This window comes from Schistocerca cancellata, chromosome 5 (genome assembly GCF_023864275.1).
Source record: "Schistocerca cancellata isolate TAMUIC-IGC-003103 chromosome 5, iqSchCanc2.1, whole genome shotgun sequence".
Lineage (NCBI taxonomy): Eukaryota > Metazoa > Arthropoda > Insecta > Orthoptera > Acrididae > Schistocerca > Schistocerca cancellata.
In genome coordinates this window covers 522500651-522572739 of record NC_064630.1, presented here as the reverse complement: position 1 = coordinate 522572739, position 72089 = coordinate 522500651, and the positions used below count along the sequence as shown (strand labels likewise).

The 72089-nt window shown below is 43.2% G+C and overlaps 1 protein-coding gene across 1 annotated transcript; it reads right to left on the bottom strand.

Annotated features, from left to right (window-relative positions):
* Window positions 1-22254: 22254 nt before the first annotated feature.
* On the bottom strand, window positions 22255-71791 carry LOC126188647 (odorant receptor Or2-like). The gene is made up of 5 exons (XM_049930249.1): window positions 70971-71791; window positions 63306-63405; window positions 41762-41863; window positions 30046-30201; window positions 22255-22284 (listed from the first exon to the last, which is right to left on the bottom strand). Exons 1-5 carry the CDS (start codon window positions 71789-71791, stop codon window positions 22255-22257), a joined length of 1209 nt encoding a protein of 402 aa, XP_049786206.1.
* Window positions 71792-72089: the final 298 nt, after the last annotated feature.

The window sequence follows — 72089 nt, the reverse complement described above, 5'->3', positions numbered from 1 at the left end:
TGTTATCCATCTGGTTGAACATCGCCGTTATGATGTACTACGAATTGCTTACCCAATGTGTAACCATCACTGCTAACATTTCCTGTAAAAAACTGAAACGTCTTGCAGGCGCAGTCCTAGAAAAACGACCAGGAAGACTGCGTGAAGTGATGTTGTTGCACGATAAAAAAATGGTTCAAATGGTTCTGAGCACTATGGGACTTAACTGCTGTGGTCATCAGTCCCCTAGAACTTAGAACTACTTAAACCTAACTAACCTAAGGACATCACACACATCCATGCCCGAGGCAGGATTCGAACCTGCGACCGTAGCAGTCGCGCTGTTGCACGATAAAGCCCGCCCACATCCTCTAGACTCGCAATAAACACAATACAGGAGTTGGGTTGGGAAGTCACACCGCACCCACCTAATTTACCTGATGCTGCGCCCTAAGATTTTCACCTTTCCCGCTCTCTATCGAACAACCTTCAAAGAACGTCCTTTCCAGATGAAAATGCACTCCGAAGATGGTCGACGAGATCTTCGCCTCAAAACTATGTGATTTATACAGTCCTGGAATCGAGAAATTATCCCATCGTTGGCAGACTGTTGTAAATAGTGAAGAAGAATATATTAATGATGACAAAAGTATCTGTTTTGGGTATCTGTTGTGGTTATTAATTTTATGGAAAAACGCTGCAAACTTATATACCAACCTAATATTTCACATTCTAACTGTCCACTTTCAGTATTTTTGAAAGGGGGATTTGATTAACCACTCAGGTTTTATTAATATTTTACATTTTAATTTTCCACTTTCAGCATTTCTTTTGCAAAAGGGACTCAATCTTTTCTATACTGCATTACGTATTGCTAAGCAGTGTAGCACATATACTGCCGCACCCTAAGCTTCACGACTTCTGTAACGTCGGTTTTGTTTCCGTTTCCCTCTGACGACACCTGTAAACGTCTTCCGCACTCCAGAACGGTGAGTACTGCCTTGCGTGCCACCGCTCAGCCACCACCCTGGTCGTTGCACGGTAAGGCTTCTCTCTTATTGTGTTCATGCATCGGAATTGTCTAGGTGCGTTACTGTTCTACCGCTTTGTTTGACTCGCTTGCTTTTGATCCAGGTTTTCTTTCAATAGGTTCTAAAATTCCCTTCATTTTAACTATGGAGTACCGCCTTTAGCGCGCTTTCTGTTTATAACTTGACGTGGATGATGGAAAGTGGCTCTAAGGTAGATAACTTTCCGCTATAACTTGATAAAAAGAACCTCTGTGAGTTTTCTTCAAGTACTGCTGTATGATACTTTTTTCAGAGTCCTTTTATTTTTCAGATCGCTGTTAAGAATTCTCTGTAAAATGTTTTTCTTCATTAAGTTTTGTGCAGGATGCGTCTTCAACTGACGCGAAACCGGTCGTTACTTTTAATAAAGGTGTTTTACAACAAGTGCGGGCCATTTCATTCAAAATGTTTATATTTGGCTCCGGTATAAAATAACATTTTTTTTAATGCCTGACACGCACTGTGTCCGTTCGTGCAGACAGGTGGCTGCTTTGTATCAAAGTAGTCTTCCCACCGCACCGCAGCTCTCTGGGTGACAGATCAGGGAACAGAGCAGTTGAGACAAGGACCTGTACATCCATCAAGGCGTTTGTGGTGGGTACTGCATTGTGTTATTACTTTACGTTGCTGCAATATGTCATTTTGTACAAATGTCGTGAACCGTAAGCAACAGAGTTTACTCTAACGAACTTTTATTCTGCAACGATGCGTGAGCCAAGTTGTAACTTCCTGGCAGATTAAAACTATCTGAGTCCGGGAATCGAACCTGGGACCTTCGTTGTCCGGGGACTGGGATACAAGCACGTTGCACGGTCCGCCCTCGCAGCTTTACTTCCACCTACCTTAAAAACTTCAAATAAGTTTTCCTGCATACCTCCTGGGACTAGCACTCCTGGAAGAAAGAATATTGCGGATCCATGGCTTAGCAACAGTCTCGGGTATTGTTTCCAGAATGAATTTTCACTTTATGGCAGAGTGCTCTGATCTGATGCTGTGTGCCGGATCGGGGCTCGAACCTGCGACCTTTGCCCTTCGCAGGTAAGGTCTCTACCGACTGAGGTGGACCGTGAGCAGTGCTTCAATAGATCAGTCGGCAGGAGACTTGCATTTTAGTCTGTGTTATGGTGCCAGAGCTAAACGACATTTGGCAACACGAGATCTCAACCCAGGTTCTGGTAATTTATACCAGGCGGTGCCTGTAATCTGTGTCTTCATTTCAGCTTTAGTCATCTGTCTATTCGTTAGGGCCAGTCGGAAAATTCGAACAATTCGACGACGTTCTCACTGTGTAGTCCTTCCAGAAGCACACTTTTTTGCTGTGTCCCTCTCGATCTGGAGTCATAAAAGCGTTTAGGCGAGTAGACTATTTGTACCTATAACCGAATGCCTTATGTTTTCCAATAAATAGCCAAATTAATGTTATGTGATTTTTGGATAGTTGAAAAACGGTCTGAATACTCTCGAGAATTCTTGAAAGTTTTTTAACGTATCGTTCGAGCTCTGCTCCTATGAATCCAGTATCCTCTTTTTGTTTTCCGTTTCTTACTAGACCGAAGGTAACTATTACAACATCTTCCACCTCCGCTTCGAGCCGTTCGCTTCTGACTGCATCGGTTGGCCGCTTAGAAAAGCCTGTCCAAAATTTCAGCTGCCGTATCTGGGCTGCTTAGTGCGCGTGGTCTCTATGTGGTGAAGTTATTACTAGTTTTTTGTCATTTTTATTGGAACACACTATTTGCAGTATGTCTTACAGAATACAGAGTTGCGTGTAAAGAAATACAATCTAAAGAGATAAAGTCTACTGCGCTCAACCCATCACGAGTTTCTGGCCTGTGTGCATGTGGAGTGCTATCTTTCATTGACCGACGACCTAGAAGCCCAACAGGTCTTTTCTTTTACTCCAGGGAAAGATTAGTGGCGCTGATTTAGTGGACCTGGGACCGTCCTGGAGAGACTGGCATGAGAGAAAATCCCTGTTCCGACACAGGAATCAACCTGCGATCTCCAGGGCGAGAGTCCAGCTTTCTACCCAACAGACTAAAATGGCCCCAAATGTCTCTTAAGTAGGTTTAAATTAAGAGTATGCTCGTGAAATGAAAGTTAGACCACAACAGAAAGTTGTTTCCCCACGTAGGTACTTTTGCTTCAGGACATGAAACAAGTATATTTTCTGATCTCACGTAAGAAATGTTAGCAGTGAAAGCATAATTTTATCATCCACAGAAGTACTTACGTCCTAAGTCATTAGTCCTCTGTGCAATCAACGAAGAATAAAATACACTCCTGGAAATGGAAAAAAGAACACATTGACACCGGTGTGTCAGACCCACCATACTTGCTCCGGACACTGCGAGAGGGCTGTACAACCAATGATCACACGCACGGCACAGCGGACACACCAGGAACCGCGGTGTTGGCCGTCGAATGGCGCTAGCTGCGCAGCATTTGTGCACCGCCGCCGTCAGTGTCAGCCATTTTGCCGTGGCATACGGAGCTCCATCGCAGTCTTTAACACTGGTAGCATGCCGCGACAGCGTGGACGTGAACCGTATGTGCAGTTGACGGACTTTGAGCGAGGGCGTATAGTGGGCATGTGGGAGGCCGGGTGGACGTACCGCCGAATTGCTCAACACGTGGGGCGTGAGGTCTCCACAGTACATCGATGTTGTCGCCAGTGGTCGGCGGAAGGTGCACGTGCCCGTCGACCTGGGACCGGACCACAGCGACGCACGGATGCACGCCAAGACCGTAGGATCCTACGCAGTGCCGTAGGGGACCGCACCGCCACTTCCCAGCAAATTAGGGACACTGTTGCTCCTGGGGTATCGGCGAGGACCATTCGCAACCGTCTCCATGAAGCTGGGCTACGGTCCCGCACACCGTTAGGCCGTCTTCCGCTCACGCCCCAACATAGTGCAGCCCGCCTCCAGTGGTGTCGCGACAGGCGTGAATGGAGGGACGAATGGAGACGTGTCGTCTTCAGCGATGAGAGTCGCTTCTGCCTTGGTGCCAATGATGGTCGTATGCGTGTTTGGCGCCGTGCAGGTGAGCGCCACAATCAGGACTGCATACGACCGAGGCACACAGGGCCAACACCCGGCATCATGGTGTGGGGAGCGATCTCCTACACTGGCCGTACACCACTGGTGATCGTCGAGGGGACACTGAATAGTGCACGGTACATCCAAACCGTCATCGAACCCATCGTTCTACCATTCCTAGACCGGCAAGGGAACTTGCTGTTCCAACAGGACAATGCACGTCCGCATGTATCCCGTGCCACCCAACGTGCTCTAGAAGGTGTAAGTCAACTACCCTGGCCAGCAAGATCTCCGGATCTGTCCCCCATTGAGCATGTTTGGGACTGGATGAAGCGTCGTCTCACGCGGTCTGCACGTCCAGCACGAACGCTGGTCCAACTGAGGCGCCAGGTGGAAATGGCATGGCAAGCCGTTCCACAGGACTACATCCAGCATCTCTACGATCGTCTCCATGGGAGAACAGCAGCCTGAATTGCTGCGAAAGGTGGTTATACACTGTACTAGTGCCGACATTGTGCATGCTCTGTTGCCTGTGTCTATGTGCCTGTGGTTCTGTCAGTGTGATCATGTGATGTATCTGACCCCAGGAATGTGTCAATAAAGTTTCCCCTTCCTGGGACAATGAATTCACGGTGTTCTTATTTCAATTTCCAGGAGAGTACATCTGAGGTTCTCAACAACACTACAGTCAAGATTATTCACATATAAAGAACACAATTTTTTTTTGCTATTGTTACACAGTTAGCTAGAAACATAAAATTAATTTTTCTAGCATTCTCCCATAATAATTTCGTATCGTCGAGAAATCTGAATGGAGTTTTTGGCTGTTTCTGTGCGGCTGCTGATGCAAATAGCAATGAGCAGCAACACTCCCAACTCTCATGCATTCCAGCAGTCAACGGCGTACGTTAGCATAAGCCACACCCTTGAATTCTGACCTGTCGATTACCGAGCTCAGGCTGAAGCGTCGATATTGGCACAACACAGTCGCTCACAGACACCGCGCTCCACACTAGGGCATGTTCGCAAGGCGTGGTGGCCCTGACTAGGAGGCCCTCGCAATACGCCACGAGGTGCCCGCAACTACAGCACGTCATCAGTTTACTAGCAGAGTAACCGGCCCGAGTATGTATTTGTTCCAGTCTTCTATTAGTCCATCTCCTCCTTCCCCCTCTCTCTGCCCATCGCAGCTTCATCTCCCCCCCCCCCTCCGCCACAGTCAGTTCATCTCTTCGTCCACCTCTCTTTGTCGATTTCCTCCTACCCCTCTCCCTGTACGTCTCCTGCTCTTTCCTTTGTTCACCTACTCGTCGCACTTCCCTTTCTCTATTTTCTTTCTCCCCCTTTCTGTGTTAGTCTCCTCTTCTTCCCACTCTCTGTCTCTCTCTTCCTCCGCTGTGTCCATTTAATCCTCCCCCCTTCTCTGTTAACTTTATCATGCTCACCCCAGTAGAGCGCTGTTGGTTCTTTTCGTCACAGTATTTTTCTGTCCAGATTGTAACTAACATGTGTACGACATTTGATAGAAATCGCGCCAGGGAATTAGGACGTTGTTTTCACCCATGACTTTTCCCGTGTGCGCACATGCCGAATTTATTTCACACATGTTTTAACATATTTGTTGTTTTCACCCATGGTTAGCACCGTGTGCGCACGTTCAGAATTTATTTCACATATATTTAACATATTTCACATGTAATTTTACACATATTTCACCGTTAACTCTAGGTAATTTGACCCTGCAGTTTTATTTTCGCGTATCTCCTGAACGATGTGTCGTACAATGATATATTATTGTGGATAGCTTCAGTGGTGTATGTGGATATTGTCTGTGGAATGTTTTGAGAATAGAGTAAGTAGTAAAAAAACTAATGAATTTCAATGTCTTGCATGATGCGGCAGTTTTTCACGCATCTCAGGGGTTATGACATCACTGCTCCTGGACTCTAAGTCGTACAATGATATTATTCTGCTGGTTCATTGAGTAGTACATGTGAATACGGTCTGAAAAATGTATCGAAAACACAGTTTTTCCTTTTATCATGTTATGGAGGACTGTCAGCGATAAAAAGTTTCCTAAAGATTGGAAATTATTTATAAAGTTTGTTCACTAAGAGTCACTAAGAGATTTCACTCTCAAATACTGAATGACTAAAGTATGGCTATTCACGCGTTATGCACTACAATGCTTTTTTACCCCCACCTCTACCTCTTTGATAGGTAAGTGGTTCTTATCACCAAAGTGATGATTTCCAGACAGTAACTGATATGTGTACTAAGTTTGGTTGACATCTATTCAGTGATTTAGAAGGAGAAGTGGAACATACATACATAAATATGTACAACCATTTTTATAATATGTATGGATAAGGACTGGCATCGATTTTTCTGCAACACGTCATGACAGCAAACATCTAGAGACATCGCCTGAACTGGTCAAGGAAACCTGCCGTTGCCTGCCGACTTCGGCACGAACTATGTTACTACACTGCAGGGCTTTGCTATTCCATACGACGACTTGGCTTTGGACTGTTTGATCGTTTTGATTAACTGTCTTGTTTTGTTTTGGGATGTAGTGAACTGTAACTTGGCAAGGAAAGGTAATGAATTACTTAACTTGTTGAAGCGATGCTGTGTTGAATAAAACTGTGCATTCATCAGTTGCAGTGTCGAATACGTCACATACCACAATCCACTTTACACTATTTTGTCTATGGATGTTTCTATAATACTCATGCGACTCTAAGATCGTATGAGTCCACGTGTAGCAATTTCCGTTTAAATGCAAAAGAGTCTGCTACTGAAGATTGTATTACTGTAACACCCTTGCCTGTTTGTAGCCTCAGCAGAGTCCATTGACCAACCTGACTGATTTTGCAATGGTCCGTTGGTTCGTATGCGGGAAATTGGATCTATTATTAATTCGTCAGAATGTTGCAACAGAGTGGCTATTATCAATCACAGCTGCTGAGATAAATCATTTTGTTCGGATTTATACTAAGGGAATCAGGTGTGACGTTGCCGTAGGACACAAACAGCTAATTTTTGAAACTGCAGGGAATTTGGATTCCCATTGAATATCAGTTTCTTCAGATGTCACATTCAGTCTGTATATAGTTGACTCATTCGGCGACTCACGATACCCGAGTGCCGGTTCATAACAGTTTCCTCTTAACTCTTAGCACTCCTGTAATGCTTTTTCAGTATCAGCACGTGACAGAAGAGAGGAGGGAAGATGGGGCTCAACGTCCCATAGACATCGAGGTCATTAGAGACGGAGCACAAACTCGGATTGTGTCAAGGGTGGGGAAGGAAATCGGCCGTGCCCTTTCAAAGGAACAATCCCGGCATTTGCCAGGATTGATCTGGATGACTGGACGCGGGTTTGAACCGTCGTCCTCCCGAATGTGAGTCCCGTGTGGTAACCACTGCCAACATCGCTCGGTTCCATCAGCATTTGTTGTGCTACTGTGTAGATAACTATCGCATTGAACAAACATTAACATCAGAGGGTCTATCGGCTACATTCTGAAAGATCACATATTTCACTATCCATACATCAGTCCTACTAGCTGACAATCACAAAAACGAGGGAGTTTCAAATTTTTAGTATTTATGGGAACTTTCTTTCCATTACAATTCAAATGCTTCATCTGTCTCCCGACACTAACGTTAAAAAAACTTTGACAATGATGATAATGATTTAGGTTATTCGAAATTGAAGTCACAAAGCATAAGGAGAGCAATTACAGACGAGTGTAATTTAAATCGGAACATTATCATAAAATTTAAAGTAAAACTTCCCCTCTCTAATTGAAATAGCCACATATACGCAGATTCATTTATTTTAAAATCGTGGTTTTCGTTAGATTGTAAAACTTATGTAAAATATGGAGAAAGTTTAGTACGTAAGTGACTAATATCCCACACCCAATGTACTTGTTTATACGCTCATTAAACTAAAAGCAGAAAAGCTGGTCACTGCACCCAGTCACTCCATAACCAGCCGCTTACCACCTATACATTCTACATCGCAATAATGTGTCCGACACAGGAGCTTATGCAAATGTCTCTAAAATACAAAAAAATTTAAAATTCGTATTACATGTGCAAATACTGCTGGCCATGTATCATGGTATACAGGTCGTTGTGTTAGAATGTGGACTGCAGATATGTGCATGGTTGGTCAGAATACAATGTTGTAGATGGACTTCACCAATCATATCTCATTGTTCGTCAAGCGAGAGCATTTGATGCAGCTGCACGATAGTGGCGAGAGGGGATGCAGCACGTTGCTGCTCGCTCTGTTCTTGGTTACTATATCGGCCCTTCCGTTTTCCTACATTCAAAAGGGCCTGGTATCCAGTAGAACAATACCCTCATGCCTCGTCTTTGTAGCGTGAGAGGTGAACATCTGCGTCGCTCTCCTGCTACTTACATTTGCTGAAATTCTTAGATAACACCAAAGGAATAGCAGTAAATGAGAAAATGGTTCTCAGAATACGAGTCACCTAATCTTAGACCTTCAAGATTGCACATAATAGTACGAATTCGTCTGGTAAGCGAATCTTGAAGACAAAGCTTCAGAAATAATTGAGGGTCTCTCACTTAGGGCTACCATTCTACACTGTGCTAAAATTATATTGCTTGTGTAAAATAAAGTAAACGGGTGCTCCAAAATCAACATTCGTAGTGTTTTTTTTTATCTTGAATATAGAATCTTTGGTTTTACCCTCACTAAAAAGTAAATAATACGTTTTGCTCCAATTTCAGCATAACACATTGGTATCTCCCACGAAATTTTCTAAAATATAGCTTTTTACATTAATCAAAAAATGGCTCTGAGCACTATGGGACTTAACATCTCAGGTCATCAGTCCCTTAGAACTTAGAACTACTGAAACCTAACTAACCTAAGGACATCACACACATCCATGCCCGAGGCAGGATTCGAACCTGCGACCGTAGCGGTCGCGCGGTTCCAGACTGAAGCGCCTAGAACCGCTCGGCCACCAGCGGCCGGTTTACATTAATCCCAAGGATCTTTGGACATCTTTAAAGATTTTTTTAAATGCTGTTCCATCGTTAGAAAATTTTCAGTATGGTGCACCAGTGCATGTAACGTGACATAAATTTTTCATGCATGTCACGCCATTTGCAAACTCCACGAGTCGGCTGTTCAGCTCCAGCACGGAGGCAGTGATGGCTTTGGCAAGGCAGAATCCATCGCAACAACAAGAAGCCTTCACAAAGGGTAACTAATCGCTTCACCACATTCATTTATCATCGAGTGTGAATTCAGAAACCTTGCATTACATTCCAAGTTTAGGCCGCTGTCCTTAATCCTCAGTCCAGAGAAATTAAAACCACGACGTGGACTCTATGCAGACCACGCAAAATGTTCGCAGATTTTGAAATTTAAAAGTGATATTTTCTTCCTCTATTTTATCCCCTTAATCGTTAGCTTGAACTCCCCAGTCTTCTGACTGGTTTGATGCGGCCAGCCACGATTTCCTCTTCTATGCCAACCTCTTCGTCTCAGAGCAGCACTTCCACCCGACGTCCTCATTTATTTTCTGTATGTATTCCAATCTCTATCATCCTGTACGGTTTTTACTTTCTGCAGCTCCCTCTTGTACTATGAGCGTTATTCCCTGACTTCTTAAAATACTACGCCCTATCATCCTGTTCCTTCTCCTTATCGGTGTTTTTCATATGTTCCTTTCTACGCCAATTCTGTAAAGAACCTTCTTCTGCTTTATCTTATCAGTCAGCCTAATTTTCAATAATCCTCTGTAGCACGAAATCTGAAATGCTTAGATTTTTTTCTTTTCTTGTTGTCCCACAGTCCATGTTCCACCGCCATTCAATGCTTTCTTCTAAACGGAATTTCTCAGAATTTTTTTCTCAAATTAAGACTTATGTTTGATAACAGTAAACTTCTCTTGCCAGTAATTCCCTCTTTGCCTCTGTTAGTATGCCTTTTTTTGTCCTATTTACATCATCCGTCAGGGGTTATTTTGCTACCAAGGCAGAAGTATTCCTTAACTTCATTTACTTCATGGTCACCACTTTAATTAACCCCACTCTTCAAACTTTCTCTTGCTTCCGTCATTACTTCTTTGATGTGTATGTTGAACACGAGGGGTGAAAGACTGCATCCTTATCTTACACCGTGTTTAATTCGAGCATTCTGTTCTTGGTCTTCCAGTCATATTGTTCCCTCTTCGTCCTAGTACATATTAATTTTACCCGTCTTTCTCCATAGTTCCTCTTATTTTTCTCATAAATTCGCACATCCTGCAGCATTTACATTGTCGAACGCTTTTGCTATTTAAACGTCTTCCTTCCCTCACCAACCGCGCACGTTAGATCTGCCTCTCTGATGTCTTTATCTTTCTAAAGCCAAACTGATCGTCATCTAACAGCGCCTCAATTTTTTTTCCCATTCGTCTGTATATTATTCTCGTCAGCAACTTTAATGCATGAGCTGTTAAGCTGATTGTGCGATATCTCACCCTTATCTGCCATCGTTATCTTTGTGTGGCAGACGTTTCTCCAAAAGTCAGATGGTACCTGCTATTATCACAGACTCTACACACCAACTGAACAGCCATTTGGCTGCCACTCCCCCCCCCCGCCGCAAATTATTTCACAAATTCCGAATGAATGTAGCCTATCCCTTCTGCCTTCTTTGGCAGAGTGTAAACTCTAATACTGGGCCGCGCAGAGTGGCCGCGTTGTTTGGGGAGTCATGTCACTTTACTGCTCGGCCCTCCCGCCTGAGGTTCGAGTCCTCCCTCGTGCATGAGTGTGTGTGTTGCCCTTAGCACAAGTTAGTTTAAGTAGTGTGTAAGTCTAGGGATCGATAACCTAAGCACTCTAAGCACTATGGTCCATTAGGAATTCACACACATTTTATCTAATACTGGAGCCCCTACGTCTCCCATATCGACTCCAATTTCTTTTTCAGGCATGTCATTTGACAAGTCCTCCTCCTCATATAGGCCTTCAGTGTCCTCTTTTCACTTATTCTCTCTCTCGTCTATGTTTAACAGTAAAACTCTCATTTCACTCTTAACGTTACCGCATTTTAATTTAATATCATCGAAGGTTGCTTTTATTTTATATATTCCGAGTCAGTCTTCACGACGATCATTTCTTTTTCGATTTATTTATATCATTACTGCAGCCGTGACTGACCTGAATTTCATATTCATTTCATTTTTAAGGGATTTATATTATTGTATTCCTGTCTTTCCCTAAACGCTTTTGTATTTCCTTCTTTCGTCGATAAGTTGAATTATCAATTATTTCTTTCGTTACGCAAGGTTTCTTTGCAGTTATCTTCTTTATGCCTATGTCTGGCTGCCAACGTCTATGATTCCCCTTTTCAGAGATGTTCATTCCTCTTCAACTGAGCTGCCTACTCTTGTATTCCCTATCGCAGTATCCACATCCTTAGCGAACTCCGACAGTGACTGACTTCCTTCCACACTTAGTCTTCTGGACGATTCTGTTATTAAACTTCAGTCAACTCTTCATCATTAACAAAATGTGATCTGAGTCTGTATCTCATCCTGGGTACGCCTTGCAATAGAAGATCTGATCCCTGAGTCTCTGATCCTAATGTACTCCAACTGGAATCTTGAAGTGTCTCCATGTATTTTCGAAGTATTCCTCCTCCTCTGAGTGGTTCTTGAACCGAATATTAGCTACTGATACCTGAAATTTATTGCTGAAAATTAGACTTTCTCTCGTTCCTATTGCTAAGCCTACATTCTCCCGTAACCCTTTCTTCTATTGCTTCCACTGCAATGATTGCCAATTCCCTGTAGTTACTAGATTTTCATCTCTTTTTGCATTCGCAATTACCCGTTCAACATCCTCATAATCTCTCTGTAACTCTTCATCTTCTGCTTGCTATAATGGCATGTATACCTGAACTGTCCTCGGTTTGCTTTCGAATCAGATGAGAACAACCTATCCCTCATCATACTACTCCCGTAATACCATTTTCTGCTGCTGTTTGTCTGACCAGATATATTCAATTTTTTTTCCGTCCCAGTTCACTGCCCTCCTCTAAATATAGACTGTACCTTCTGAATGTTATCTCGTCGTTGGCTGTTCCATCTCCTTCTCACGATCACCTACCCCACCGCAGGATCCTTGAGGAGATCCGAATGGAGGACTGCTCCAGAATCGGAACAACATAAGATACCTGGCGACTGGAAAAATTGTACGTCATTCTCGTGTACAAATATCATCGCAAAATAGATACATGTTTCTGGAGGAAGATAGATTCTCTATCAAATATAATATGCATTCCGCAAACAGAGACCTTGTGAAATCATGTGTAATCACACACAGGAAGTTGGCTTGCAGAGTATATACACAGATGTAGATGTCACGTTCTGAAAACGACTAGGATGGTGGCAGGCTTCTATCAGTAAGTCCTGGCTCTAATGGATCACCCGCTCCATCATCTCGCCCAAGGGCAGCGCTGTCAAGCTATTCAGGCAGATATAGTGCTTCACTGATACGAAGAAAGAAATTACGAAATCTTCCTACCAGGTGCTGAAATATTATCTCTATCATGTTAAACAGCAAGGAGGATATAGAATTCGAATTGATATGCTGCAGCATCCTCTAGTGAATCTTGTCTTAACGTATCACTTACAATGCTCCATACTAGACTGTTGGTAGAACAGCAGTCTCAAGCACTTCCCTCATCAACATTACAATAGCAGCGGAGCCTAGAACACTGATTGGTGGTGGAGGTGCGTTATGTTCTGGGTTGTTGTTGTTTTCGTCTTCAGTCCTGAGACTGGTTTGATGCAGCTCTCCAAGCTACTCTATCCTGTGCAAGCTTCTTCATCCCCCAGTACCTACTGCAATCTACACTCCTGGAAATTGAAATAAGAACACCGTGAATTCATTGTCCCAGGAAGGGGAAACTTTATTGACACATTCCTGGGGTCAGATACATCACATGATCACACTGTCAGAACCACAGGCACATAGACACAGGCAACAGAGCATGCACAATGTCGGCACTAGTACAGTGTATATCCACCTTTCGCAGCAATGCAGGCTGCTATTCTCCCATGGAGACAATCGTAGAGATGCTGGATGTAGTCCTGTGGAACGGCTTGCCATGCCATTTCCACCTGGCGCCTCAGTTGGACCAGCGTTCGTGCTGGACGTGCAGACCGCGTGAGACGACGCTTCATCCAGTCCCAAACATGCTCAATGGGGGACAGATCCGGAGATCTTGCTGGCCAGGGTAGTTGACTTTCACCTTCTAGAGCACGTTGGATGGCACGGGATACATGCAGACGTGCATTGTCCTGTTGGAACAGCAAGTTCCCTTGCCGGTCTAGGAATGGTAGAACGATGGGTTCGATGACGGTTTGGATGTACCGTACACTATTCAGTGTCCCCTCGACGATCACCAGTGGTGTACGGCCAGTGTAGGAGATCGCTCCCCACACCATGATGCCGGGTGTTGGCCCTGTGTGCCTCGATCGTATGCCGTCCTGATTGTGGCGCTCACCTGCACGGCGCCAAACACGCATACGACCATCATTGGCACCAAGGCAGAAGCGACTCTCATCGCTGAAGACGACACGTCTCCATTCGTCCCTCCATTCACGCCTGTCGCGACACCACTGGAGGCGGGCTGCACTATGTTGGGGCGTGGGCGGAAGACGGCCTAACGGTGTGCGGGACCGTAGCCCAGCTTCATGGAGACGGTTGCGAATGGTCCTCGCCGATACCCCAGGAGCAACAGTGTCCCTAATTTGCTGGGAAGTGGCGGTGCGGTCCCCTACGGCACTGCGTAGGATCCTACGGGCTTGGCGTGCATCCGTGCGTCGCTGCGGTCCGGTCCCAGGTCGACGGGCACGTGCACCTTCCGCCGACCACTGGCGACAACATCGATGTACTGTGGAGACCTCACGTCCCACGTGTTGAGCAATTCGGCGGTACGTCCACCCGGCCTCCCGCATGCCCACTATACGCCCTCGCTCAAAGTCCGTCAACTGCACATACGGTTCACGTCCACGCTGTCGCGGCATGCTACGAGTGTTAAAGACTGCGATGGAGCTCCGTATGCCACGGCAAACTGGCTGACACTGGCGGCGGCGGTGCACAAATGCTGCGCAGCTAGCGCCATTCGACGGCCAACACCACGGTTCCTGGTGTGTCCGCTGTGCCGTGCGTGTGATCATTGCTTGTACAGCCCTCTCGCAGTGTCCGGAGCAAGTATGGTGGGTCTGACACACCGGTGTCAATGTGTTCTTTTTTCCATTTCCAGGAGTGTACATCCTTCTGAACTGCTTTGTGTATTCGTCTCTTGGTCTCCCTCTACGATGTTTACCCTCCAAGCTGCCCTCCAATACTAAATTGGTGATCCCTTGATGCCTCAGAACATGTCCTACCAACCGATCCCTTCTTCTAGTCACGTTGTGCCACAAACTTCTCTTCCCCCCAATCCTACTCAACACCTCCTCATTGGTTATGTGATCTACCCATCTAATCTTCAGCATTCTTCTGCAGCACCACATTTCGAAAGCTTCTATTCTCTTCTTGGTCTAAACTATTTACCGTCCACGTTTAACTTCCATATATGGCTATATTCCATACAAATACTTTCAGAAATGACTTCCTGATCTTGTAAATCTATACTCGATGTTAACAAATTTCTCTTCTTCAGAAACGCTTTCCTTGCCATTGCCAGTCTACATTTTATATCCTCTCTACTTCGACCATCATCAGTTATTTTGCTCCCCAAATAGCAACTTTACTACTTTCAGTGTCTCATTTCTTAATCTAATTCTCTCAGCATCACCCGACTTAATTCGACTACATTCCATTATCCTCGTTTTGCTTTTGTTGATGTTAATCTTATATCCACCTTTCAAGACACTGGCCATTCCGTTCAACTGCTCTTCCAAGTCCTTTGCTGTCTCTGACACAATTACAATGTCATCGGCGAACCTCAACGTTTTTATATCTTCTCCATGGACTTTAATACCTACTCCGAATTTTTCTTTTCTTTCCTTTACTGCTTGCTCAATATATAGATTGAATAACATCGGGGACAGGCTACAACCCTGTCTCATCCCCTTCCCAACCGCTGCTTCCCTTTCATGCCCCTCGACTCTTATAGGTGCCATCTGGTTTCTGTACAAATTGTAAATAGCCTTTTGCTCTCTGTATTTTACCCCTGCCACCTTTAGAATTTGAAAGAGAGTATTCCAGTCAACATTGTCAAAAGCTTTCTCTAAGTCCACAAATGCTAGAAATGTAGGTTTGCCTTTCCTTAATCTATTTTCTAAGATAAGTCGTAGGGTCAGTATTGCCTCATGTGTTCCAACATTTCTGCGGAATCCAAACTGATCTTCGCTGAGGTCAGCTTCTACTAGTTTTTCCATTCGTCTGTAAGGAATTCGCGTTAGTATTTTGCAGCTGTGACTTATTAAACTGATAGTTCGGTAATTTTCACATCTGTCAACACCTGCTTTCTTTGGGATTGGAATTATTATATTCTTCTTGAAGTCTGAGGGTATTTCGCCTGTCTCATATATCTTGCTCACCAGATGATAGAGTTTTGTCAGGACTGGGTCTCCCAAGGCTGTCAGTAGTTCTAATGGAATGTTGTCTACTCCCGGGGCCTTGTTTCGACTCAGGTCTTTCAGTGCTCTGTCAAACTCTTCACGCAGTATCATATCTCCCATTTCATCTTCATCTACATCCTCTTCCATTTCCATATTATTGTCCCCAAGTACACCGCCCTTATATAGTCCCTCTATATACTCCTTCCACCTTTCTGCTTTCCCTTCTTTGCTTAGAACTGGGTTTCCATCTAAGCTCTTGATATTCATACAAGTGGTTTTCTTTCTCCCAAGGTCTCTTTAATTTTCCTGTAGGCAGTATCTATCTTACCCCTAGTGAGATAAACCTCTACATCCTTACATTTGTCCTTAGCCATTTTGCACTTCCTGTCGATCTCATTTTTGAGACGTTTGTTTTCCTTTTGCCTGCTTCATTTACTGCATTTTTATATTTTCTCGTTTCAACAATTAATTTCAATATTTCTTCTGTTACCAAGGATTCCTACAAGCGCCAACCGCTGTGGTCTAGCGGTTCTAGGCGCTCAGTCCGGAACCGCGCGACTGCTACGGTCGCAGGTTCGAATCCTGCCTCGGGCATGGATGTGTGTGATGTCCTTAGGTTAGTTAGGTTTAAGTAGTTCTAAGTTCTAGGGGACTGATGACCACAGATGTTAAGTCCCATAGTCCTCAGAGCCATTTGAACCATTTTGATTCCTACAAGCCCTCGTCTTTTTACCTACTTGATCCTCTGCTGCCTTCACTACTTCATCCCTCAAAGCTACCCATTCTTCTTCTACTGTATGTCTTTCCCCCATTGCTCTCAATTGTTCCCTTATGTTCTCCCTGAAACTTTGTACAACCTCTGGTTTAGTCAGTTTATCCAGGTCCCATCTCCTTAAATTCCCACCTTTTTGCTGTTTCTTCAGTTTTAAGCTACAGTTCATAACCCATAGATTGTGGTCAGAGTCCAGAGTGGAAATGTCTTACAATTTAAAACCTGGTTAGTAAATCTCTGTCTTACAGTTATATAATCTACCTGGCATCTTCTAGTATCTCCAGGCTTCTTCTATGTATGCAACCTTCTTTCGTGATTCTTGAACCAAGTGTTAGCTATGATTAAGTTATGCTCTGTGCAAAACTCTACCAGGCGGCTTCCTCTTACATTCCTTACCCCCAATCCATATTCACCTACTATGTTTCCTTCTCTCCCTTTTCCTACTATCAAATTCCAGTCACACATGACTATTAAGTTTTAGTCTCCCATCACTATCGGAATATTTTCTTTTATCTCATCATACATTTCATCAATTTCTTCGTCATCTGCAGAGCTAGTTGGCATATAAACTTGTACTTCTGTAGTAGGCGTGGGCTTCGTGTCTATCTTGGCCACAATAATGCGTTCAATATGCTGTTTTTACTAGCTTATCCACATTCCTATTTTTTTATTCATTATTAAACATACTCCTGCATTACCCCTATTTGATTTTGTATTTATAACCCTGTATTCACCTGACCAAGAGTCTTGTTCCTCCTGCCACCGAACTTCACTAATTCCCACTATATCTAAATTTAACCTATCCATTTCCCTTTTTAAATTTTCTTATCTATCTGACCGATTAACGGATCTGACATTCCACGCTCCGATCCATAGAACGCCAGTTTTCTTTCTCCTGATAACGACGTCCTCTTGAGTAGTTCTCTCCCGGAGGTCCGAATGGGGGATTATTTTACCTCCGGAATATTTTACCCAAGAGGACGCCATACAGTAAAGCTGCATGCCCTCGGGAAAAATTATGGCTGTAGTTTCCCCTTTCTTTCAGCCGTTCGCAGTACCAGCGCAGCAAGGCCGTTTTGTTTAGTGTTACAAGGCCAGATCAGTCAATCATCCAGACTGCTGCTCCTGCAACTACTGAAAAGGCTGCTGCCCCTCTTCAGAAACCACACGTTTGTCTGGCCTCTCAACAGATACCCCTTCGTTGTGGTTGCACCTACGGTACGGCTATCTGTATCGCTGAGGCAGGCAAGCCTCCCTACCAACGGCAAGGTCTATGGTTCATGGGGGGGGGGGGGGGGGGGGGAGATGTTCTGGGTATTGTCGATTTTTCTGATCTGTTGAATTTCGTTCATCATTACTACGTTAATAAGGTACATTCCAACTCTCTGAGAAATCCTCCTCGAGGTCTCTAAGGTAGCGTCTCGATCGCTTCTTGCTCTCTTTAATAACTCACACGAACTTTCCACACGGCGCCCGAAAGGACACAGATTTCATCTTGGTCTTGGATCTTCGTCCCTATCCCTGGCTGCAGAGTGGCTGCCCCTTGATGAGGTAAAGCCTGCCTGATAAAGTGTTCTGAAGGCTTCAGCAGAAACACTTCGGCGACATGTTGTACCACGCTGATGATGTGATACACCCATTCGTATATATTGTCTCGATTTCCATGCAGTTCACTCGATGACCACCTGTCTGCGACCTTTTTCCTTTGAACTCATCTCTTTGTGACATGTGTACCGACATCTGCTAATGGTTACTAGAATCATTCATCAGTCACATCCCATTCCGAGGGTAAGCGAGTAGAGGTCAACCCACTAGATACGCTGAATTGCACGTTGGTGTCTGTCTTCAGAGGACAATGTGTTCCTATAAGAAGATACTCCCAATAGCTGGACTTCTAGAGTAAGTAGTGATAGAGCTACTGAGAATCTGTCTGTGTTATAATCGGCAAGATTAGAATGGGAGATGTGTTATGGGAGTACTAAGCTCTTCCCTATCTAGGGCTTCAGCTAATGGCCGGCCAAACAAACTTCAATCTACGAGTATGTGGTGCGTGGTGTGTTGATGGCAGAAAGTTTAAGGTTTCGAGAAGTATGCGTCATATGAAACAGGAAGACTCTTCAGCATTAGCTCTTCTCTTCGCTCTGTAGTAGTTCTTTCTTTGGAGACTATACTGAACAGCCAAAAAATTATAACCACTGACCATCGCGACGCTGGATGCTACCTGTCGGCGTTGCGGGCACGTGCCGCTGTAAAGAAACTATGTAAGCGGAACAGAGATGGATGGGGGATCACCCAAGCGAAGATATTGGCTTCAAATGGGGAAGTCCATTGAGACAAGCGATTCTGACCAAGGGCAGATTATTATTACGCAGAGCCAGTGAACGACATATCGAAAATAGCGAAGCTGGTCGAATGTTCTCGTGCCACCGTCGTGAGCATCTACGGAAAGCTGTAGAAGGACAGTGAAACTACCACCAGGCGCTAAGTGGCTAGACGTCGAGGACTTCACAGAACGTGGGGGTCGGAGGCTCGTCCGCTCTGTAAAGTACGACAGCTGGTGATCTGTGATGTCTGCGCCGAAAGAACACAATTTCGGGACACGCAGTGTTTCGGAACACACTGTCCATCTATGTTGTTGAACATGGAACTCCGCAGCAGAGGGTCCCTACGTGTTCCAATGTCGACCCATTGACATCGTCAACTATGACTGCAGTGGGCACGGCATCATCATGATTCGACAGTGAATCATTGGAATCGTGTCATCTCTTCGGATGAATCATGTTTAATGCGAAAACAGATCGATGGTCGCCTCCACAAACGCCTTCATCGAGGCGGATGGATGCTCCAAACCTGCACCTCACCACAGGCGCAGGCTGGTGGGAGCAATATTTTACTACAGAAGATATTCTCCTGAGCTTGCTTGGGACCTGTGGAGGTAAATGAAGGCACCCTGTCGGCTGCGGACCTCCTGCAGCCCTTCGTACTTGATGTCTTGTCTGACTGCGATGTCATCTGTCAGCAGGATAATTGTCCTTGTCTCAAAGTTAGTAACATGTCACAGTGGTCTGAAGATCGTGATAGTGAACTCATGTTGATGTCTTGGCCACCAAATTCGCCTCATGTGAGCCCGATGGAATCTACCTGTGGCATTACCAGGCCCCACAGCCGCTTACACAAATCAGCGGCTCGTAATTTACGGGAATTACAAGACTTGTGCGTATACATCTGATGCCACATACCTTCACAAACCTACCAACAAACAGTCGGATCAACGATACGCAAGGATCAGTGATATATTGCGTTCCAAAGATGGACCAACAAGTTGCTAAGCAGGTGGTCATAATGTTTTGGCTCGTCAGTGTATAACTCCTTAGCAAAAAAGACGTCTGACATTTAAAATGTATTTTTTGTAAGCAAATGCAAAAAAAAAAGATGTACCCTGCTCTAAATGAGTCTGTTTCTTCAACATGTCCTTAAGCTTTTTACGAAAAGAGTGGGGCCTGTCTTGCCAGTCAGAATTTATTTTGTCTTTTCCCCTGTATTTCCATTTAAGAGAGGATTCTACAAGGGTTATGGGATTGTTCGAAGAGCATATTGGTTTCTGTGGGGACATTTTAGTCTCTATATCTGTCTGTGAATCTTAATCTCATTCGTGAGGGTTTTGACCTCATTTTTTCATCAGTTATGTTTTTTGTCACCCGTTTCTTTTTCAAAGGAGACGGTGTATTGATTTGGTAAATGTTTCTTCTTAGCCCGCCTGAAAGTTTAGGCTAGTGATCAGTGATGAATCCTTGCTTGGGACCTTTCTAGTGGTTAAGAAGGTGGATGATTATTGCGTTAGTCCACTGGTGCATCTGCACTTTGAGGTACCAACGGTCGTTCAACCGTCAATCTCTATGTTTACCCAAAGGAATCAGTTTTCTGATACATTGATTTGTCCGTCTGCCGACTCGAGCATAGAAACGAATGAGCATGATTTATGAGGCACATACAGCTTTTTCGCTTGAGAATATGTCATCTTATTGTAACCCAGATTTTATTTTCGTCTGAGAGAAATGGAGACTCTACCTGAAACTGAATTGTTTCCGAAACAGTTCACGTATACTCCGTGAGTATTAGCGTGTTCCATTAAGATGTAATGCTTAGTCACAATTTCCACGGATGTCACGTCCCTTGCTTGACATACCACATGCACCTGAAGCAGCCCGTAACGTTGAGGATGTCTGATCTCAACTCAACGCGGGTAAAACTTGCAGTTACATGTTTGGGCGACGTGAGAGGACCGAAAGTAATTTTCTACGTTGCTGCCTCATCGAGTACATGACTAACTGTCATCCCAGATTCTCGTTTATTTTCACAAGTGTTACGTGTTACTGATATTTTAGCTCCAACTTTATAACACTACAACACCGTATTTCACATTCTTAACATTTTCTTTTCGTATTTTTGATAGTAATTTCAGTTTTTATAACTTAAACTTATTAAACATCACTTAAAAATACTGTTGTACATGACTGAGTAGACAGTAGACATTTTGGCGAAGTCGGGGTTTTCGCTATGTGTAATAACATCCCGACATCGCACTAACACCGTTGGTATGTAAAAGCGCCCACACATAGTGTTGCAAATTGACAATTGGGGAGACTGGACGTGGGCTATGGCGAAAGGGCATAAAGTTTAGTGTGTGAACCTCGTGGTGACAAAATGTTGGGCATGACAGTGTAAAGATAACGTGCAATACTGTGAGCCACAGTACAGAAGCCATTTGGGAAGAGTTTCAGAACTATTAATAAAAGAAGAGTCCCATGTGGTCATATATACTTCACTCTGTCCGTAAATGGGAGGAGGATTCTGTTGCCTGACAATTTCTATCACCACATCGTGACGCCGCGCCAGCAGCAACTCCACATCAGAGTAAGACTGTATCATTTAAGAAACGTAGAAATGTAAGGGATTTGCCAACGTATTAGAATCAAGAACTGAACATTACGAACATTACTGATATTTTGTTGACTTCAGAATTATTCAGTGTTAATAATTACCCCAAAATAATCACTACCAACGGTAGAATGCTGTTCCTGTACCGTCATCGTTGTTGTTGTTGTCTTCAGTCCTGAGACTGGCTTGATGCAGCTCTCTATGCTACTCTATCCTGTGCATCCGTCATCGTAATAACCGAATATCACATAAATGAAAATCTTTGTATTTTAAATTTATATAAGATTCGGCAAGAAAATCCTAAATTTTGTTCGCTTTACAGTTTAACTGACAGTGTTGATTAACTTTTGGAAATTTAACTACTTTCATTGTCTTTTTGACATCCGTTTGTCTAGAATGTAAATTTATGTATTTTTCCGTATGTCATGTGGTTCTTGGCTTTCGTACTTTCGCAATTGCCTACTCCCATTGCTGCTAATTATGACGTATTCCACGTTCATTTTTAGCATTTCTAATAATGAGTTGTGTTTACTGAAAAGGAAATGGTTAATGAAACATAGAGATAGCAAGAATCATAGTGAACTAACGTTTCTCTATCATTATTGCGTTATGTGTCACAATTAACGAATAACTCTTCTTTTATTTATTTATTCAATCTAATCTGGTCAGAAGTATTAGGCCCATCTTACGTGCGACCAGGATTCTACACAAGCATTACCCTTTTTACATCAAAGTTTCCTAAGAAATAACAATTTTAATATGACAAATAGTATTAAAATGATCGGATCAAATAATACTGACTAATGAAGTTAATAGTGACAGTACTTCTGTCACTACTGCTGCTCCTGCGGCTGCTGCTGCAACTAATAATGATAATAATAATAATAATAATAATATATAGAATTTATTGGTGTGAAAAACATATGTTTCTGGTATAACGAGTTAGGGTGAAAGGAAATTTGAGGAGACTGCGCCCAGCTAATTATTGTTTTTTAGCAGACATGTGATTAACTGTCTTCTGAAATTGGTTATGTACTCAGTTCTCCAATAGAACGCTGGAGATAATTCCAAAGAAAAATTCCTGCTACTGTGGAGGAGTCAGAGACTGAACGATGGAGTGGGACGGGAAGGATTTTGCTCTGATGGAAACGGGTATTTCTGCCATGTTGTTCAAGCATAAGCGTTAAAAACGAGGAGAGACTTGAGGGGCAATGTAGTGTATTTTAATAAGACGTAGAGAGAACAGAGGGTACGGACATCTCTAAACTCGTCTGCAAGCGACCAGGATAGCTGTGCATATGATAGTGAAATACGATTAAAGAGTCGAACATAACAGATATAATGAACACAGGCTTTCATAAGAAGTTTCAGGCACCATGACCTTCTCTGAAAAAAACCTTGTACGACAACATCGCTGTAATCAATAAATGAAAGTTACGGGCTGAGTTTCTTTTTAAGGTCAAGAGGCAAGAGCTTTTTATATTTCTGTAGTGTATGGAGAAATGCTGATAGCTTCTTGTACATTACAGTTACATGCTCAGTCCAGTTTAGATTTTCATCTATTATTACTCCTAGACTCTTTGTTGGAGGAGATAAGTTGATCTTTGTCCCATTTAGGTTTAAAAGTTGTTGGCATTTCCGATATTTCAGGCTAATGAGCCTAGAATGACCAGCCAATAACGCTTAGGTTTTGAGTGGGTTGAGCTTCAAGCTTGCGCCCACTTTGGTACAGCAAACAGGTCGGTGTTGAAATTCTCTACAGCTTTCTTCGCGGTTAGTGGTTCTGTACTTAAATATAACTGGAAATTACCAGCACACATGCGGTATTTTCTGTAGGGCAAAATTGATGACACATCTTTGAGATACAATGAACAGAATACAGGACCTAATACCGGGAACCGGGGTACTCCTGATACTGTCGGTTTCGATTGTTAATTGATGGCGACAGAGATGACGCAATGCTGGCGAGACGTCAGGTATGAGCGAAACCATTGCATTGCCCTTTGCGAGAAATTTAGGCTGCTATGTTTAGCATGCAAAATATGAGTGTCAAAGGCTTTGTTGAAGTCTAAAAAGTGCATAATAGTCGCCTCTTCTGCATCCACGGCAAGACTCAGATCATTTGTTGCCTTTATTAAGGCAGATGTTGTTCTACGATGTTTGCGGAAACCTGATTGATATTCGTCTAGTAGGTTGTTAGTTGGTTAGCTGGTAGTGGGCTATATATATTCTGAGACCTTGGACAGTGCTGAAGGAATGCAAATATGTGAGTAATCAGAGGGTGATGTGGCAAAGTCCTTTGCAGGTAGTGACTTAAATAGTCCTCCCTGTTTCCAGGTCTCTGAGAAAACACTTGTTGTTAAGGAGTGATTGAAAATATCTGCTAGAGTGGACAGTAGTGGGTCCATAACAAGCTTCATCTTTGGACTGTGATGTGTCCAGTGGATGCTGATCTGATAAGAATGGTGGCTTTTTTGACGGTATTGCAAGTAATATTCTTTCGGTAGAGGTTTACATGGCTACAGTCGTTTACCCCCACGAAGTAACCAATAAGTCTTCGTTTTGTCTGCCGTTCAGTTGTGATTGTAGGTAATGTGAAGTACCGGTTCGTTTCTTCGGCTGGGACAATGGGATCAGCTGCAGCTTGTACCTTGCCTATACCAAGACCACTTCGGTTTTTCCATGGATAGGTGGTCTATTTCTCTTGTCGTTTAATGTATGGGGATCCCTGAGTTTTGCATTTCTCACAGCTTGACTGACTTTATTTCTCTTATGATTGTAAATAACATGATTTTCAGGCGTGGGGGGCAGTTTGTATACCCGATGTGCAGCGTCTCTGAGATACATAAAGTGTTTTAATTCTTCAGATAACCAAGGTGACTGGTTCCTTTCTTATTGTTTTGGTCTTTAGAGAAGCATATTTCTCATATAGTAAAGTAAGATTGTTAGTAAATCCATAAAAGTTTTCGTTGATGTCCGAGGAGGAAGTGGAAAACGTCCGTAAAACTATTTCTTGATCCACAGTTGCAATTTCAGATAAATTAATGAGTTTGAAGTCTCGGACAGGTAGATATCTTGAAGCTGGAGGGATGTTTTGTGGCCAAAGCCAACTTGATTTGCAGCAGTAGTTAAACAGCCGGCTGGTGACAGGAAAAGAAACTAGCTTAGCAGAGCTAGAATAATCTGTGCGCAACATTATTGAAAGTAAGATAAAAGGAATAAAAAATGAGTGTACTATTAAGAGTACAACAATATGATATTAAACTGGTAAATAGAAACTGAAGTAAGGTTAAGGTGGTACAGTAATTGACAAAGTAAGTAAGGACAGAGGTAAGTAATGAATTATAACAAAATAGTTAAGACATTACTTAAGTTATGGTTAACTAAAGCCTGCAATAACAGTATAAACGCACAAAGTAGCAGCAGAAAGGGTTGACATTTTCTTACCTCCTAAATCATAAGATTTCCAGTTCATTTGCACTGCAAACTGAGCTTTTTCCACTTTTCGGTTTTCGTCACTGTTCTGCCATCGTTTGTAACCAAAATCTCGAAATCGCGTTGTTCAAAATGTTTAATCATTCACAGGTGAGATCCTCTCGTATCGTCAGACGTGACATCGCGGATTTCTTCTTCACTCTGAAGATTTCAGATTTTTCCCTGTATGACATGCTCTATTATTGGTCTCGGTTTTGTAGATCCTGGCGTCCTACGTCCACTCTATGCCTTCCACCACTGTCATTAGTGTTACCTGCAAGCCTAGCTTCTCGCGGACAAGATTCGATACTAATTCTTTCGCACTCTCAGTGCTATTCTCTGGAATCCCGAACAGTCTGAGATTATGGCGTCTCTGATACTCTTCAGGTTCGTAAGAGTTCTCGACCAGTTTCTGTTCGAGCAACTGTGCCCTTTCCTTAGTTTCTTTTGACGATTTGTTCTGAGCACGGACCTTGCTCGTATTCGCCTCCAGAGTCTGCTGTATTTTGTCCGACATTGCTGCAGTGACAGCATCTGTGGTGTCACCGCCAGACACCACACTTGCTAGGTGGTAGCTTTTAAATCGGCCGCGGTCCGCTAGTATACGACGGACCCGCGTGTAGCCACTGTCAGTGATGGAAGACCGAGCGCCGCCACACGGAAGTTCTAGAGAGAAGTCCTAGCTTGTGTGTGTTTTTTTGTGTTTTGGTTTTTAGGGCGCAAAACTGCTATGGTCATTTCGTCCTAGCTCTCGCCCCAGTTGTACAGCCGACTTAGCCAGAGATGGATCACTGACAACTACGCTCTCATTTGCCCAGACGATAGTTAGCAAAGGCTTCAGCTACGTCATTTGCTACGACCTAGCAAGGCGCCATAGCATTTGAGATTGAGATTATAATATGTACCGTCAAGAGCGATGTACAGCCGACTTAGCCAGAGATGGATCACTGACAACTACGCTCTCATTTGCCCAGACGATAGTTAGCAAAGGCTTCAGCTACGTCATTTGCTACGACCTAGCAAGGCGCCATAGCATTTGAGATTGAGATTATAATATGTACCGTCAAGAGCGATGTACACCAATTGTGGATTAAAGTTAAGTATTATATCAACTACGTACTTTACCGAGCGGGGTGGCGCAGTGGTTAGACACTGGACTCGCATTCGGGAGGACGACGGTTCAATCCCGCGTCCGGCCATCCTGATTTAGGTTTTCCGTGATTTCCCTAAATCACTCCAGACAAATGCCGGGATGGTTCCTCTGAAAGGGCACGGCCGACTTCCTTCCCAATCCTTCCCTAATCCGATGAGACCGATGACCACGCTGTCTGGTCTCCTTCCCCAAACCAACCAACCAACCAACTACGTACTTTATTTGCTACTATTAATTCCCTTAACTGTTCCAGACCTCACGCCAGTCAGCGTGTAATTAAACGCGTGCATTTCGGCCCCCTCTGGCGGCACGGTGTTGGCTCTTCTGCCAACACTTCAGCATCAGTGATGGTCTAGGCAAAGAACCCAAGTGCATCCTGTGCTTGTAGAGCGCCGCAAACCTCAGCCTTGACGCATGCGGCAACGTCAGCGATGCCGGGCCAAGCGGCCGCAGTTCTCAGTGACGGCTCGGACCCAGCACTCTCGGCAGCCTGACCGTTAGCGGTACTGCACGTTGTTCGTCGGTTTTCAATTTTAAGAGCAGATTCACGTAATATATACTTAAAATGAATTGTTAACGTGAGACTAGGCACTCGTCACACTAATCTTGAACAGCGTAACTGCTTAGTAACGCCTCCGAATTTCAGGTAAACTTGTGAGCTAAACTAGCGCATGTCACACACTCGCCGCCACCTTAGAAATTGATTTTGGATTATTGCAAAGTGTTCAGCGTTATAGTAATTAACTTTCAAACATGCTATAGTACCTTTTATTTTCAACCGAGCCCCCCACCTCCTTCGCGTGCATTGCCCATCAACGTTCGACAAAAAATTTCAGTAATTATTACGTAAATTCATTACTTCACTCAGCATCATCAGTTTAACAATTTTTCCTTAGACACGAGGTGGCGTCCGTATTATTTTATTTAAACAACCCCAGTTTTGCTCAATTTCATTCAAAATTAGAAACATTCTCGTCAACTACTGATGACGAGTTAATACAATTACACATTTAATTAATGTCGATTTTAATTAGTGCAACGTATTTCCCTGGCATAATAATTTTCAATAGTACACTTATTCGCATTTTACTTGTAGTGTATACTTTGAAATACGCTCTATAAAAAAAAAAAAAAATAAGGCCCACCACCAAGAAACTATCCATTGAGGCGGAAATTAATAGATGCGATTTACATGTACAGACTAGTAAATAATTACAATTTCAGAAAAATTAAGCGGATGATTTATTCAAGACAAAGAGTGTCACAAATTGAGCAAGTCAGTAGCGCGTTTGTCCACCTCTACTCTCATGCAGGAACTTATTCTGTTTCGCATTGATTGATAGAGTTGTTGGATGCCATCGTGAGGGATGTCTTCCCAAATTCTGTCCAATTGGCGCGTTAGATTGTCAAAGTCCAGAGTCGATTGCAGGGTCGTATCCATAATCTTCCAAGCATTCTCAACTAGGGAGAGGTCCAACGACCTTGCTGGCCATGGTGGGGCTTCGGAAGCACAAAGACATGCAGTAGAAACCCTCGCCGTGAGCGAGCGGGCATTATTTTGCTGAAATGTAAGCCAAGCACGGCTTGTCATGAGAGGCAACAAAAAGGGACGTAGAATACCTTCGACTTACCGTTGTGCTGTAAGGGTACTGCGGGTCGTTGTCCTATGACTGTCTGGGGCGTCTACAGCATGTCTTCTCTGGTCATCCATGCTCAATTCAAAGTGGTACTCATCCAATGAGATGGTCGTCATCAGCTGCATCCATACAGAGCAGCGGTACGTCGACGATATTCTCGCCCCGTTTTGTTGCCCTTCATGGTAAGCGGTGCTGGCCTTATATTTCAGCAGGAATTAAAATGTGTTGTGGCGAGGGTAAATAAAACTGAGTTCCCATTTTTCTACTGTTGAACAGAATCTGACACGACATCCCTCACGAGGACATCCGACGGCTGTATTAATCAAATGCCTCTGAGCCCTATGGGACTTAACAGCTGAGGTCATCGGTCCCATAGAACTTAGAACGACTTAAACGTAACTAACCTAAGGACATCAGACACATCCATGCCCGAGGCAGGATTCGAACCTGCGACCGTAGCAGTCGCGCGGTTCCAGACAGAAGCGCCTAGAACCGCTCAGCCACACGGGCCGGCGGCTGTGTCAACCAATGAATCCGAATAACAGCTTTAATAAAGGACAGAGCTGGACCAATGCGTTATTGACATGCTCAAATTATGAAACTCTTTTCTCTTGAATAAATCATTCAATTTTTATGAAATTGTAACCATTTGTTTGTCTGTACTTGTTTAGCACGTCTGTCGATGATTTCCGCCCCATTCAGATAATCTCTTCTTGTTACGCCTATTTTTTGTCTTGTTAGTTATATGCCTGTCCTGAAAGTTACGGGACTTAGGTTTACACGTGTCATTTAATTATGGGAGGGTGTGGATAGGTTACAAGCTGAAAGATATCACATAACACAATGAGCGCCATTCGACAACTAGATCGTCGCGCCCTCCCCGCACTGTGTGAGTCTACAGAGCCAACCATGTGGACAGCCCTCTCTCTGTTTGCCTGTGCTTAAAGCCGACGGCACACGGACCGTGCTCTCGAACGTTAACGTTGAGCGTGCCAAGTTCAACGTGCTGCTGAAGGCTCAGGAACGATGCGACTTGTGCATACGGTACGTGGGCCCCAACGTGGCATACGCGATCGCAACGCACTCCAGCGGCAGCTGAGGTATGTTTCTAGTTCATAAATCACATTGTTTACTCAACGGGCATGTGTAAAATAACCACGTTAGCTCTACTGAAACGCACATTTCCTCCATCGTCGACGAAAAGGAAAGTACCATGTCCAATCAATAACGACACACGCTTATAAAAGTACCATTACAAACAGTGCGGTACAAATTTGGAATACTTCTCCGCACAAGATAAACATTATTTCCTCATTTCCACATTTTAGTAAAACCCCAAGGTGAGTCTTACTTGATCACTGTTTCCACCCAACAGCAGAATCTTTGCAACATATCAATTACGAAGCGTAAAAGAAAAAGGAACAAAATATCTTTATACAAGTAGCGCAAGCTGTCCTGTAGATTAAGCCAATCGAACAGTCACCCCTCAAAAAAAGGTGAACTTATATTTACATAACATCAAATATTACAGTATATACTTATATTAAACTTATAAGAAAGTATCAGAACCTAATAAAAACGCGAATGTTAGGGAAAAAAACATAGAAGTGGCAAGACGCGAGCCAGCGCCCCAGCAACTCAACTGCAGGCAGTGACGCTAGTCATTACTCTACACCAACGACATGCTCCATGCATCTATCATAGTTACCCGTTCCTGAAAACCTTAGTCGTACATATGTTACTAATTGAAATTTAACTATAACAAATTGTACCAAGAACAATGCGTTTTGGGTGGATCTTCAGTGTGTCGCTGCCTTCAATTAGCGTACTCTCATATACGCAAGTTATAATAATTCTTTTGCCATGAATATGATGTTTCTCATATTTTATTGGAACGAATGACACAGTTAACAACGGGTTTCCCAGTGATACTCAATTTCCTGGTGCTCAGAAATGGCATGAACACATATAGGTTTGAAATGAATGCCAATATGGCGCCTCACAACTCTGTACTGAAGGCAGACGACTTGCGTGTGACGTAAGTGGCGTTGTGCCATCTCATTGGTCAATGCTCAGACGCACGCTCAGAATATCCGACATGCCAGAGTCGGAAAGACTCCCCAACGTACTATTCCACGCTATGACGTCATAAACTCGGCACGCTCAACCTTGAACGTTCGTATGCACGGTCCGTGTGCCGACGGCTTAAGGAAGGAGGGTTGCCTTTTGACACAGTGCTTAGGCAGAGGACTTTGGCAAGGAAATGAAATGTGTTTTGGCGGAGGTAAATAAAACTGAGTTACCATTTTGTTGTACAGCTTTTGGCTAACGTTACGGAGCAGGTAGATAGCGGCACTCACCGAGAGGAAGGTGGCCCTCTGAATGGGGTAGATGCCGCCGGCGGTCAGCGCTAGAGGGCGCTGCGCGCGCCGCATCACCAGCAGCAGCGCGCGCCGGCAGCAGCCGGGGGCGTCCGGCCAGCCGCAGCTGTACGCCGCCAGCGACACCGACTCGCCCTGAAAGTGGCACTCGTGTCAGTACCTCGCAACGGTGAGTGCACTCACTACACTAGGTGCGTTCAAGTCTCCAGGTCTTTGACGTTGCTTCCTCAGGATTGGGAGCCAATAGGAGTATGCTGTTAGGCTTCAAATATGCATGCGCTATTTATGTATGCGTGGTACAGATGGCAGCACTGAACAGAACACAGAACTCTAGCGGCAACTATTGCGAGGAAGTCATTTTTTTGTCAGATTCAACGTTGTGGATGGAAACCTAGCAGCATTATACTGAGGTGACAAAAGTCAGGGGGTACATCCCAATATCGTCTCGGGCCTCCTTTTGCCCTGCGCAGCGCACCAACTCGACGTGGCATGGACTCCACAAGTCGCTGGAAGTCCCCTGCAGAAATACTGGGTTATGCTGCATCTACAGTCATCCATAATTGCGGAAGTGAGCCGGTGCACGATTTTTTGCACCAACTCGGCTACGTCCAATAAATGTTCAATAGGATTCATGTCGGACGGTCTGGGTGATCAAATCATTCGCTAGAACTGTCCAGAATGTCCACCAAACCAATCTCCCCTGCAGGCAATAACATCATTCGTGACTCGGAAGGTCATGCGTTGTTGGGAGGCTCAGTAGCTGGAAGTGAGGGATAATAAGTTGTGGGCGGTGAAGGATTCTGTCCTACCGTGGCTTACCTCCTTCCGACAACGACGAGATGAGGAAGTAGCCCTTACACGACTTCGAATAGGACACTGATCATTGACACATGGTTTTCTGTTACGTCGTGAGGAGCCACCAACGTGTCAGACATGTGGGACACAGCTGTCGATACGACATATTTTAACTGAGTGTGTGTTTTATGCGGGTTTGAGGGAAGATTTAAGTTTCCCACCACACCTGCCCTCTATTTTAAGTAATAATGAGGCGAGTGTCCCTAGAGCTTTACGTTTTTGTGTGATGTCTGGACTTCTTCCCAAAATATTGGGATTGAGATCTTAATGTGCTGTAAAGTGGTTTGGTCCCCCATTATTTGCAAGTGGTCACCCAGCCACAGTTAATTATTTTTACCTTCTTTGTACTGGTATTTTATTTTTAGTTTTATCTACCTGTTTTGATATGCTGTGTCCAAACTTGAAATTTGAGCATCGACTCTGTATTGATCCTTGTTTAACTGATCATGGCTGCACTCGTCGACATTTCTTTTGGGAACGGGCGCTCATAACCTCGTTGTTGTGCGCCCTAAAACACTAATCATCATCATCATCATCTTAAACGATAATGGCCCGGTGACATGGCGCATTCTCATCCATAAATATAACATCGTTGTTTGGGTACAAGAGATACATGAATGGCTGAAAACGTTCTCCAACTAGCCGAACATAATTTCTGGCCAGTGATCGCTTCAGTTGGACTCACACGTTATGGAGCTACCACTAACTTGCACTGTGTCTTATAGACAACTTGGTTCTATGGCATTGTGGGGTCTGCACCACACTCGAAACGTACCATAGCTCTTATAAACTGAAATCGGGACTCATGGAACTAGGCCACGGTTGTCCACGTCTAGGAGAGGTGCTGATGGAGATGTGTGGACAGCATAGGCATTCTCAGCCGTCATCTGCTGCTATAACCTATTAATCCCATACTACGCTGCACTGTCGTAACGGATACGTTCGTCGTACTTCCCACATTGATTTCTGCGATTATTTCCCGCAGTTTTGCCTGTCTGTTAGCACTGACAACTTTACGCAAACGCCACTACTCTCCTGCGTTAAGTGAAGGCCGTCGGCCACAGCCTTATTCGTGGTGAGAGGTAATGTCTGAAAATTGGTATTATCACCACACTATTGACACTGTGTATCACTGAATACTGAATTCCCTAACAATTTCCGAAACTGAATGTCCCATGCGTCTAGCTCGAACTACCAATTCGCGTCCAAAGCCTGTTAAATCTTGTCATCCAGCCATAATCACGTCGGAAACCTTTTCGCATGAATCACCTGAGTACAAATGACAGCTCCGTCAATGAACTGCCTTTTTATATCTTGTGTACACGATACTATCGCAATCAGTATATGTGCATATCACTAGCCCTTGTCTTTTGTCACCTCACTGCATTTATGTCGTGAATATACTGCTGTGGAATAATCCATTAAGCTGCTTTCTTGGTGGTATTTAATTCACATGATCCACTTCGAAGGCATACAGTTCGATTGCGCCATGAGCATAACATAAAACAACAGCGAAAGTGAACTCATTTCAATGCAACCATATATAAAGTATCATCACGAATACGTGTAGCCAAACAATTTTGTGTATTTATACATCTTAGTGATACAGGATTTTAATTGTTTAACACTGCGCTACCGTCTTTTGTGGACTAGTAAGAAACCGAACAAACTGAAACTACGTTGATGTGTCAAAGATAATTTTGCCAAAACACAAGTGCTTCATTGTAAAACATGGAAACAGAGATTCTCATCATCTGTTTCACGTGTGTACAAGGTGATTCTTATTACCGTTTCAAAACCCCCGAAGCGATATAAATAACGCTCAGAAACTAATTTAGAATAAGACCCTTGGGGCCGCAAACGTTGGGAAACACCCTGAAAGTGACGACAAATGTTGGTCATCTGACATCACTGGAAGACTCACCTGGCCGCACGTACAACGATTGAGCTGGCCAATCCTACTCTCATCCGTAGGGGGCAGTCCTATATATCGCTCCACTATACTACCCTCTTTTCGAACACTTTTTGTAAATGTAATCTGTTGTAAAAGTAGAAACTTACCGTTCTCGCTGTAACCAAGCAAATGCTTATTTTGGGTTTCTTTAATTTTGTCCCTTCTTTTTCGTACTCTTTTACGTAAAACACAGATCACTTCCTGGTAGCAATGATACTTATTTACTTGTGATGTAATATGGTAGGTTTTTCTTGTATTGTATTTTGCAGTTAACCAGCGGAGACAGTGGGACCGGTAAATAAAATAATGAATATTACCTCAATGTAAATACATAACTGTCTAAAGCAATGCAAAAAAATACTGCCTTCCAGACGCAAGATTCGGACCCTGAGCCCTACATGTTACAGTCACCCACGTAGGCCGGGATCCACACCGAATACGTGACTTCGGTTGGGATAATCAACTGTGACCCACCGATAAGTTCCGCCGCAACACGTGCGGCGATGTACGTCATCTGGTGACGTCATATGTTCAACATTTTTCATCCACTTTTGGGGTACTTGCCGATATTTGCGGCCCAATGTGTCTTACATTAAATACTTGTCTTAGCGTCATCTATGTTGCTTCGGGAGTTTTTAAACGTTGATAGAATCAACCTGCACACCTACGGTTAGAAGTACCAATAATGGCAGTTAAGCAAGAGTGAGTAACAAACGCTATGACGTAAAATGTACTAGGAAATATTCAGATTTGTCCACCATCGTCAGTTATCGATATATCATTATGCCATGTGCTAAAAGAAGAACAAGCACAAGCAGATGATATACTATCAAGTACAGATACCCAAAGATAAGAAAAAACAACACCTGTTGGCTCTTCATTGCAGGCATCACACATCATCATCAGCGTAGTTCCTCAACGTCTAAAGTACTGCCTCCAATGAACAGCCCACACGCATGGTTATTTCTGGACGTTCGGTACTCCTTCTGGTATTTTCTGTTTCAATCCTCTAATTGGCGCTATTTGGCTTATCACTTCTTCCTCTCTTGTGCCACTCTTTCCGCCTCAGAGTACCATTTACGTCCAAATTCGTCAATTACCTGTCGAACGTATAGCAATGACTGTATTTCCTAACAGATTTTCGACTGTCCAAATCGCTCTAGAAGCATGGAAGGTATTGCCTGATGTCTTATCATATGTCCTGTCATCCTGTCCCTTCTTCTTGTAAGTGTTTTCCACATATTCATTTCCTCGCAGATTCTACGCAAAACCACCTCATTCTTTGTCTTATCAATCCATCTACTTTTCAGCACCTTTCTGTGGCACCACATCTCGAACTCTTCGATTCTTTTCTTTTTCAAGTTTTCCCTCAGTCTGTGTTTCTCTACCATACAATGCTGTTCTCCATATGCACTTTGTTAGAAAATTCTTCCCCGGATTAAAGCCGACGTTTGACACTATAAGACTTCTATTGACCAGAAATTTCCTCTCTACCTGTTCTAGCCTTCTTTCTATAAACTCGTTCCATCCCCCATCATGGTGTTTTTTTTCCTTTACTTTTCTGTGTAGTAATATTTGTAGTCCTTGAACTTATTATCTTCCTTCACGAAATGACGTGGTGATATATAAATAGATGACTGAAAAACCAGGATGATCCCGTAATTTGATGGTACGTTTTACACCGCTACTTTAGCTACACATTCTTGACTTACTGTCATAACTGAAGCACATGTCTGTTACTATATAGACGCCAATCAGATGATGAAAACTTCTTTCCTTCATCTTATGGGAAACACTAATGTTTTGATTACTTTATCGTTGACATGCAATGTAGTTTCAGTTTGATCGATTTCTTGGTAGTCGACATAATGAACAGACCATAATGTCACACTGTTACACTCCAGTGTTTTATCCACAAATACTTTCACTTTTGTTGCCCTTGAACTTCCCGTCTAACTTCACCTTTACGTTCGTTCACTTTCTAGAAATTCAAATAATATCTATGTTGTAAATGATGTAACTACACATATTTGTGATGACACTTCGTGTGTTGGTGCATTGTCCTGAGTTCATTATCGCCATTCTTATACGTTTTCCTGAAGATCAAACTGTGTAATATCATAATCTATCGTGTGAATAAAATACCATCAATGAAGCTGTTGGCTGGATTGTGCAGTGGAAGTATATTAAGGAATGTTTTCAACACTAGAGATGGAAAAGTTTTCATTACAAGAACAGTGCGTAATTATCCTTTTCTTCCACTTGGTTGATGTAATACCCGTTAAAATTTACCGCTAGCTGTGTGAGAAGAGTGATGATTGTGTCGTGAATATGAAGAATGTTCGCGGGTGCGGCAGTTCAAAGAAAGCCGCTCGTCCTGTGAAAACGGACCCGAAGCCTCGCCTTAGCACCATTTGGGGAGACAACATGGCCACTCGGGTGGGAGAGTTGTTTTGGTGGCTTATCAAAGGGCACTACGGGATAGGGGTGAGGTAACAAGAAGTTTTAAGAAGGAAAGTCCTTGCAGCGCTGAGAGAAAACCATCTGTAAAAAGTACGAACTTGGGCTCTTTCAGCAAGAGACTGAACCATCGAAACGGGCTAACGATATGCAGGAGGTTTTCATTTTTTTGTGTAAAGAATTTTGTAATGGTATTTTTGGCTATCTCTAACAATGAAAGACACACTACGTGATCGCACATCCTCCACTCGTGCCGCTTTTCCATCAGGTGCTTTTCAGTGGTTGGAAAAGTTCCAAAATTAATATTCGCAGCGACCACGGAATGGCGATGTCTTTACAGATAGATTACATTGAGAAATGAAACAAGTTTCAAATTTTGTGTGTGAATATTCTGTACAAAATAAATACACGGATTTCAGAACTCGAATGAGTCTCGCACCAAACGTCCACTGTATTTGCAGTACAGATGACACTACATTAACCTCACAGTCAGTTCTGAGTCCCTGATTGCTTAGTTGCCTGCGTCATCTACCTCTCGTTCCTCCCCCTTCTAAACCTCCTCTTACCCGTCTTCCTCCCCCTCTCCCCGTTTTCTTTTTCTCTCTCTCTCTCTGCCTCTGTTTCTCTCTCTGTCCCTCCCTTCCCCCCTCCCCCCCCCCTCTCTCTCTCTCTCTCACTCTCTCTCTCTCTCTCTCTGTGTGTGTGTGTGTGTGTGTATCTGTATAAATAGTGTACGAAAACTTTGTAACTGGACCCTTTCAAAAATAAACTGAGAGCAATGTAGTTAAAAAAACGTGAAAGTGAAAATTAATAGAATGCAGACTCCTAAAATGTGAGTAACTGGGTATTTAGCTCTAGAATTCCCCTTGTGACCCGAAACTAAAGTCATCATTCTTGTCCTAAAAGCCAAGTCTTTCATCATCATCGTCATCATCGCAACTGAAGTATTATGCCTTAGCTCTCTACCGACAGGTCGACTGCTGCCTACAAGGCAGTTTGAGAAGCGATCTGTGATAGTGGGATATGGGATCAGTATATCGCCAATCCCTGCAGCATGCAGCAGTTATCGCCGTTAAATGGCTCCTGATGATGCCGATGGTGAACTGTGACGGGATGGTATACTGTCTTGCATAATCTTTATTATGTTGTTCATATAATGACTCAAAAATAAAGTTGTATCACCTCTGTTAGAGCTTAAACTTCGAAACATAATTGTATTAGATCTTACGGTCATTGCTAGGGGCTCCGCACATCGTTAAGGGGGATATGCAGAGCCTATGCAATCAATGTTACATGAGATAAGTTTATATATCTTCATCTTTGGAGCTAATGAAGATAACAATCTAAAATTCTTACAGGTAACTTATACATGTTATTTCCATCTACTAAAGCAGAAGCAGGAGAATGCAAAAGAACCAGAGGTATATTTTGATTGTGAATATTTGTACATGCAAGCCTACAGATTCATACCTACTCCAATCACTACCATGTTTGTGCTTCGGTAGGAACAATATGTCAGAATAATAGCAACTTGTAGCTATCATGATAGAGAGGAATTTCGGAAATTCCCGTAACAAACTTTAGGACTTGTAAAGAGGAGTGAATACATAATTTGCATTAGAACCCAAGTCCAGAAGCATACCGTTTCCGCGTACAACCATTTGGAAACATGTTCGATGAGATTTCGGGACAGCAGCCGGATCATGATGACTTCTTGCCACGATATTTCGGCTGGCAGTCGTCCAGTCATCTTCAAGTGACCGTCCGTCACTGGAGACTGCGAGTTTTTTTTTCCTTTATTGGGTTTCGATTCCCCCTAAAGGGGGCGGGCTGGCAGCAGCTGATTACGCCGCTCTTCAGCCTACAGAATTTGTTTTAAAAAGATGAAGATAATAAAAAATAATAACAGTTGGCGATAAAATCGGTGAGTTAAAGGTAAAAATGGCAGAAAATTCTGGAGCGTAAAACATAAAACACAGGGTGGATGAAGCTAATAAAACACACAGGAAGCAGAAAAACAATAGACAGACAATTAAAAAAACACGGCGACAGTCTGGGTTCTGTTCGCAAGAGATATAAAAAGCACACCCAGCGACAGCATGATTTCTGTTCGCAACACTGTGGAAGGACGCACAACACCGAACACTCACTTAAACACTGCGCTAAAAGTTGGCACAAATACGACATACCACACCTGAGAGGAGGTGGGGGGAAACTGGTCAGATGACGGGAAAAAGGGGGGGAAGGAGAGGAAAAGTGAAGGGGGAGGGGGGAAAGGAGCCAATGGAAGAGGAGGATCCATAAGAGGGGTGGGCGGTGCTGAGCAGACGGGCCAGGGATTGGGGAAGGCAGAGGACGGGAGTACAAAAGGACTCGGGGTGGGGGGGGGGGGAGAGAAAGGAGATGATAGGCGGGGAGAAAACACAGGATGGAAGGGGGGAGGAAGAGGGAGCCCAGGGAAAGGACGGAGGAAAGGAGCGGGGGTTGAGGATCAGAGTTGATAGGAAGGATAAATGGAGGGAGAGAGGACATCATCCGGGAGGGGAAGCTGATGGAAGCCACCTTGGGAAAGGAGATGTAGGGTGTAGAGATGGAGGGTAGGGGGGACACAACGGTGAAGACGTGGCAGGGGGTGGGGATGGGAGAGGAGAGGAGCAACTAGGGGGTGAGGGGGTTCAAGACGGCAGGAGGTGTAGAGGATGCGGATATGTTCGAGGAATAGGAGCAGATGGGGGAAAGGAATGAGATCATAGAGGATCCGCGTGAGGGACGGGAGGCATATACGGAAGGCGAGGCGGAGTGCATGACGCTCAAGGATTGGGAGGGACTTATAGAATTTGGGGGGGGGGCAGATATCCAGGCAGGACTGGCATAACAGAGGATGGGATGGGTGCAACCCCCACGTCCGGCCAGAGAGGAGTTTGAGGAGTTGGAGGCGGTTGTGGGCTTTGGATTGGATGGAGCGGAGATGAGCGATCCAGGTGAGGTGACGGTCAATGGTGAGGCCAAGGTAGATGAGGGTGGGGGTGAGGCGGACAGGACGTGCGCAGACAGTAAGGGAGAAATAAAGGAGCCGGAAGGAGCGAGTGGTACGACCTACAATGATTGCCTGGGTCTTGGAAGGATTGAGTTTCAGGAGCCACTGGTTACACCATGCAACAAAAAGGTCAAGGTGATTCTGGAGAAGGCGTTGGGACCGTTGGAGGGTAGGAGCGAGGGCGAGGAATGCGGTGTCATCAGCATATTGCAAGAGGTGTACTGGATGGGGGGGGGGGCTGGGGCATATCTGCCATGTACAGGAGGTAGAGGAGAGGGGAGAGGACAGAGTCCTGGGGCACACCTGCAGAGGGGTAGAAGGTGTGAGAATTGGCATTATGGATGGTAACATAGGAGGGGCAGTGGGAGAGGAAGGAGGCCATCAGACGGATGTAGTTGATAGGAAGGGCGTAGGTTTGGAGTTTAAACAGGAGACTGGGATGCCAGACACGGTCGTAGGCCTTTTCGAGGTCAAGTGAGACAAAAATGGCGGAGCGACGGGAGTTAAGCTGGAGGGAGAGGAGATGAGTGAGGCGGAGGAGTTGGTCATCAGCAGAAAAGGAAGGTCGAAAGCCACATTGGGTGTTTGGGAGGAGGTGGTTTTGGTGGAGGTGGAGATGGATGCGCCGGGAAAGGATGGATTCCAAGAGCTTGCTGAACACCGATGTGAGACAGATAGGACGATAGGAAGAGGCATCAGATGGAGGCTTGTTGGGTTTGGAGAACATCAGGATACGGGAGGTTTTCCACAGGTCGGGATAGAAGCCAGTGGCAAGGATGACATTGTAGAGGGTGGCAAGGAGGGAAAGGAAGGAGGGAGGGCAGTGTTTGAGGTGGCGGTAGGTAACGCAGTCGTGGCCGGGATCAGTGTTGCGTTTAGTGCGGAGTGTGAGGCTGACGTCCTGTGTTGTGATGGGAGTGTTAAGTGCAGAGGGTGGGGTGTGGCCCAAGTACTGGAAGCTAGGAGCAAGGGGAGGGACAGAGGTATTCGTACGGTCTATGACATCAGGGAAGAGGGAATAATCAAAGTGGGGATCATCTGGGATGGAAAAAACATCAGAGAGGTGGGAGGCAAAGTGGTTGGCCTTACTGAGGTTGTCAGGAAAGGGGCGGTCATTAAGGAGGAGAGGGTACTGGGGGGTGGGGCGGTTCCCAGTAAGGCGGTGGAAAGCAGACCAACACTTGGAAGAGTTTATGGGGAGCGTGGTGGAGACTGCGAGTTCCCGGAGTCAACTTTATAGCAAAAAATTGGTGCGAAAACGCATGCGCATTGGCCTCCGTCACAGGAGCGTCCTCTGTCGAAATCCACGCCCTCTGGAGTTACTGTTCTATCTGTGGAGCGGAGGCGCATGCGTAAAGGTGAAAACTACATGTCCGCCCTCTGTCGGAATGCGCGCCGCGTCGCTAAAAACAGACGTCAGATGTCGCCAGACGTGTCATTATTAATAAACTGCATTCTCTCAGAGGAAATTAGAGAGATCACCGGGTCCCAAGCATTGTCCAGCTGAAAACCGCCAACACGATTTATAAGATTTTGCGCTAGGCGTATCTCCACAGATTCTTTAATTACTGAATCCCAGAAAGTTTTCGTTGGATCCAAGATTTTCGTGGCAGACAAATCCATAGCTTGTCCTGTGGTAATACAGTGCTCACCTACGGCCGACGTACTGGGCTGCGAAAGGTGAGTGTGGCGCTCGTGTTCAGCGCCCCACACATTAATAGCTAAAGAAATGGCTCGTGTACTCACTGACGGTTCTCTCCAACGTGATGAAGTACGGCCTCTTCCAAACCGGGTGTGCGGCGTCTCCTTGGAGCACCACAGTCACGCCCACTTTCTCGAGGCCGTTGCCTAATTATAGTGGGAAGAGTATTCGATAGAGTCCGATATTCTGGAGAGCGATCAAAATAAAGGCGACGAGCAACTCTTCCACTATCGTGAGCTTTGCCATTCAGAAGGATCATGTCGATGTAATCTGCAGACTGGTACTCAACCATGTTGCTCAAACACTCACAAACACGTGAACGAGGCTCGAAGGTCAGAGAGGTAGGAGAGACATCAAGTGACTTCAGTCGATCCGACGTAACCCTCCCCCCAGCATTTCTACCCTGTAGCATACCTACATAGCAAACGCGTTTTCAAACGGCTGTAGAACGGAAACGGTACGTTTCCGGACATACGCTACTTTTCAAAATATTATGTACTCACTCCCCTCTACAAGTCCTAGAAGTTTGTAGTGGGAGTTTCCGAACACCCTGAATGTATACATAAAGTATGAAACAGTCGTCTTCAGAAAATCGTGTTTAAAACTTAACATGACAAAAAATTCAGTCATATTTACAAACTGAGGCTGAAAACCACCCAGCAACATAATCAGCATCGTCGTCATTGATACCCACCTTCTCTAAATGTTTCTTCCTTCTGTTTGACCTTACTTCCTTAGCGGTGAACTCTGCTGCACGTTGAGCCTCGGAATTTTTGGCTAAAGCATGACAGCCAGGGGTGATGTCATACGCTAGAACTCTTGTTCTCGCCATGTAACTTATCGAGATAATATTATTGAAAGACTCATTGGGATTTTGAGTCCGTCCATGTAAACATATTCCGTTGAGATATGGGTGAGCTAGGCTTCTATAAATTCTCTACATGGGTTCCATAAAATCTTCAGAAATAGAGTTCTTGTGTTCAAAACACACTCCTGGAACTTCACCCTTCCATAATTTACACCAGGTTTCAGGTCCAAGTGCGAAAAGTGAATGCATTGCTTATCTGTCAGTTGAGAGTTTGTGGAATTATGAGGCCAAGACTTCTTTCTTCGTACTTTCAAAATCATTTCCGTTATTCCTGATGGCCATTCCATAATAATGCTGAAGCTGGTCTATTGTTTTATCGCTCAGTCAACTAGTCAGCGGCTTGCCATTTCACAGTCTGGTGGTGCGAAGAGTTTATTTTAATTTTCGGAGGCTTGTACCCATCCACTGTGTTTGTGTGTGTGTGTGTGTGTGTGTGTGTGTGTGTGTGTGCGTGCGTGCGTGCATTGCGTTCCAGTTTCTTTATCTCAGCACACAAAGGTTACCTATCACTATTTTATGTGGGGAAAAAGTGAAGAATATTGCAGGACTTATTTTGTAAAATAGCAAAAATTTTAATTTTTGTCCTGCGAATTCCCCTTAAACCAGCCATGGCATAGGGTGTAGTGTATCCAACACCAGTGTAGGAACCATATAAGAACTAAGGACAGATGTAACATGATTCGCTTTGCATCGTGCGAGTGTATATGTAGGTAAGGGCACTGTGTTTTTGAGGATACTAGAACCAGACTTGTTTAACTCTTCGCGTAGCTCTACAAGTGATAGTGAACACGTGCACCAGAAGGAGTAGGAGCTGCTGACCTGCTCGCGCACGCTGTGCGCCCCCAGGCAGTAGAGCAGCAGCTGCGTGCTGATGGTGGGCACGGCGGCCAGGCACTTCACCAGGGCGTCGCTCTCTGCGCTCTGCCGGCACACACAGCAACCAACCAGCTGACAGCCACTACGTCACAGTACACAGTGAAACACTCAACGAAAACACCAAAAAAATCTGATGGCGCATTCAGAAAGATTCAGAAATAAACAATATTACTCATTCAAGTGTTATATATTCTGTTCTCTGCATGCTTTATTCTAAGCTTTGTGGATTAACACGCGTTTCGAACATCGTCTCATTGTCAGGCCATTATTCAAAATAAACGATGCATTTATATACTTAGTTTAACAAAACAACAGAACCACTTGTATGAATATTAAGAGCTCAGATGGAAACCCAGTTCTAAGCAAAGAAGGGAACGCAGAAAGATGGAAGAGAGGGTCTATACAAGGGCGATGTACTTGAGGACAATATTATGGAAATTGAAGAGGATGTAGATAAAGATGAAATGGTAGATATGATACTGCGTGAACAGTTTGACACAGCACTGAAAGACCTGAGTCAAAACAAGGCCCCGGGAGTAGGCAACATTCCATTAGAACTACTGACGGCCTTGGGAGAGCCTGTCCTGACAAAACTCTACCATCTGGTGAGCAAGATGTATGAGACAGGCGAAATACCCTCATACTTCAAGAAGAATATAATAATTCCATTCCCGAAGTAAGCAGGTGTTGACAGATGTGGAAATTAGTGAACTATGAGTTTAATAACTCACAGCTGCAGAATACTGACGTGAAATCTTTACAGACGAATGGAAAAACTGGTAGAAGCCGACATCGGGGAAGATCAGTTTGGATTCCGTAGAAATGTTGGAACAAGTGAGGCAATACTAACCCTACGACTTATCTTAGAAGATAGATTAAGGAAAGGCAAACCTATTTTTCTAGCATTTGTAGCTCTAGAGAAAGCTTTTGACAGTGTTGACTGGAATACTCTCTTTCAAATTCTGAAGGTGTCAGGGGTAAAATACGGGGAGCGAAAGGCTATTTACAATTTGTGCAGAAACCAGATGGCAGTTATAAGAGTCGAGGGGTATGAAAAGTAAGCAGTGGTTGGGAAGGGAGTGAGACAGGGTTGTAGCCTATCCCCGATGTTATTCAATCTGTATAGTGAGCAAGCAGTAAAAGAAACAAAGGAAATATTTGGAAAAGAAATTAAAATCAACGGAGAAGAAATAAACCCTTGAGGTTTGCCGATGGCACTGTAATTCTGTCAGAGACGGCAAAGGACCTGAAAGAGCAGTTGAACAGCATTGACAGTGTCTTGATAGGAGGATATAAGATGAACATCAACAAAAGCAAAACGAGGATAATGGAATGTAGTCGAATTAAATCGGGTGATGCAGAGGGAATTAGATTAGGAAGTGAGACACTTAAAGTAGTAGATGAGATTTGCTATTTGGGGAACAAAATAACTGATGATGGTCGAAGTAGAGAGGATATAAAATGTAGACTGGCAATGGCAAGAAAGCGTTTCTGAAGAAGAGAAATTTGTTAACATCGAGTATAGATTTAAGTGTCAGGAAGTCATTTCTGAAAGTATTTGTATGGAGTGTAGCCATGTATGGAAGTGAAACATGGACGACAAATAGTTTAGAGAAGAAGAAAATAGAAGCTTTCGAAATGTGGTGCTGCAGAAGAATGCTGAAGATTAGATGGGTAGATCACATAACTAATGAGGAGGTATTGAATAGAATTGGGAAGAAGAGAAATTTGTGGCACAACATGACTAGAAGAAGGGATCGGTTGATAGAACATGTTCTGAGGCATCAAGAGATCACCAATTTAGTATTGGAGGGCAGCGTGGAGGGTAAAAATCGTAGAGGGATACCAAGAGATGAATACACTAAACAGATTTAGAAGGATGTAGGTTGCAGTAGGTACTGGGAGATGAAGAGGCTTGCACAGGATAGAGTAGCATGGAGAGCTACATCAAACCATTCTCAGGACTGAAGACCACGACAACAACAACAACAACATACACTGATGTATTAATATATTAAGATTAACCTACAATTTGCGATGCTGTTTATGCAGTTTCTTGTAGGGTGTTGTTTGTGTTTCACTTTTGCTATTTCTGACGTCATTATTACTCACTGTTTTTGTATGGTCGGGTTCAGGCCTGTGGCATGCGGTCTTGCCTTGTGCGAATTTAAAAAATCCCGCCACCTCTGCCAGTATGACGCTCACTGGCGGCTGTTTTCGTGACCTCGCGCGTGCAGCGGCCAGGGTGGGCGTCTTCTCTTGCGGTGCGTGCTACAATGCGGAGCTATAAATGGGCCGCTTGTTGACGTGCGATCAAATTTTCCTCGTCGTATCGCCGAGGTGTGTAGTGATATTTAGGCGTTGATGTGAAAGATAGTCCATCGCATGGGCATTATAGTGGAGCTGTGTGCTGTGTCTATTCTTCTAAGTAGATGTAGTGTTTTATTTTGTTCAGGCGTTCAGTACCGGTTACTTGAGTTGTGAAACTACCGCAGGCTGTCGTAAACTATCATAAGCAAGCGTATACTGGGTTAGTTTTCTTAGCAGCCTTAGTTAAGATCGTATCCGTCTTACCTGTACGTTAGGTGCGTTGCATACGTATCGTGCGTTATCTCATTTCGGTCGCTTTGTGTGCGTATGCGATCAGTGTTTTAATACATTCTCCTTGGAACCGGAAGCGGTGAACCGTCTAGAAACTGAATGAGGATAGATAAAGGGCCAAGTAACCTATGGAACACTTTTGTTCTGTATAGTTACCTTCCAATCTGTTACTTAAAAATAAAAAGATATTTATAGACAAAGTGAAGTTGTCAGTGTTTAATTCAGGTTTTATTCGACAAGTATTGATTTGTAAAGTGAAAGAAAGGGAAGTTATATGAAAAATAAAAGAAGTGAGAACGATTTATCATATAGAAATAGAAAACGCAACTTCCTAAAAAAAAAAGAAGAAGATAAAATTAAAAAAAGGGGGAAACAGAAACATATCATACATTGCTTCAATATTTCATCAAGATTTTATAAAACATGTTTCTGTTATTCGTAAACAACTTTCGCTCTTGTCAATAAAAACAGGAAACTCTTGCCTTTTATCATGTTGAAAAACATTCGATTCAGCACAAAATAACAAAAATAACTATGTAGATTTTTTATGTTTGTTCTTGAACATTATACTTACATCAAAAATAATTGCTTTGGTTACATAAAGACACAGAAGTTACGGGATCAACTGATTCTTATTACTTATAAAATGCCATTTATATTTTGTGAGGATATAAATACACAATTTACTAACACTAGGCGATGTGCGGTTAAATTTATGTGCAGAACAGACAAACAAGAAAGAGAAGTCGTTGGTTCCTACTTTCTCTCACACACATTCATTCATTTCCCTACCAGTGCTACCAACACTAGCGGTAAACCCACCATTTACTACATCGTTGTCTGCCCCTTAGCTGAGCAGTCAGCGCGTCTGGTCTGACTGTCATGTAGCGGAGCAGCAGATCCAGGATCGAGGGAGAAAGGGGGGGGGGGAGGAGGGGCGGAAATTTTCTCCGCTCGGGGACTGGGTGTTGTGTTGTCCTCATCATCATCAACTCGCAAGTCGCCCATTGTGCCGTCAACTGTAAAGACTTGCAACTCAGTCCCACTTAGGGACTCGCGGCATTAATGTCATACGATCATTTCTTTTGGCTGAGTCATTTAAGTACTGTACCAAAACTACCGAGCCATAGTTTAGGTAGAGCGCAGCTCTACTTTTTGCTCATTTTGTCGAATGTTCGAAATATCGGGCTGTACTCTTACTTTCTGACAGTTGCTATAAGAGTTTGTTTCGTTTGGACCAGTAAGCTGAAGTCTCCGTAGTTTCGAGATCAGTGCAGTGTATGTCTGTTCCTAATGAACCATGAATCACACGGTCTGAAATGCTTAAGACTCAGTTGTGAGTTGTTTTGTAAACGGCACGTGCTTGGTAATCAGGAACGCGTGTTGTGTTTGTCTTTTGAATGAACCGCGAGTAGGTTGATTGAATGATTTGGGCGAAGGGACTAAACAGCGAGGTCATCGGTCCTATCATATTAGGGAAGGACTGGGAAGGAAGTCGGTCGAGCCCTTTCAAAGGAACCATCCCGGCATTTGCCTGAAGCAGTTTTAGGGAAATCATAGAAAACCTAATCAGGATGGCCGCACGCGGGTTTGAACCATCGTCCTCTCGAATGGAAGTCCAGTGTGCTACACACTGCACGACATAGTTCGGTACCACGAGTAGGGACAGTGACTGAAATTTTTCGGTCTCGTGTTTTGGTCCGTTGTGGTTGCGTGTTGCTGTGTTTAGGCTCCACGACTAGTGATATCGGTTTGACCGCTTTCGGAGGTTTCCTGCGTGATGCGCCGTTCCTAACTTAATATTTACGTTTGCCATCTGTCCAAAATATGTGAGGTTCATCCGTCAAAGGTTTCTTCGCGATGATTAGTATTGTCAGTTATACATTGAGACCTGGCTTGTGCATTCATATTAGCATACTCTGTTTCTTTTCTGTAACAGTGACTGCATCATTCGTGTACTGAATTTAGTCATGTGCAACGAAACCTGCTCAGAGTTAGATGCTATGTGATGTGTCTCTGGAAGTAGTACTGTTTTTGAATTGTTTCTCTCGGTTGTCAAGCTGCAATGGGAACTTACTTGTAAATTTGAAAGCGCCGGTTAGCCTGAATCATGTTGTAGTAGCACCAGGTTGGAGATTGTTTCCTGCGGCAGGCACCGACAAGCTGTAGTCAGTGTGGCTTTATAGTAAGTTTCGGTGGCGCTTGTGTTCCTGGTCTGCCGTGTATCGGGAATCGGTTATAGCTCCACTGGGAGTGGTTCACTGTGACGTGTATTCAATTATTAGACATACATGTATAGTTTGTGATTTGGTAACCCAACTACGTCGAAGATCAGTGGCTTATTGTTGTCTGTCTGGTGTCTTGTATTAATTGTTGTGCTGAGATCTTGCAGCTTCTGTGTGAAATGTAATAGCTTGCATATCTTAGCGGTATGATAAGGATAGCGTTTGTCGAGAAAATAAGTTTGCATGTTCTTAGAGAGGACGACCTGGAAGTCTTGCATCTGTATCGTGAGGAATTTCGAGAAACTAAGACTGGAGACACCACTGCAGATTAGATGGCCACTGAATGGCGTCATCGGTAGACATGTGATCTGCGAGAGCAGTGTCCGAAAGACTATTAAATTTTACAGGCTATATTTTATGACCTCGTTGTTCGTCGTTGGACTAAAGTAGGCATGCTTAATTGTCGCCGCCATGTGTTCCTCTATATTTGTCTTGATTCTGTGATTCTGGTATTGTCAGTTGATCAGCGTATGGCTTGAGGACTATCGTTGTGCATTTTGAGTGGTTTTAAGAACCGAGCTCCTTATAGGTGCTAAATGAACATGTTCAATATTTTTCTGTGTTGCTTATTTTACGGACTTGCTCGTATTTAAGTGGAGCCCATGTAGTGCGAAAGGAACAACGGACGGCCGTGCGGTTCTAGGCAATGCTGTCCGGAACCGCGGGACTGCTACGGTCGCAGGTTCGAATCCTGCCTCGGGAATGGCTGTGTGTGATGCCCTTAGGTTAGTTATGTTTAAGTAGTTCTGAGTTCTAGGGGACTGATGACCTAAGATGTTAAGTCCCATAGTGCCCAGAGCCATTTGAACCATTTGAACAACGGACGTGAGGTCATCGCGGTCCACTTCTCAGTGGCCGTCTTACTGTTTCATCTCCAAAGTCCAACACCGATCAATGTTCTTATTCTGTAGTGTTTAATTAGCCTAAGGTTTGCTTATCGTGATAACTACTGTTGTACGGCGTGTTTTACTGCTAGTGAGGTTAGTGCCTGTTTAGTTATAAAGAGGCTACGTCTTCATTTAAAACAAAAGAGCAAGTTTAAGCGACGATTAGCGCTGATCAGCGTAGTCAGTTCGTCAGAAAGGCCTACTGGCATAGTCATGACTTCAAATTCGGTAAAATTAACTAAATGTGAACTCTCTAGTTTAATTCGCTCGTATGTAGTTAGAGCGCTCGCTAATGTTTAATAATGTGTAGTAACTTTTTGTATTTAGACACACAGACAACTGTTAACTCTCTATACTTGACGGAGAATGCTTGTTTCCAAGTTCAATAAACATTAAAGCTAGGATTTTATTAGGGCTTTTTCGATTCAGTTTTGTGGCCGTACTTAACACCTTTCTGGTGTGCTTTTAAATGTCATCGAACAGTGATGTCATTTCGAGTGAGAATTGGTTGCTCATGCAGATCTCTGTTGCGGAGAAAGTGTCTGTTCCGTTTTCCACGAGTCCTGCTCTCTCATCAATCAATGGGGTGTGCGGCGGCGTTGCCACCGACACCGCCCTGATCCAGCCGGCACAAGGCCCGACATCTGGCACTTGGCTTACTCGAGGGACGGCAGAAACTCCATATTGGGGCCTCATCCGGGGAACTGCTGATGAAGGTTAAGAAAAGAGAAAAGTTTTAGAAATTTTTGAAAAATTTGTCTACCCTAAAGGACCTCAGGCGAAAACACCTAGTCTCCATCTTCCCCATCCACAACCCCTGCCTTCTCAGTGTCCTCAACACGTTCTTGGCGACGCATGTCTCCATGTACACACAACGGTGGTGTAGTTAAAATAAGAGAACTTTGCAGATTTGCTTAACATTCCACAAAACTGCTTCGCACTGATATTCCTAGTCACATTCAAATGAAACATACTGCACAAAGAACTTAGGCAGCAGACATTATATTCTTACATGTTTACATTCTTACACTCGAAGATACTTCTAAATTAAGCATTAGTTAAATTACAATGTGGAAGAAATAATAGCGTATGTGAACTTTAAATTGGCAATTATATAACAATGAAAGTTCTATTTTGGAATATACTGAGTGAAGATGGAGAAGATGTTAATCGCGATATGATACCCATTTGCTCGTATTATTTCACTGTGCCAGGACAGCACAACACCCGGTGTTCGACTGTTTCCTTGACTCCAAGTCTCGAGCGGCAAGTTGCAGGGGCAGTTGTAACGGATATTTTTCGTCTTTGGGAACAAATAAACTTTGCAAATATTAAAATTTACTCCGTAAAATAACTGTAGATGTATTTAAGAAGAATAATTGTGATTTCTGTACATTTTTACCAGTTCTAAAAGTACGTTTATCATGTACTCTATATCATTAAGTATGTGACCGTCCAATTGTTTCCTGTATGCTGCCATACTGAACCTCGCATTTCGACTTGCATCTCACCCCGATATCTGAGAATGGCGCTTTATTTTCTTTGGGATAATAGTTTTTTTTACATTTTTTGTTGCAGACGATACCTAGAAATGAAGTAAGAACCACTAACAGAAATCAGTGAGGTGAAGAAAGCCTCTAATTAGCAATAGAGCACGGAAAACTGGGGGCATTAACTGTTTTCGAGATTTCCTGGAGTACAGGATTCCATGTCGGGCATTTATAGCGACAGTTCTGTAAAATAGTACATATCAATCAAACAACACTCAGTAATTGTAATAAAATGTTTTATTTTCTTGTACTTGACAGTAAAATAAGTAACAGAAATGGTGATGATATCAAATTTTCTTTGTCAACTTTCCTCGATCTTTGGGGTGAGATGCCTAGTAGTATATCTTTTGAAAAAGGAGATAACTAAGTGACATAAAAGTTATGATTTTGTTGTATACATCGGTTTTTAATTTGAGGAAATCTTGCCAAACACGTGTGATTAATCTCGCTTTGAAAATCTCTAAATTTCTCGTCATAATTTCGGAGAAAGAAAACTGGCGTTCTACGGATCGGAGCGTGGAATGTCAGATCCCTTAATCGGGCAGGTAGGTTAGAAAATTTAAAAAGGGAAATGGATAGGTTAAAGTTAGATATAGTGGGAATTAGTGAAGTTCGGTGGGAGGAGGAACAAGACTTTTGGTCGGGTGATTACAGGGTTATAAATACAAAATCAAATAGGGGTAATGCAGGAGTAGCTTTAATAATGAATAAAAAAATAGGAGTGCGGGTTAGCTACTACAAACAGCATAGTGAACGCATTATTGTGGCCAAGATAGACACAAAGCCCATGCCTACTACAGTAGTACAAGTTTATATGCCAACTACCTCTGCAGATGATGAAGAAATAGATGAAATGTATGACGAGATAAAAGAAATTATTCAGGTAGTGAAAGGAGACGAAAATTTAATAGTCATGGGTGACTGGAATTCGTCAGTAGGAAAAGGGAGAGAAGGAAACATAGTAGGTGAATATGGATTGGGGGGAAGGAATCAAAGAGGAAGCCGCCTTGTAGAATTTTGCACAGAGCATAACTTAATCATAGCCAACACTTGGTTCAAGAATCATAAAAGAAGGTTGTATACCTGGAAGAATCCTGGAGATACTAGTAGGTATCAGATAGATTATATAATGGTAAGACAGAGATTTAGGAACCAGGTTTTAAATTGTAAGATATTTCCTGGGGCAGATGTGGATTCTGACCACAATCTATTGGTTATGAACTGCAGATTGAAACTGAAGAAACTGCAAAAAGGTGGGAATTTAAGGAGATGGGACCTGGATAAACTGAAAGAACCAGAGGTTGTAGAGAGTTTCAGGGAGAGCATAAGGGAACAATTGACAGGCATGGGGGAAAGAAATACAGTAGAAGAAGAATGGGTAGCTCTGAGGGATGAAGTAGTGAAGGCAGCAGAGGATTAAGTAGGTAAAAAGACGAGGGCTAATAGAAATCCTTGGGTAACAGAAGAAATATTGAATTTAATTGATGAAAGGAGAAAATACAAAAATGCAGTAAATGAAGCAGGCAAAAAGGAATACAGACGTCTCAAAAATGATATCGACAGGAAGTGCAAAATGGCTAAGCAGGGATGGCTAGAGGACAAATGTAAGGATGTAGAGGCTTGTCTCACTAGGGGTAAGATAGATACTGCCTACAGGAAAATTAAAGAGACCTTTGGAGAGAAGAGAACCACTTGTATGAATATCAAGAGCTCAGATGGTAACCCAATTCTAAGCAAAGAAGGGAAGGCAGAAAGGTGGAAGGAGTATATAGAGGGTTTATACAAGGGCGATGTATTTGAGGACAATATTATGGAAATGGAAGAGGATGTAGATGAAGACGAAATGGGAGATAAGGTACTGCGTGAAGAGTTTGACAGAGCACTGAAAGACCTGAGTCGAAACAAGGCCCCGGGAGTAGACAACATTCCATTTGAACTACTGATGGCCTCGGGAGAGCCAGTCATGACAAAACTCTACCATCTGGTGAGCACGATGTATGAGACAGGCGAAATACCCTCAGACTTCAAGAAGAATATAATAATTCCAATCCCAAAGAAAGCAGGTGTTGACAGATGTGAAAATTACCGAACTATCAGTTTAATAAGTCACAGCTGCAAAATACTAACGCGAATTCTTTACAGACGAATGGAAAAACTGGTAGAAGCCGACCTCGGGGAAGATCAGTTTGGATTCCGTAGAAATGTTGGAACACGTGAGGCAATACTGACCTTACGACTTATCTTAGAAGAAAGATTAAGAAAAGGCAAACCTACGTTTCTAGCATTTGTAGACTTAGAGAAAGCTTTTGACAATGTTAACTGGAATACTCTCTTTCAAATTCTGAAGGTGGCAGGGGTAAAATACAGGGAACGAAAGGCTATTTACAGTTTGTACAGAAACCAGATGGCAGTTATAAGAGTCGAGGGGCATGAAAGGGAAGCAGTGGTTGGGAAAGGAGTAAGACAGGGTTGTAGCCTCTCCCCGATGTTATTCAATCTGTATATTGAGCAAGCAGTAAAGGAAACAAAAGAAAAATTCGGAGTAGGTATTAAAATTCATGGAGAAGAAATAAAAACTTTGAGGTTCGCCGATGACATTGTAATTCTGTCAGAGACAGCAAAGGACTTGGAAGAGCAGTTGAACGGAATGGACAGTATCTTGAAAGGAGGATATAAGATGAACATCAACAAAAGCAAAACGAGGATAATGGAATGTAGTCAAATTAAGTCGGGTGATGCTGAGGGAATTAGGTTAGGAAATGAGACACTTAAAGCAGTAAAGGAGTTTTGCTATTTAGGGAGTAAAATTACCGATGATGGTCGAAGTAGAGAGGATATAAAATGTAGACTGGCAATGGCAAGGAAAGCGTTTCTCAAGAAGAGGAATTTGTTAACATCGAGTATAGATTTAAGTGTCAGGAAGTCGTTTCTGAAAGTATTTGTATGGAGTGTAGCCATGTATGGAAGTGAAACATGGACGATAACTAGTTTGGACAAGAAGAGAATAGAAGCTTTCGAAATGTGGTGCTACAGAAGAATGCTGAAGATAAGGTGGGTAGATCACGTAACTAATGAGGAGGTATTGAATAGGATTGGGGAGAAGAGAAGTTTGTGGCACAACTTGACTAGAAGAAGGGATCGGTTGGTAGGACATGTTTTGAGGCATCAAGGGATCACAAATTTAGCATTGGAGGGCAGTGTGGAGGGTAAAAATCGTAGAGGGAGACCAAGAGATGAATACACTAAGCAGATTCAGAAGGATGTAGGTTGCAGTAGATACTGGGAGATGAAGAAGCTTGCACAGGATAGAGTAGCATGGAGAGCTGCATCAAACCAGTCTCAGGACTGAATACAACAACAACAACAACAACAATTTCATGTAGAATCAAAAAGTATGGCATCTTCCCCGACGCTCTATAAGAACGAAACTTGCATAAATAATATTCCGAAATTTTGAAATACTTAGTGCTAAGTAATGCAACACATTTTTTTCTGAATGCAGGTTGGCTTTATTCGGGATTCCAATACACCACATTATTTCCCACGCTTTTGGATAAAAAGCCCTGTTTTTCAACACGGTGTCCTTTCAGCAGGACGGCCTCGCGCCACCTTACTGGGAGGGCTTGTATACGGGCGTGGCACCACTCTACTGCTCGAGGTCGGAGCCAACGTCGTACTGTATCAATAACTTCCCAATCATCCACGTAGTGCTTGCTGCGAAGTGCACCCTTCATTGGGTCAAACAGACTAAAGTCGGTAGGTGCGAGATCCTGGTTGTAGGGCGGATGAGGAAGAACAGTCCAATGAAGTTCTGCGAGCTCCTCTCAGCAGCTCAGACTTGTGTGAGGCCGTGCGTTGTCATGAAGAAGGAGAAGTTCGTTATCATTTTGTGGCAACGTACATGCCAAGTCGTTTCTTTAATTTATTAGGGGTACGTGGGAGATTGGACAGGTTTGCGCTACCTTGTTGCGATGATGAAAGTCGCCTCGCCCCACGATTCACCGTGATCTTATTCACTGCCAGTTTTCCGTAGACATTCTGCAGGCGCCTAAGAATATATGCGAAGCTCTGGTTTTCCGGCAAAAGAAACTCAATGATAGTTCTTTACTTGGAACGCACCTCCGTTACAGATAGAGTTTCGAAAACTACGCACACCGTTGCCACCTACTGGAACTTCCTGAAGCAACAGTGGCTGGAGCAGGAATATTCCACCACGTCCCACAACAATTTCCGCATTTACTGAAATTAGCACAGAAAAAATAGTGTTGCGGTACTTATTGAAGGCTCCTCTTTTGTATCAGATTCTCCGGTAACATCCATTCTTTCCTTTCTCTGCTACCCAGTATCTTAGTTTCCTTTATTTTGAGTGGTTGAGATGTTTCATCTACATGTGTTCCTATCTCTGATTTGTCTAGTTCATTAAACCTGAAGCGATCAATGTAATTTTGTTTCAAAAGGCCAGCCTGTTTGGCCCACATTTAATTTATGGCGACACTTACATTATATGTTTTATATTCCAGTTACAGTGTATGTCTTCACGGATATTTGGTTGGTTAATTATCTTGCTACTTAGAATGGTTCCCAATGAAAGTTTGATGTTACTTTTCTTGAGAAGATCAGCAACTTTCTTGTATATTTTTTGTAAGTATAGGAAGGAACCAAATGAGGGACACTTTTGCTTAACCTCCGATATATGTCTTGTTCTGAATTTCTTAGTCTTTGTCTTCGAATCGTGAGAGTTCATCAGTGTGTGTTACTAGTGTTGCCGCCAATGTCCTCGATAATGCTGAGTTCATTTATTGTATTGTTATCCTGCCGAGCCACTTCTGTCACTCTGTGAAGTATATCTCTCAAGGTAGCATCTTTCGATGCCAGATGGAATGGGTGAATTGTTTGTTAATATACACTACTGGCCATTAAAATTGCTACACCAAGAAGAAATGCAGATGATAAACGGGTATTCATTGGACAAATATATTATACTAAAACTGACATCTTCACGAAATTTGGGTGCATAGATCCTGAGAAATCAGTACCCAGAACAACCACCTCCGGCCGTAATAAAAGCCTTGATACGCCTAGGCATTGAGTCAAACAGAGCTTGGATGCCGTGTACACTTACAGCTGCCCATGCAGCTTCAACACGATACCACAGTTGATCAAGAGTAGTGAATGGCGTATTCTGACGAGGCAGTTGACCAGACGTTTTCAATTGGTGAGAGATGTGGAGAATGTTCTGGCCAGGGCAGCAGTCGAACATTTTCTGTATCCAGAAAGGCCCGTATTGGACCTACAACATGCGGTCGTGCATTATCCTGCTGAAATGTAGGGTTTCACAGGGATCGAATGAAGGGTAGAGCCACGGGTCGTAACACATCTGAAATGCAATGTACACTGTTCAAAGTGCTGTCAATGCGAACAAGAGGTGACCGAGACGTGTAACCAATGGCACCCCACACCATCACGCCGGGTGATACGCCGGTATGGCGATGACGAATACACGCTTCCAATGTGCGTTCACCGCGATGTCGCCAAACACGGATGCGACCATCATGACGCTGTAAACAGAACCTGGATTCATTCGAAATAATGACAGTTTGCCATTCGTGCACCCACTTTCATCGTTGAGTACACCATCGCAGGCGCTCCTGTTTGTGATGCAGCGTCAAGGGTAACCGCAGCCGTGGTCTCCGAGCTGATAGTCCATGTTGCTGCAAACGTTGTCGAACTGCTCGTGCAGATGGTTGTTGTCTTGTAAACGTCCCCAGCTGTTGACACAGGGATCGAGACGTGGTTGCACGATCCGTTACAGCCATGCGGATAAGATGCCTGTCATCTCGACTGCTAGTGATACGAGGCCGTTGGGATCCAGCACGGCGTTCCGTATTATCGTCCTGAACGAACCGATTCCATATTCTGCTAACAGTCATTGGATCTCGTGCAACGCGAGCAGCAATGTCGCGATACGATAAACCACATTCGCGATAGGCTACAATCCGACCTTTATCAAAGCCGGAAACGTGATGGTAAGCATTTCTCCTCCTTACACGAGGCATCACAATAACTTTTCACCAGGCAACGCCGGTCAACTGCTGTTTGTGTATGAGAAATCGGTTGGAAGCTTTCCTCGTATCAGCGCGCTGTAGGTGTCGCCACCGGCGCCAACCTTATATGAATGCTCTGAGAAGCTAATCATTTGCATATCACAGCATCTTCTTCGTGTCGGTTAAATTTCGCGTCTGTAGCACGTCATCTTCGTGGTGTAGCAAATTTAATGGCCAGTAGTGTACATAGCTTAAAATAAGGCTTGCGGTACTGGTACCACGGAGTGTAAGACTTTTGAAAAAGTTATCTTACAGTCACGATATCTATCACTCAGCATGTCCATAGATTTTCTTCAACCACATTACCATTTTAATGATATACATAGCAAACCGGTTAAGGAGTGCGTACATGTTTCCAGTGTGGCAATTGTCCATTCTTAGTTGTCAATGTAAACTCAACTCCTCCAAGAAAAGTTCGCTATAGCGATTCGGTACTTTTAAATTCGTTAGTCCCAGATTCGACGAAAACTAATTCACTTATGACGTGTACTCTGTAAGCACGACGTCAGCCATGTTGGTAAAGGAAACGTAGCCAGTATCGGGTCATTAGTACAGTAACAGCGAAAAAGTGTACGGTCACAGATGCTAAAGGATTCTAAATTGAGCACTTTCAGACACAGAAGTAATGGCCGCAATTCAATATATAGCTTTTTATTGACACAGAGTTTCGAGCTTTTAGCAACAAGTTAAGCTCACAGTAACTCTTCGAAGAGAGAACCTCTGCTACGCAGGTATGCGTTGCAACATAATCAACCGACAGAAATGACCTGAAGGTAACAAATAATGAGGTCCCATTGCTTGAACACGTTGTTAATTACAGAAACGCGTTTTCTGCTTCGAAGTACGTACTCACGTGCAAGTTGGCAGGTGCCTTTTGGTGAATTTTTCTCTATCATCATAAAACACCATTTTCTCACATTCGACTGTACGAAGAACTACAGTCACGGACAGCTCTGTACGTTGCTTCTGGTTTCAGGACACTACAGCTGCCTATGGCATACATTAAATGTGTGTCTGTAAATTCCGATGTGGAGTATCTTTCCCTAAAGACAAGAAGTCATAAGGGGTAAGCAGAAATAAATTCCGCCTTGCACTCAGTGACACTTTTCTGTTGTTTTTCAACTTAGCAATGCCAAAATCAGTGCCGCATATAGCTGTTTGTTATGGGACACAAACAATTTACAAACAATGGCGACACACATACTGCTCATTCATGACCTCTTACCGCCTGCCACTGCTCCCTTGTCTTCAAATACTCTCTTTATAACCTTGTACCGTCTGTATAATTTCAAAACATAGGTTTTGGGACAAGCAACGTAAAATTCCTGAATTTTTAGTGCATTGATGTAGTAGAAGGGTGCTACATATGACGTTCACTTCTATTATCTTCCTCAATACACCAGAGAACTTCAAAGTGGTCTTGCTGCTGAGTTTTACTGTGGAAACGAAGGTTCAGTTAATGTTCACTGTATCCACATACGCCCACTTGATTGGCCCATTGTGTAAACTGGCACATTATTCCGTATGATGCTCTTATCTCGATATAGAGTACACAAATAATACTTTGTTTCGTGATTATTAGCAAAAACAAGATCTATATATTATTGTGTATGTTGTATCTCGCCTATCGTTGTTGTTGTTGTTATGGTCTTCAGTCCAAAGAATGAAGTTACGCAGCTCTCCACGCCGGTCTATTCTGTACGCTTCTCTTCGTCTGTGGTTAACTATTGCAAAGTACACCCACTTTAACCTGCCTAGTGTAGTCAAGCGTTGGTCTACACGTCTTATTAGTGTTACCTCCCACACTACTCTCCATTTCCAAATAAAACACCCTATCACCAGGATTTTTTGTCACAAAGACACGGGGGTTATAAATACCCAAGTAACTTACGCGAGATTTATGGGCATTATTTTAATAAACTAAAATAAAAATTATATATGACAGCTATTCAGCGTAGTCAACGTTTTATCAATGGTACATGCAAGGGGGTCATACTAACCACAACGAAAAGAAAACCATCAATAATTTTAACGTGTCGTAAATATAAAACTGAATGAAACCTCGTTGGATACATTTGACTCAGAGAAAGCCACATATTTTGAAAATAATAGGTCTGAAAACAACGTGTTTGTGGGGTTTTATTGACTCCAGTCGTACTAACAAGGGTACAACAGCCGGGACAAGAAACACTAACGGTAGGACAAAAATAAGTGGGATAAAATAATTCCATTGCTAAAGGATTCTCGAACAACAGCTGCTCGAAGTAACAGTCATCATGCTATTTTCGTAAATGTTACATTCAAGAAACAATCAAACAATTTCATTTAGGGTCTTTGACGTAAACGTACTCAGTGAAAAAGTGTGAGTACATGTCAGTGAATTGTAAACATAAAAATGAGAAAAAATTGTGTAGAGCTGGATACAACTGACTTAGACGGAAAAGGTCATATATTTTGAACGTAATAGTTTTGAAAACATGGGTGATATGTATTTTCAATGTGCTTGTGGAGTCATATTGACAACAATGGAACTCGGAGGGTGAATTATGCCTCCATGCCTCAGAATACGTCCTGTCAACCGTATCACATGTTGTCAAGTTGTGCTTAGAAATGCATTCTCCAAATTCGATTCAGTATTTTTTCTTTAATGATCTGTTCTGCTTATCTTCAGAATTCTTCAATAGGTTTCTTGTCCAAGCAGTCTGTCGTTTACGTTTCTCTTCTGTACAAAGGTAATCTCCTGATAAATATATTCTGAAGACAAGTCTTAAAACCTCAGATTTTATTAGATTTTAACATATTTTTTGTAATAGCTTTTCCTTCTATTTTAAATCTGTATTTTGTATCCATTTTACATCTACCATCGTTAGCATTTTTGCTCTATAAATATCAATACTCGTCTATTACTTCTCGCTCAGAATCGTTTCATTTATGTATTTTACATTACATTACTCTTATTTCACTCCACTTGGTGTTCATCTTATAATCACCCATTCCGCTCAGCTGATCCTTTAAGTCCTTTGTTGTCGCTGACAGAATTACGATGTCTTTGGTAAACCTCAAAATATTTCTCTTCTCTCTGAACTATAGTTACCTTTCCGAACTTTTCCTTGGTTTCCTCAAGCTGCAGACAGAATACCATCGGCGATAGGCGACAATTACCTCACTCCCTTCTCAACCGCGGTCTCTTGTCCATATTCTTCGACTTTTATAAATGCAGTGTGGTTTCTGTAAACGTTGTGGATAACGTTTCATTCCCTGTTTTTTACTCATAACCTCGAAAGTTCGTAGTATATGTTCCAATAAAAATTGTCAAAATCACTACCTAAATGCACAAATGCTGTAAATGTAGGTTTGAGTTCTTCATTCTATCTCATAAGTCGTATTGTCATTGCTTCGCCGGTTCCTATATTTCTCTGAAACCCAAACTGATCTTTCCTCAGGTCGGCAGCCGTTCTTCTGTTGATAATACCGTTAGGATTTTGTAAATTGATGGTACGGTAATGTTCTCTTCTATCAGCACCTGACTTTATTATTCCGATTATTGCGCTCTTCTTTATTTCTAAGGGCATCGCCTGTCTCGTATATCCCTCATACTAGGCGAAATTCTTTTATCATAATTAGTGTCGTGTACTCAATTCGTCTTGTTTATACATTGAATTTTCAGTAATCTGTAAACCCTTCTCGCTACATCGCCTCCCTCGTTATATACTTATCCACTTCCCTCTCCCTTTCCTTAATATTGTCTCCCATGTTTCTTGCCCTCTGAGCTCTTTATGTTCTCAGAGCTGTTTCTTTTTCTTCAGCCCTTCTCTTAATTTTCTTATACCTATTATTGTTATTGTGCAGTACCTTTCCTACACGCGGTATCTTTCCCATAGTCATGCATGGAGGGCCAGTTTAAGGTCGGAGCCGGAGCTTACGGCGCCAAGCTTAAAATAATAAAATTGCAGTGCCTGTGTTATTCTGAATACGCTGCAAAGTTCCATTGGACATGCATGGTATTCAGAATAACACAGGCACTGCTATATCGTATTTATCCGCCGACGCCGGGCAAATGATTTTAAAGTACAATGTCTCACCTGTGCGGGAATATGCATAACGAATGTACGATTACAGGTTTTAGACAACTTGTTGACGACATATGGGAGTGACTCGTGCAATCATAGCCAAACGATAAGGGACCGCTCGCGATAAGAGGAAAATCAGTCTCGACTCCTCGTCCGGAACAAATTTTCATTGTTGTCATTCCATTCTACAGTTGATGGTTGTCTTTATCCGCAATTAGAAATACATTTAACGCCAAGCTGAAACTGTCGCCAGAGGCGTCACAACTGTTAGGTATCTATACAGGGCGTTTCACAATTAGTGGCGACAGCCTGGTACATCTAGATGAGAACGATTCCCCAGACGTCTCTGCTCCGCTCTTCACGTGTTCTAAACGACACGGGGCAGCGCTCAATCTCGCGGTGGGCCATTGCTACAATGTTCCAGCTCATCAGTGCTGCGTGCATTGTTGACTTATGTGAGAAGGCCACATCAATTAGTCATTCAGCTTGTTGCCAATGCAGATACTGCAAAGTCTGTTGCACCTCTTTAGGAAACATATTTTTGTCTGGCTTTTATAATAGCATTTCGTGATCTAAATCGCTTCATTAGTCACTTTCGAATTCTCTATTTGAATTCTCGTTAATTTTTTTCCTAAATTTATAACCGTTTCGTGTTCTTTCTCAGTCTTTAAAATTCTATTCACGATAAATCGTGTTGCTAACCTCTGATTCACAAACAGTGCTTGATGCTCTGCATACTTAAATATATTTATTTATTCTCCTCTTGCTTTTGAATATCTTTCAATGTCTTTGGTAAGATACTCGAGTTAACTTTGTCAAACGCCTGTTACTAATCATCAAATAAGATGTCCATGTCGCTGTTAAAAACTATCATTACCTTTACTTTCATACTCAAACATGCAGTAGCATCTAATATTCGTTTTCCTTCCTTGAATACAAACTGATCCTTAACGATGTTTTCCTGATTTTTTCTTTTCATTCTCCTGAGTACTGAGTTACCCACAGCCCCTGTAATTTGCCATATAAAATTATTTTTTATAATCATTACATTTTTGTATTTCTTGGTAAAACTGTACAACAGTTTTAACTAAATTTCAGTTCAGTCCAAATGCTCTCGTGATATATCCTGTATATGAGGTTGGTCAGTCTAAATATTTTTCCATTTCCAAAGGTCTTTAATGCTTTGGCTAGCTTTTTTATCACAGCCTATTGCTTTCGTCTTTCTCAGACCCTGAATAGTCTATGGCTCTCAATATTTTTGGCCCACGCTCCATTTCGTCACTTTCGAATTCTACTCCAGTCTTAGTTGTGTATGATATCCTTATGCTTCATGTAATTCTTCAATATACTCCTCCCATACCTATTTGTTTTCTTCTGAACACGCTATCATCTTTTGATTTTGATTGAGTGTGTCATGTTCAATGACTTTTCTTGGGTCGTTGTTCGTTAAGGACTGCACTGTTACATTGCTTTGGTAGCCTGGTCAGCTAATCATCTTAATTCATATTCATCTATTTATACGGGTTTTATCCTTTTATAGAATGTTCATACTTTCATTTCCTATGTTGGCCCGTTTTACCTAACGCACTTTGTGTAATAAATTCTTTCCTACACTTTCTCCACTATAGTTTTTCAAGCCCTTCTTCTAAGGCTTTCAGAATTGTACTTCTAATGATTTTTTGATACATTCGTACCTTCTGTTACATTTCAAGTTTTTATTGAACTATTTGAGTGTAGACCAAACTCCTTCAGTGGTCAGTTTGTCCCCAACCATATTCCTTACCAGTTTTCTTCTTTTAACATTCTTAAGTATTTTCATGTTTGCCGCCATCGAGCTATGATCTATATCAGCATCTGCTCCACAGATGGTTGACGTCTTTTTGATAGTTATAGAATCTTTGGTCAATTATAGTAAAATCTGTCTGGTATCCTGCATTATCACATAGAGTCTTCTATACACAGAGTCGTCGATTTTGTTTCACAAACCAAGTATTAAGAATCCAAAGATAAAAGCGGTTAAGGAAAGCTATCGTTTCTTTTCACAAGTTTATATTCTCCAACTACATCTTCTATTCACTTTTCCCTAGTGTGCTACCTAAGACTCTCACCATTATACTTTATGCCTGCCTGTTTCCATTTTATTTATAGATTTCCTCTACTTCTCATATTCCTCATCCAACTTATATCGTCTTCACCTGTACCATATTTAGGAATGTAAACTTGAACGATCACTATTCAGAGGAATGTTCAGTCTCCATATTCTATTTCTCCCTCTTCGTCCCACCTGACTTCACTTAGTTATGAAATATCATTGTTGAATCTACTCATCTCTCTTCTCATTACTTCCACTTTATATCCTGCATGATTTTCTGTCGGTTCAATGCACTATCTGTCACCTTACCCCACCATTCAATTATCTGCAACGCACCTCTGACACAAGCAAATTTTCATGACATTAGTTTCAACGCAATAGCTATTATTATTTCTGTAGCACCATCAACATAAATTTTATTTCATTTATTTTTATTTTTTCCAAGGTATTGTTGGTTTTGTAACTGAACCTAACTTCTGAATACTAATGTATTTATTTTAGAGATCCACTCAGGTTCGTATGAATGGCACCTGAGAATAGACAACTGCTCTCTGGTACTATAGGAAATAAGATGCTGTAGATACCATTAACGCCACTAGCGTGCAAAGGCTTTTCTTAATGAGTCAAAATTTTGTCTCATAGAAAAAAACTACATAAATGTTCGATTATAAAGAAAAGATTCTCGGATGGTAGTGAAGGCAATTATCTTTCAGGTGAAATCCTTTACGTGAAAAATGTAGGTGTCACAAATGTGATTTTGTTACACTTTGTAAGAAACTCGACATTACGCTGATATTCCAGGATTATATTGTCTGTTAAGAAACACGAGAAACGAAGAACATACAAAATAAAGCATAGTCTGAAAACTACGTATTGACCCTTGAGTCAGGTGAGAGGTTGTGCTTTTATTTTTTACTTAACATTAATCAGTTCTTTTTATCATTTATATGTCAGTTGACTGACGGTCTGGATCATTTTCAGCCTCCCCCTATCTCCCTTCCTGCCCTCCTCCACCTGTCACAACGGAATTGGGGCAGTAATACTTCAATTTGTCATTTATAAGTAGATAAATACGGAATGAATTTTGAACGTCTTAGGAGTTTAGCATTTTCAGCTGTGGAATCTAACACTATCAACTGAAATAACTTCGGCATTACACGTTTTGCGTTCTAACGATACAAAAAGTGAAATATCCTTCTAGGATAGGATTTCAGTTCCACATTTGGTGATTATCATACCAATCAAATATACATGACAGCCCTGCATTATCTCTTAAGACTACGAACACATTTTAGTAGCGTTTTATCATAACTATACTGTAGCTTTAATCAGTGGAAACACGAAATAACTAGTCGACTTCCACAGAACGTACATATAATCTGTAACACCACTGATATACGTTTCTAGTCAAATACGATTAAGGCGAAGAAGTCTTACGTTAATAACACAAATGAGAGATGTAGTGCATCTAAATTAAAAAAAGGAAACTACGAATTTTGTAACCTGAAACAAGTAAGGAACAAAGTAAATTAGGTTGGAGCATGAAGCAGTCAACTCACGATGTCTGCTCTCAAGGCCGTACTGCAATGACGCGGTGATACGTTTGCGCGGAAGATTTGTTAACAAGCCCTATCTTATATCCTAAGGTCGCTAGAGCTCCAGTATACTCTTGCATCAAAATCACGTCACATACAGTAATTCTGTGGTCTCTGGAAGCATTTTTATATCAACATGTGATTAGTAGAGTTTAATCTGCTCAGATAAAAGTATACATCAAAATCGCCAACCGCGCTTTACAAGTGAAATACGTGTTTTAGGCAAGGTAGCGATTCCAAAAGATGGACTGTGTTAACATGTTAGACAGTCGCAATGCGTAAATACCGTAGAGAGAGTCTTACATATGCCGCCGGAAATATTAGCATGCACCCGTTGAAAACTCCAAGACCCAGCTGCATCATTGCGATGGGACTCATTATGCGGTCCAGGTGACGGACGAACCTGTAACAGAAATTCTCATTGAATTACTGTATACGAAGGGTCGTTGCAAAAGTTTCTGTTGTGTGAAAGAACATAAACACTGCCGATGAGGCCTCCTTTATACCAGTTGCACCAGTGCACTCAAGCTTTAAAAATCGTGAGTTTAATTGTTAATCTGTAACGTATTACAACAATATTTATTACCATTTTAAGAAATAAATAAAAATGAATGCTCTGATGTTTTCAAGAAAGCATTATCTCTACAGTGTCTTCACTGCGTCAAGACATAGATACAGACAAAGATTACCAAAAAAAAATTCTATACGACGAAAGCCATGACTGTGTCACACATCTGTTCTAGCAGCACATTCAGTAATTGGACAAGATCAAGTGCTCATTCACACTTATCAAATGTCTCGTATGAACTAAGTCTTACATGGCACATTACAGGAGAAACAGCAGAGGTGGGTGTGGTGAACGTGCTGACAGAACAGAAATATAGACAGATCGAGGCCATGTATTGATTTCGAGACGGTTCAAATCCCCGTCCAGACATCCAGATTAAGATATTCCATGATTGTCCTAAATCTCTTATGGTGAAAACCGGGATGGTTCCTTTTAAGGGATATGGCCGATGTCATTATCTTCCCGTCCCAGTCCTAGCGTATGCTCTCTATCTAATGAACTTATCCTCCGCGGAGCATTAAACCTAAATCCTCCTTCTTTCTTCAAAATACACGATACGACCCCTTAGTTGGAAGTGTGGAAGACTATGTTGTCCACTTAAACCACCGTTCACGTAGTCTGACGCAGTTCACCTTCCTAGCGATTTATTATTTGGTTGCTGGGTGCCCTTTCTGCAGACACAGTCGTCAGTTAAACTTATAGAGGGAATTCCGTGCATAACCTCTCTGTGACTCAAATTAATTGTGTTCTATGTGTTATCATATTTTAAGTGCTTGTGCATCATGATTTCTGAAGCGGATATTGGTGAGGGGCCCATCATGCAGAACAACCTGAAAACGTTATGTAGTTGGCCGGTGTACCGCATAATTAGTCGTCTCGAAAGCTAAAGTGTTGCGCATATATGCACTCATGCTCATAAATTAAGGATAATTGCGCAGAATGTGGTGCCACACAACGTGGCACTACACAAAATTGGCGCTAATAGCATAGGCACATAGGCAACACACGACACAGATCTGTACGTCCACGCTTTTGGAGATAAGTTGAGAAAACCGTTCCGAAACACATGTGCTACAAAACGCCACTGTTTCCTGCGCATGTACCCCTACATCAGTATGGGATATGATCACCATGCACATGTACACAGGCCCCACAACGGGTTGGTATAAGCTGGATCAGGTGGTCGAGCAGCTGCTGGGGTATAGCCTCCCATTCTTGCACCAGTGGCAGTCGGAGCCCCTGAAGTGTCGTAGGGGTTTAAAGACGTGCAGCGAAAGGTCGACCGAGAGCATCCCAGACGTGCTCGATGGGGTTTAGGTCTGGTGAACAGGCAGGCCACTCCATTCACCTGATATCTTCTGTTTCAAGGTACTCCTCCACGATGGCAGCTCGGTGGGGCCATGTGTTATCATCCATCAGGAGGAAGGTGAGACCCACTGCACTCCTTAAAAGGCGGACATACACCTGACTTGTTACAGTTCCTCTATCAAAGACCTGCAGGGGTATACGTGCACCAAACATAATCCCATCCCACACCATCAAAACACGATCTCCATACAGGTCCCTTTCAAGGCCATTAAGGGGTTGGTATCTGGTTCCTGGTTCACGCCAGATGAAAATACGGAAAGAATCACTGTTCAGACTATACCTAGACGTCTGTGTACATAACCTGGGACCACTGTTCCAATGACCATGTACTGTGTTCTTGACAGCAGGCTTCACGGGCTCTCCTGTGACCAGGGGTCAGTGGGATGCACCTTGCAGGTCTCCAGGCGAATAAACCATGTCTGTTCAGTCGTCTGTAGACTGTGTGCCTGCAAACAACTGTTCCAGTGGCTGCGGTAAGGTCCCGAGCAAGGCTATCTGCAGAACGCTGTGGCCGTCTACGGACACTGATGGTGATATATCGGTCTTCTTGTGATGTTGTACACTGTGAACGTCCCGTACTGTAGCGCCTGGAGACGTTTCCTGTCTGCTGGAATCGTTGCCATAATCTTGAGATCACACATTGTGACACACGGAGGGCCCGTGCTACGCCTTGCTGTATTTGATCAGCCTCCAGTCGCCCTAGTATTCATAACGTCATCAATATGTGTTCTTTGAGCCATTTTCAACACAGAGTCACCATTATCACGTCTGAAAACGTCTGCACACTTATTCGCTGCACCGTACTCTGACATGCACCAACACACCTCTGCGTATGTGGACGCTGCCAGCGCCACCGTGCGACGACCGCAGGTCAGATGCACCGCATGGTCATACCCCGAAGTGATTTAAACCCACCAACCGCCCACCAGAGAATTGTTTCACCATGTATCTGCATTATCCTTAATTTATGAGCATGAGTGTACTATCTGGTCAACTGTATCCACACAACTACTAGTGGATATTAATATGGGGTGCTTCATAACGGCTTGACCTCTGCTAGTGACCCTTTCAATGAGATGTCTGAGTGTGTGTGTGGAGAGGTGGCTCATTCTTACTAAACTGCTGAAACGAGAGAAGGTGGGGACACTGGACGCTGGGACTATTAGGTCTTCGGCACGACTCAGGGAGGACGTCCCATGTAAAATATGTTAATTCCCACAAACCATTGGGTCACAGGTGCTGTTTTACGACAAGATACATTTTCATGCTGAGACAGTCATCGCCTCGGAGTTATTGCCCTACCACACACAGTAAAAGATGGTGTGAAATATGTTCATGTCCTTCCGTATTCGGTGTTTTCTTAAACGCAATAAGGGGACCGCACACGAATCAAGGAAATCAGCCCATGCTGTAAATCCACCTCCCCCTTATTTCACCGCTAGCACTAAATATGGTAGCAGGTAAGGTTCTCTAGGCTTCTGAGAAGCTACTCGATCGTTGTATCCCATTCTTTTTAACTCCCTACTCACAATTGTTGATCCAGCTGAACTGCTGGTAACGCTTTGGAGTTCACGAGTGTTTCTTGCCGCTGATTTCATGCGATTTTGTACAACCTGTGCTCGACAGTCCGTGCCTGTCAATACATGACGTTTGCTGGTCTTGGTTTAGTCGTGGTTGCTCCTAAGAGATTCCACTTCACAATGACGTCACCAACAGTCAACTTGAGTAGCTTTAGAACGGTTGAAATTTCCTTGATGAATTTGTTACTCCGTTCATGTTCAAAGCTACTGAGCTCTCCTGACAGACCCATTCTGCTGTAAATGCTTCTCCACTGACTAGACAATACTCCCCATCTCCCTGTATGCTTACGGGTACATCTCTCTTTGCATCTAGTAGTCAGTTCCGTATTATATAAGAATGTCCAAATACTTTTGATGGGATGGTGTGAATAGTGAGCGGCAACTGGAAATGAGAACGAAGTAGATGACGCACACTGTCTGATCAAAAATATCTGGAAATCCCCTATACAATGCGTAATTTACTACTAGAAATCATGAGAAGCGGACCCACTGGAATACAAGGAGGTGGGTAGTTTGGTGTTGTACTGCGTACGGTGGAGGAACAGTTCGAAAACGATGATTCATTGTATCAGCATGACAACGCACTCTGTCTAGAAGCAGTATCTGTGACATAATTGTTTATGGACAATAACTTTCTGAAGTGGACTGGTCTGCCACGAGTCCTGACTTGAACTAGATGGATGAGTTAGAACGTCCACTTTAGACGCCAGAGTCCAACATCACGTTCTCCTCAGGTTTCAGCTCCTGAAGAAGATTGGACTGAGATTCCCCACAGGCATTCAGACACCTCACTGAAAGTGTCCCCATCAGAGCTCAAACCGTCATAACGGCGGAGTGTGGACACAGCTCTTATCAGTCTCCACTAATAGGTGTCTGGATACTTTTCATCAGTTTATGTACGAAAAGTTCACGAAAAAGCATTTCCTGGGGGGAGGGGAGGGGGGAGGGGTTAGCGAAATTTAAGTTATTATTATGTGTACAAAATAACCATAAATCACATGTTCATCATTTGCAATTGTGAATTCTTCCATATCTGTAACACGAGAAACTTTGAGTTAAATAAGACGTATAATCCTCGACGCATTCGCGCCGAGAGATAAGCTGTTGCCCGTTTGGTTTCATTACAAGAAACAGATCGCTAGTTTTATAATTAACACATTATCATGCTTTAAAAATAGCCATCTAGTTGTGCCTTCTCTCTCCATCAACAGCTCATGATCTGGGAAATGTCGACATTAAGGGCCTAGGCTCCGCAGAAATGTAGGACGATATGCGACTGTTTTGAAAACTACCTGGCGAATAATTTTCTAGTTGATGAATGTTCCTCTTGCAACACAAGCACAAAAACGATGATGTAACGCTTCTTCAGAAAATGAATCTAGGTTGGTAATCTGCTTATCCATACGATAGTTTGCCGATGATAGACACATTGTAATAAATAGCAGCCGGCCGGTGTGACCGAGCGGTTCTAGGCGCTTCAGTCTGGAACCGCGCGACCGCTACGGTCGCAGGTTCGAATCCTGCCTCGGGCATGGGTGTGTGTGATGTCCTTAGGTTTGTTGGGTTTAATTAGTTCTAAGTTCTAGGCGACTGATGACCTCAGCTGTTAAGTCCCATAGTGCTCAGAGCCATTTGAACCATTTTTAATAAATAGCAAATCAAGTGTAGTCTTAGAAAGATCGGCTTATAAAATAATTACGGACATTAATCACTGGGTCCTAGCCAATTCTTTGTCACTAAACTTTGAAAAAAAAAAAAACACTTCATGCAGTTCAGAACTTGTGAGGGGTGTCCCACAAGTATATGCCTAACATATGATGACAAGCAGGTAGAAGAAGTGGACAGTGTTACATTTTTGGGATTACAGCTTCCTAACAAATTCAACTGGGAGGAGCACACCACAGAACTGCTGAAGCGTCTTAGCCAATCTCTATTTGCAATGCGAATTGTGCCAGACATAGGGGATATAAAAAAGAAAAAGCTGGCATACTATGCTTACTTTCATTACATAGTGTCATATGGGATTAATTTTTGGGGTAATTCATCAAGCCAAGCTAAAGTTTTCCGGGCACAAAAACGTGCAATAAGAGTTATATGTGGTGTGAACTCAACAACATCCTGCAGAAGCCTGTTTAGGGAACTAGGGATACTAACTACTGCTTCCCAATATATTTATTCCTTAATGAAATTTGTCATTAAAAATATATCACTTCTTCAAACCAACAGCTCAATTCATGGAACCAATACTAGAAATAAGAATAATCTTCACAAGGATTTAAAGTCACTTACTCTTGTACAAAAAGGTGTGCATTATTCAGGAACACACATTTTCAATAACTTACCAGCAGACATAGAAAGCTTAACAACCAATGAAATTCAGTTTTAGAGAAGCCAAAAGGATTTATTGGTGGCCAACTCCTTCTACCCGATTGATGAATTTCTCAGTTGAACCCACTGATTTGTGTTTGTGTGTGTGTGTGTGTGTGTGTGTGTGTGTGTATGTAAGTACAAACTAACTTCTGCACTATTTCAGTGCAGTAATGTTTTCCTTGTAAATAATTCTTGTAGTAGTTCTATTACATGTTTATTAACTTACAAATAAAAAAAACCTTTTTTTCAATTTTACATTCAGTGCATTAATGTGATTTTAGTTTGTGATATGATTCTTTCATACACTCTTCATTAAAAAACTGACGATCATTACACTTGGGACCTGTGGAAGGTACATTAACTTATTTGTTTCAGTTGTAAATATTTGTCATGTGTTATTGTTTTTCTGACATGTTCTACATCATGGAGGACCTCCTCACTAAGGATCAATTGGAAAGAAAGTAAATCTAATCTAATCTAAAAAATGTCCCCCCTCTAACCCCGACCCAAACCACAACCCCATTCTGCTTTTCAGCTTCGAACTTCTTACCTGTATATTCCCTTGACAGTCTTTACGATAGTGTTTTCGAGTGAATTTAGAGATGCTCTTTCGATCACCTAGTTAAAGGAGATGCTTCCATTGTATCTTTCTTCCTTGAAGCAGACCCATGACACACATACCCTTTCCTCGGATGACTCGTACGGCAATCGCCGGAGTAAAAAGAAGGACGTCGCAAGTTTCTGCTCCTTACATTTCACAAATTTTCTTCTGAAATTGTTAGACGTCACACAACAAATAAAATAATGACTCCCATAATCACAAGAAATAAAATCAATCAAAATCACAGAGGGCATCAAACAGCTTGAACATGAAGCACAGTGCAGGCGAGAAGTTTGCAATGCTGAGAGTGAAGTTTTGGCAAGAGCGGGTGACTATTGCGTCTGCAAGTCCCTTGGGATTGGCCGAATAAGTACTCTTGCATAAGCCTGAACCCGCAACTTCCTACGCAGCAATGAATCTTCAAGTAATTTCGGGGAGAATATAGCTTCGTTGGATACGGTAATGTTTCCAAAGATTAGTGCTTACCGTCAATTTGTTCCTCAAGAAATGCTACACATCCTGCGAAGTTTTGGACTATCGTTTTGCTATACTTTTTATATGTGAACAACCAGGACCGGTTTAAGGCCCAAGAGACACAAGCTGCAGCTTTGAGCGCCAAGTTTAGAGAGGTGCCAGAGAGGTCACAGCTGTTGGGGCTAAGATTTCTACACAGAACGTATCGCAGCTAGTATGGTCGCTTCGTGCCCGCCCGGTTGGGCGAGCGGTCTGACGTATGGCTTTCCGGTCGGGAAGGAGCGCCGGTCCCCTGCACGAATCCGCCCGGCTGATTTGTGTCGAGGTCCGGTGAGCCGACCAGTCTGTGGATGTTTTAGACGGTTTTCCACCTGCCTCGGCGAATGCGGGCTGGATCCCCTTATTCCGCCTCAGCTACACTGTGTCGGCAATTGCTGCGCAAATAAGTTCTCCACGTACACGTATACCACCATTACTCTACCACGCAAACGTAGTGGTTACACTCGTCTGGCGTGAGACGTTCCCTGGGGGGTCCAGCGGGAGCCGAACCGCACAATAACCCTGGGTTCGGTTTGGTGCAGCGGAGGGGTGAAGCGGACTGCGGTAGTCGTCGTGGGGTTGTGGACCACTGCGGCTGCGGCGGGGACGGAGCCTCTCCGTTGTTTCTAGGTCCCCGGTTAACATAACATAACATAACATAGTCGCTGCGGACGCAAAGCCGAGAGGGGTGTCCTAGCCCAAGATTGCATGGAATGAGTATCACAATTAGTAGTGAAAGCTGAGACGAGTGAAAATTTGTGAGTGAAATGGGGGCGATGGCAGCGTCAAATGATACGTCGCTGGTGTGGAAAAATATTCTCCAACAGGCCCTGTGAACAACTGATTCCACGTCGCTCCCTGTTCTCCTGATTTTCGGTCCATCTGGCAGAACCGCTTCCACTTCCTCCTGTTATGTCAGATTGCCACCTTTAGGCATACAATGAAATGAAACTCAAAGTTCTGCGTACCTTACGAGTTGCTGATGTGTCTTGATGCAGAGACATAGATTGTTGTAGGCAACGTCGCGCTCAGCAGACACCTGAACTTCCGCTTCTTCATCTGATCTAAATATCGTCCGCATATCTTCGTTGTGCAGCTTCAGGTTCTTAATCCGGGCTGCCAAAATTCGGAGCTGGGCAGCGGTGTGCAGCATAGTCGCCATGAAGAAGCAGTCCATTTGACAATTGATTAATGCTATGAATATAATGGAAATGACTTGCATAGCGTAAGACAGTTCGTAAATGAGGAAGGCGGTCGCGTCCGTCAGAGGTAACTGCTGGAAGGGTAGTCTCCTGGTGCCCGGGGCAGCGATCAGAGGAGCGAAGGACCAGGCCACCAGCTGCGTGATGGCGTACACCAGGAAGCCGATGGTGACCCGCACGGTCCGCTTCTGCGTGGCCTTGAAGAGAGCCGCCAGTGGTGGCTCAGCGTGCACGTACTCCCTCTGGCTGTCCACCAGCGCGTCCAGCACTCTCACAAGTCGACAATAGCTCCGCTCGTGGCGCAGGAAGAAGGTAAGCTTGAGCACGCCTACGCAAACTACTGACACGTTGGACAGGGCCAGTGTAAAATCCTGCAGGTCGCCGTGCAGGGTGCACAGGTTGACAGCTGCCTCTGCAATATGGGCCACGCAGAGCACGACGATGGTGGCTGTGGATGAGCGGAACAGCAACGAGTCCGTCAGCGGCCACAGGCCCACCATATGGAGTATCCGTATATTGCATTTCAGCACAGATTTTGTAGCGTACTCCCATGTCAGCTGCTTCGCCTCTTCCGATTCCCAACTCATGGTCGGACGATAAACAGCAGAGCAAATTTCACAACTGCAGCAAATCAGACTTCAGGACTTAGAAAGCCACTTCAAACTCTGTCTTTAACAACAACGTCGCATATGGAACAGAGGCACAAGCGTAGCTGTTCCATTCTTCGCACGACCCTTTTTTCTCCCACTGGATAAGGCTACATCAGTAACATTTTAGAAATTTATCTACCGTTAGAAGACGAGAATTATACATGGATAGCAACTAAAGACAATTCTTAGCTAGCATAACGGAATTGCTAAATTTTTTATGCCCTCCACGCATCTG

Coding starts and splice junctions, on each gene's coding strand:
- LOC126188647 (XM_049930249.1), bottom strand. CDS start 71,791: ATGAGTTGGGAATCGGAAGAGGCGAAGCAGCTGACATGGGAGTACGCT. Junction 30,202..41,761: donor CGCACAGCGTGCGCGAGCAG/GTCAGCAGCTCC, acceptor TGCCACTTTCAG/GGCGAGTCGGTGTCGCTGGC. Junction 22,285..30,045: donor AGAGGGCCACCTTCCTCTCG/GTGAGTGCCGCT, acceptor TATCATTATTAG/TTGCAGCAGCAGCCGCAGGA.